Source organism: Metarhizium robertsii (genome assembly GCF_000187425.2).
Source record: "Metarhizium robertsii ARSEF 23 chromosome Unknown MAA_Scf_2, whole genome shotgun sequence".
Classification (NCBI taxonomy): domain Eukaryota; kingdom Fungi; phylum Ascomycota; class Sordariomycetes; order Hypocreales; family Clavicipitaceae; genus Metarhizium; species Metarhizium robertsii.
Genome location: NW_011942160.1, coordinates 5,744,575 through 5,811,956, shown reverse-complemented (window position 1 = coordinate 5,811,956; position 67,382 = coordinate 5,744,575). Strand labels below are relative to the sequence as shown.

The 67,382-nt window shown below is 53.4% G+C and overlaps 21 protein-coding genes across 21 annotated transcripts; 9 read left to right on the top strand and 12 right to left on the bottom strand.

The window, feature by feature from the left end:
* Positions 1-78: 78 nt before the first annotated feature.
* Positions 79-1,787, bottom strand: MAA_08397 (formate dehydrogenase; the record flags this gene model as incomplete). The annotated part of the gene is made up of 4 exons (XM_007826395.2): positions 79-428; positions 487-1,025; positions 1,078-1,232; positions 1,536-1,787. 4 exons carry the CDS (start codon positions 1,785-1,787, stop codon positions 79-81), a joined length of 1,296 nt encoding a protein of 431 aa, XP_007824586.2.
* A 3,556-nt stretch (positions 1,788-5,343) lies between these two features.
* MAA_10874 (uncharacterized protein) lies at positions 5,344-6,111 on the top strand (the record flags this gene model as incomplete). The annotated part of the gene is made up of 1 exon (XM_011412793.1): positions 5,344-6,111. The coding sequence occupies one exon, from the start codon at positions 5,344-5,346 to the stop codon at positions 6,109-6,111; it is 768 nt and encodes a 255-aa protein (XP_011411095.1).
* A 623-nt stretch (positions 6,112-6,734) lies between these two features.
* MAA_08396 (Major intrinsic protein) lies at positions 6,735-7,768 on the bottom strand (the record flags this gene model as incomplete). Its single annotated transcript, XM_007826394.1, has 2 exons — positions 6,735-7,391; positions 7,460-7,768. The coding sequence occupies 2 exons, from the start codon at positions 7,766-7,768 to the stop codon at positions 6,735-6,737; spliced, it is 966 nt and encodes a 321-aa protein (XP_007824585.1).
* Positions 7,769-12,583: 4,815 nt separating this feature from the next.
* MAA_08395 (uncharacterized protein) lies at positions 12,584-13,608 on the top strand (the record flags this gene model as incomplete). The annotated part of the gene is made up of 4 exons (XM_007826393.1): positions 12,584-12,824; positions 12,885-13,007; positions 13,068-13,210; positions 13,258-13,608. The coding sequence occupies 4 exons, from the start codon at positions 12,584-12,586 to the stop codon at positions 13,606-13,608; spliced, it is 858 nt and encodes a 285-aa protein (XP_007824584.1).
* An 835-nt stretch (positions 13,609-14,443) lies between these two features.
* MAA_08394 (Cytochrome P450 CYP5330A1) lies at positions 14,444-16,360 on the bottom strand (the record flags this gene model as incomplete). Its single annotated transcript, XM_007826392.2, has 3 exons — positions 14,444-15,188; positions 15,255-16,013; positions 16,080-16,360. The coding sequence occupies 3 exons, from the start codon at positions 16,358-16,360 to the stop codon at positions 14,444-14,446; spliced, it is 1,785 nt and encodes a 594-aa protein (XP_007824583.2).
* A 1,262-nt stretch (positions 16,361-17,622) lies between these two features.
* MAA_08393 (nlp/p60) lies at positions 17,623-18,247 on the bottom strand (the record flags this gene model as incomplete). Its single annotated transcript, XM_007826391.1, has 3 exons — positions 17,623-17,873; positions 17,942-18,119; positions 18,179-18,247. The coding sequence occupies 3 exons, from the start codon at positions 18,245-18,247 to the stop codon at positions 17,623-17,625; spliced, it is 498 nt and encodes a 165-aa protein (XP_007824582.1).
* A 1,649-nt stretch (positions 18,248-19,896) lies between these two features.
* Positions 19,897-21,525, bottom strand: MAA_08392 (glycosyltransferase family 31 protein; the record flags this gene model as incomplete). Its single annotated transcript, XM_007826390.2, has 3 exons — positions 19,897-20,271; positions 20,334-20,796; positions 20,849-21,525. The coding sequence occupies 3 exons, from the start codon at positions 21,523-21,525 to the stop codon at positions 19,897-19,899; spliced, it is 1,515 nt and encodes a 504-aa protein (XP_007824581.2).
* A 3,321-nt stretch (positions 21,526-24,846) lies between these two features.
* On the top strand, positions 24,847-25,563 carry MAA_08391 (uncharacterized protein; the record flags this gene model as incomplete). Its single annotated transcript, XM_007826389.1, has 1 exon — positions 24,847-25,563. The coding sequence occupies one exon, from the start codon at positions 24,847-24,849 to the stop codon at positions 25,561-25,563; it is 717 nt and encodes a 238-aa protein (XP_007824580.1).
* Positions 25,564-25,805: 242 nt separating this feature from the next.
* On the bottom strand, positions 25,806-27,781 carry MAA_08390 (high affinity methionine permease; the record flags this gene model as incomplete). The annotated part of the gene is made up of 4 exons (XM_007826388.1): positions 25,806-26,043; positions 26,104-27,025; positions 27,094-27,429; positions 27,490-27,781. The coding sequence occupies 4 exons, from the start codon at positions 27,779-27,781 to the stop codon at positions 25,806-25,808; spliced, it is 1,788 nt and encodes a 595-aa protein (XP_007824579.1).
* Positions 27,782-28,104: 323 nt separating this feature from the next.
* MAA_08389 (taurine catabolism dioxygenase) lies at positions 28,105-29,851 on the top strand (the record flags this gene model as incomplete). Its single annotated transcript, XM_007826387.1, has 4 exons — positions 28,105-28,627; positions 28,690-29,176; positions 29,228-29,572; positions 29,638-29,851. The coding sequence occupies 4 exons, from the start codon at positions 28,105-28,107 to the stop codon at positions 29,849-29,851; spliced, it is 1,569 nt and encodes a 522-aa protein (XP_007824578.1).
* A 590-nt stretch (positions 29,852-30,441) lies between these two features.
* Positions 30,442-31,428, bottom strand: MAA_08388 (uncharacterized protein; the record flags this gene model as incomplete). The annotated part of the gene is made up of 1 exon (XM_007826386.1): positions 30,442-31,428. One exon carries the CDS (start codon positions 31,426-31,428, stop codon positions 30,442-30,444), a length of 987 nt encoding a protein of 328 aa, XP_007824577.1.
* A 511-nt stretch (positions 31,429-31,939) lies between these two features.
* MAA_08387 (short-chain dehydrogenase) lies at positions 31,940-32,935 on the bottom strand (the record flags this gene model as incomplete). The annotated part of the gene is made up of 1 exon (XM_007826385.1): positions 31,940-32,935. The coding sequence occupies one exon, from the start codon at positions 32,933-32,935 to the stop codon at positions 31,940-31,942; it is 996 nt and encodes a 331-aa protein (XP_007824576.1).
* A 958-nt stretch (positions 32,936-33,893) lies between these two features.
* Positions 33,894-36,901, bottom strand: MAA_10873 (OPT family small oligopeptide transporter; the record flags this gene model as incomplete). Its single annotated transcript, XM_011412792.1, has 8 exons — positions 33,894-33,956; positions 34,246-34,829; positions 34,878-35,064; positions 35,129-35,473; positions 35,527-35,783; positions 35,853-36,058; positions 36,125-36,399; positions 36,464-36,901. The coding sequence occupies 8 exons, from the start codon at positions 36,899-36,901 to the stop codon at positions 33,894-33,896; spliced, it is 2,355 nt and encodes a 784-aa protein (XP_011411094.1).
* Positions 36,902-39,649: 2,748 nt separating this feature from the next.
* MAA_08386 (Lipase, secreted) lies at positions 39,650-41,050 on the top strand (the record flags this gene model as incomplete). The annotated part of the gene is made up of 1 exon (XM_007826384.1): positions 39,650-41,050. The coding sequence occupies one exon, from the start codon at positions 39,650-39,652 to the stop codon at positions 41,048-41,050; it is 1,401 nt and encodes a 466-aa protein (XP_007824575.1).
* Positions 41,051-41,848: 798 nt separating this feature from the next.
* On the top strand, positions 41,849-43,593 carry MAA_08385 (peptidase M18-like protein; the record flags this gene model as incomplete). Its single annotated transcript, XM_007826383.1, has 2 exons — positions 41,849-42,250; positions 42,319-43,593. 2 exons carry the CDS (start codon positions 41,849-41,851, stop codon positions 43,591-43,593), a joined length of 1,677 nt encoding a protein of 558 aa, XP_007824574.1.
* A 251-nt stretch (positions 43,594-43,844) lies between these two features.
* MAA_08384 (EXS family protein) lies at positions 43,845-47,062 on the bottom strand (the record flags this gene model as incomplete). Its single annotated transcript, XM_007826382.2, has 5 exons — positions 43,845-44,488; positions 44,549-44,843; positions 44,893-44,982; positions 45,034-46,844; positions 47,023-47,062. 5 exons carry the CDS (start codon positions 47,060-47,062, stop codon positions 43,845-43,847), a joined length of 2,880 nt encoding a protein of 959 aa, XP_007824573.2.
* A 7,451-nt stretch (positions 47,063-54,513) lies between these two features.
* MAA_08383 (uncharacterized protein) lies at positions 54,514-55,569 on the top strand (the record flags this gene model as incomplete). Its single annotated transcript, XM_007826381.1, has 1 exon — positions 54,514-55,569. The coding sequence occupies one exon, from the start codon at positions 54,514-54,516 to the stop codon at positions 55,567-55,569; it is 1,056 nt and encodes a 351-aa protein (XP_007824572.1).
* A 1,401-nt stretch (positions 55,570-56,970) lies between these two features.
* Positions 56,971-58,964, top strand: MAA_08382 (Chromatin assembly factor 1 subunit A; the record flags this gene model as incomplete). The annotated part of the gene is made up of 3 exons (XM_007826380.2): positions 56,971-57,112; positions 57,174-58,499; positions 58,555-58,964. 3 exons carry the CDS (start codon positions 56,971-56,973, stop codon positions 58,962-58,964), a joined length of 1,878 nt encoding a protein of 625 aa, XP_007824571.2.
* Positions 58,965-59,433: 469 nt separating this feature from the next.
* Positions 59,434-60,731, bottom strand: MAA_08381 (uncharacterized protein; the record flags this gene model as incomplete). Its single annotated transcript, XM_007826379.2, has 4 exons — positions 59,434-59,793; positions 59,872-60,269; positions 60,333-60,506; positions 60,683-60,731. 4 exons carry the CDS (start codon positions 60,729-60,731, stop codon positions 59,434-59,436), a joined length of 981 nt encoding a protein of 326 aa, XP_007824570.2.
* Positions 60,732-61,611: 880 nt separating this feature from the next.
* On the bottom strand, positions 61,612-63,338 carry MAA_08380 (uncharacterized protein; the record flags this gene model as incomplete). Its single annotated transcript, XM_007826378.1, has 2 exons — positions 61,612-63,127; positions 63,262-63,338. The coding sequence occupies 2 exons, from the start codon at positions 63,336-63,338 to the stop codon at positions 61,612-61,614; spliced, it is 1,593 nt and encodes a 530-aa protein (XP_007824569.1).
* Positions 63,339-65,158: 1,820 nt separating this feature from the next.
* On the top strand, positions 65,159-65,953 carry MAA_08379 (uncharacterized protein; the record flags this gene model as incomplete). Its single annotated transcript, XM_007826377.1, has 1 exon — positions 65,159-65,953. One exon carries the CDS (start codon positions 65,159-65,161, stop codon positions 65,951-65,953), a length of 795 nt encoding a protein of 264 aa, XP_007824568.1.
* Positions 65,954-67,382: the final 1,429 nt, after the last annotated feature.

Genomic DNA, 67,382 nt, shown 5'->3' with positions numbered 1-67,382 from the left:
CTTCATGTACATATTCTCCATCCACTCATCAGTCGTGAGGTATGAGAGCCGGGAATTCATAGCTTTCACATTATCACTTCAAGATGTTTTCTTGTCATTGCCGTAGGCTCTGGTAGCATAGCTGCCCTTGTGAACAATCAAGTCCTCGGGACGGTAGTCATGCTTGCCGCTCAAGTAGCTTTGAAGAATAGCCTTGGTACCCTCGGCATAGCGCTTCTGAGCATCAAGCGAAGTTCCAGACATGTGGGGGACCATGGCGTTGCCACCTCCAAACGGGTTCTTGGCGGTTCGCAGTGGGTGGTTCGGGGCGGCGGGCTGAGGGTACCACACATCACCGCCGTAACCGGCTAGGTGGCCAGACTCGAGGGCCGCGGCGACGTCTTTTGCCACAATAATACCGCCACGGGCAGTGTTGATGAGGTATGAGCCTATAATTGTTAGGTTAGCATACGTAGACGGCCTCAAGCAAAAATTTGGACGACTTGCCAGGTTTCATCAAGGCAATCTTGTCCTCATTAAACAGGTCTTCTGTCTCACTATGCAAAGGGCAGTTGATAGTAAGAACGTCACACCGTTTTAGCAAATCATCAAAGCTCACAAGGTCACAGCCGAGTTCTTCCTCCTTCTCAGTGCTCAGAGGCTGGTAGTCGTGGTAAAGGAGCTTGCAGTTAAACGGCTTGAGTCGTCGCAAAACGCGCTCGCCGATACGACCGACACCAAGGGTACCAACGACCTTGTTCTCCAGGTCATATTCCTGCTTGGCGACGGCCGCAACATCCCAGTCACCTCGCTCCACCTGCTCGTGGGCGGGGACAAAATTTCGAATCAATACCAAGATGGTCATAATAACGTGCTCAGCAACAGAGACGACATTACTGCCAGTGACTTCGGCGACCGTAATACCGCCGTTAGTCTTGTTGGCAAGGTCAAGGTCGACGTGGTCTGAGCCGATACCCGCAGTGATAGCGAGCTTCAGCTTCTTAGCCTTGGCAAGGCGATCTTTTTTCAGGTAGCCAGGGTGGAAACTGACCATTGTCAACAAAGTTGTCCTGACGAATGAAATTCTAGGAGACCTACGGCGTGGTAATGATAACTTCGGCATCTACAAGTTCCTGCTCGAACTTGGAATTGACACCCTCCTTGTCTGATGTGGTGACGAGAGTGTGGCCCTGGTCCTCGAGCCATTTCCTAAGGCCAAGTTCATTCTCAGTCGTACCAAGAAGTTCAGGAACCTAGCGATTGAGAGAAAACCAGATGCCGCGTTAGCGTTGCACTAGAAGGGATAGGTAAGTACCAGACGGCCACGACTCGACGATCCCAGCTCCGTGTTCCCCGCAGTTCCATACTACGTCCCCGCGTTTTGGGCTGAAAAGGGCCAAAACGGGAAACTCGGGACAGAAGGTGTGGAGTCTGGACCACTGCGACAATCGCGTGCGCCATCATTGAGCCGGCCAATTGCTTCACAACATGAAATGACGTCCCATTTCAGGCGCGAGAGTCAATGAATACACAAAAAGCAAAAGAAATCAACTTACATCCTTGGCGTGCTGGCCGCCGTCGTAGGTACAGAGGAGAACTTTGACCTTTTCACGCGCGGTTGTCAGCGCACGCATCGATGATGGCAGGAAGCGTGGCTTCGCAGAAGACAGAGGTGACGTAGACAGCTTGTTGGCGAAACCGGCAGCTCGAAGTGAAGCAGGACGAGCTGAGGCAGCGGAACAAGTTGAAAAGAGGGCAGCTCGGGAAGCGATAGGGAGAGAACGGGACAAGGGGCGTAAAGATACCATTTTTGATGTGTTTTGTGTACGATCTGTTTTCTTTGTGGTGTTTGAGACGCCCGACGTCAATCGATTCTGGGCTCGCTCGTGAATCCTAGAGAACAGAGTTTTGGGAGGGAGGGAGGAAAGTCAGAGGAGGTGGTGCGACAGCGCGAGGCCAGGTTGTTATACGTGTGGTAAGTGAGAATGGAAGCTCCTCGTTCGTCTTAAGCTCAGACTGGCTGGATTGAATACGTATCAGCAAGTGCAAGCAGAAATTCGTGTGTCATCGGTTTCCTCCAAGATGCCGAGATGGCGAGCGGCTGGTCCGTATTTATGTGAAGCTGAGCTGCCTCTGATACATATCGTCACCCCTTTCATGATTCCATCCCATGCAACCCGTTCCGCGCTTTGTTTAACCCCTCTCCGGCTTGCTTGTCGGCGTGATCATCTGCTTTAGTCGTATGTACGAAGGACATGTACAAGCTCTCCGATTGCTCCTCCCGATCGCCGCCCCGTCTGTCCGGTGATGTCTACTCCACAGTTGTCTGGAAGTGTCTCGCAGAGAGCTCGGCGTTGCGGTTTATATGACTTCATTGGTGACTTGAAGCTTTGCTGCGGGGTAATGGAACAACTCATTTGGCCTAGCGAGCATGGGGGACTGGTAACCACGGTAGCAAAAGCTCCCGTGGCTACGCGGCCGGCCGCTTTTGCTGCCCAGCTAGCCCAATGGATTCCGTGGTCGATGTCTGTTGCAAGATGAAGCGCTGGTGGTGGGAGGTATCTCGGGGTTCGGGATTTGATGGCTTGATGGATGGAACCATGATGGATGCATTTGACGGGTCACGGAGAAGATGTGAGGAGGAAGTTGCCCGCAAAGTGCATATAAGTGGGACTGTCAAGCTGGCATTGGCCCCAGCCTGTTTGAACTGAACGTGTGAGAAGCGGGGTCGATGAAGCTTCGGGATCAGGAAGGTACGACCACGACCCTCACGAGTCACCACACAACACTTGGCATGGCATGCTCAAAGCACCATGGGCCAGTCACTGGCGGTAAGGATATGGACCATGACTTCAATGTTGGTGACATGAGCAGTTCAACTGATGGCACTCGGCGTTGTCGCGGCTGAGCTCAACTCTGGCTTGAAGTTTTCTTGACAGGCTGTTTGCGGTTCCTTCATGGCTCTTCCTGTCACCACATGCAACGCCCTGTTTGGGCTGGTTGCTCCCTTGGATCTGGGCTGGAGCTAACAAAAGCCACTTGCCTTGGGGGGTCAATCGCCCGCTCCACTGCCCCTGATGACTGCTGGAGGCGCTGCAAAGAGGGTGAGAATACCCTGCACCATCGAGAGCCATCGACAGCCAACCCATTATGGACGGAATCCTTGTCTCTAATGGTTCCTGGAGAGAGGTGTTGAGTGCACTTTTACGTCGGACCAGGACCAGTCGAATTGGATCTTATCCGAAATGATGCCAAAATGAGGCCTTTCCCGGCACACTTTCGGAAACATCATTGGCTCTTGGGACTTGCGGACTTGGGGTTTGAAGATGGCCCGTTTGTTTGCTATGTGCAACAATAAATGGATATCAGGGCGCGAATTTGATGGCTGCTACTCCGTAGTCGACTGAGAACCCGAGTTTTGTCCAGCTTCGGAGCAAAGCTGTCTGGGGCAGGGGAGGACTGGCATCAAATGGGCGGGAACATACGTCGTCGCGTTGTCCCATTTCTAATCATATATACGAGGCTGCCATCATCGTCAGTATCAACGCCGAGAAAATTGCACTGCAAAAGGACCAACGTGGTGGTCTCTGGCCTTTACGCCGCACATCCCGTCAGCATCCATGAGCGCTTCCTGAGACACATCTCTCATTGACCTGCATGGGAGTGTGCCTCAGCAGCCTGGCTGCGAGCTTCCGATCCCATCGACACGTCGATCGGTGACTACGTATTGATCATCCGTCGTTTCTTCTTCCCCCCTGGGTGAAGTGACCCTGCTTTTTAGGGCTCGTATCCTTGCTTTCTTCCACGTGGCATTCTTATTTTGAGGACATCACGAAACTGGGTTTGCATTGATGCCCCCATCTCAGATATTAGAAGTCTACGCACGCAACTTGTTTATGAATTCGATCAAGATTGTGGCAGACATGTCGAAGGCAGAGGCTCAGAAGGCAGAGGCTCAGGCAGGACTCTGAGGATCGAGGATTCAGAATGATGGCTGAGAGCAACACAATCAACTGTCAAGCCCGTCTTCTTGAGTTAATTGGGCCCAAAGGGCGCGACTTTTCAACAGGCTGAATTGCATCGAAAAACCAAATATTCTCCGCAACAAATTCTCCTTGGGGAATTTTTGTGCGGCCCGCCCTACGCCCCAAAGGCCACTCTCACCATGTTGTCATGCTATACTTGCGACAAGATGGCTCGTTCATCTAACATGGCCATTATCAGCTGCTTTTGTCTGTTTCCCCAATCGTCTCGTTTGCCCCTCTTTGGGCGTTATCGACTCTCGCCGCCACCTCGCCGCTTGACTTTAGAACGGCATTAGACCGTTGGACTGCCCCCCTTTATGTCAGTTGACGGAGCTATCAGTCTGGACCCTCTTCAATTGATGCCCATATTTCCCCTGATAGGACCTCTCATTGGTTGCTAAGCCTGATCGAGAATCTCCTGCAGCCTTTAGACGCATATGCCAGTTTTTTGAGACGATGGACGCCCGTGACAGGTGGTTAGTGTCCGATGGTCGACGCCGAGTACTCGTGGCGTTGCTAACGACTTGACACATTCCCATGGTTTTGCTCGTTATTGTATGGGTATAACAGGGACATGGTATGCATGTAAGACTATTCGTCTTGTGCCTGAATCGATTAAAAAGATGCGGCCGAGCGCACGAGCTGTTACACAGATCGACCAAGCTCCAACAAGGGCCCGAGTGATGTACATTGCAAGTGGTAGCGGAAGCGGGCACGGCACGGATATCGTGATAAGCAAAATGGCAGCTCCTCTGATTCTGGCCAATTGCAATTTGTTACGAGCCATCGATAAACGGGATCCCGGCCTTGTCAATCCGCCGCCAGAAAGCCACCATGAGGGGTATCAAAGGCCAAATTCCCCGAGCGGTTGAGATGTGGCTTGCCGTCTTGCGCATCATCTGCCAAACCATAAGACTTTGGCTCCTCTCTGGATATCTGTGGAACAAGTTGCTGTTGGCTGCCATGACATGAAGCGGGGTCTTTCAAGTCGAGAACCAGGACGACGGGCAACGAAGATTTTCTACAAACTAGCAATGTCGCCATGATTTTTTGGTGCCATGTTGTCCCATTTCTTGGAAACCCTGGCTGCAGAGGAAACTACCGCTGTTATTTATGAAGATGGAGATCCATGCTGCCTGGCAGGGCTGATTCTGTAGTTGCTGCAACCTCTCACCTCCTTGCTATACACTGATAAGCACTATATATCTAACTGTAAAAAAGCATATATTTACGGGGTCTTGTTAAAACAGCGTTTTGCGCCCAACTTTACACTCATTTCCTTTGACCACTTTTTATTCATTTTGATTCAGGCATTCCCCGGCGGGCGTTTCTTTTCACCATGGAGTCTATTTGCACTGAGCATCAACCAAATCACTTCTTTATGGGGGCTGTCGAATACCCGTTCTGGGAGCAAGGGCAACCGTGGGAGGGATATATTGAGCCACGACAACCCGTATTTTCTGACCCGTTTGAAGGCGCTTCTCCTGAATCTTCCTTTGATGGAGCTATGGCCTGGACCGACACCTGTGAGCAGCTGTACTATATGCGAAGCTCAGTGTCACCTACGACACTCTCGCCTCTTGTGGCGGCACCCGAGTTAGTCAACCCGAAAGCAACTGAAACTATTCAGACTCAACCACCGGAAACCACAACTGTGGCCAAAAACCCAGGCACAAGCACAAAACGAAAGCGAAGACAACCTCAAAGCGTTGCAAAGTCAACTCATGCCGGCAGCTCAAGACTAAAACGGCCTTGTCTCTCCCGCTCAACTTCCTTCTCCTCGTCCACCGTCGACCCCCTTTCGCACAGTAAGGACGACAAGGCCAAGAATAAAGAGGACATGTACCTAGAGCGCAGCCGGGTCGCATCCAACAGGTTTCGAGAACGCAAGCGCAACGAAATCGCCCAGCTTGAGTCAGAAGAATACACCATAGAAGACGCAAACCGTCAGCTGCGTAGCATTCTTGACGCACTGACGAGTGAGATACTCTCCCTCAAGATGCAGCTGCTTCAGCACACAAACTGCAATTGCGAACTGATTCAAGCCTACATTAACAAGGAAGCACGTCATTTTGTCAAGAGTCTACAGGGAGTTGCCAAGGGGTAGAGAAGAGTTGGGGGTGACGACACTTGCGTTTTGTATTGTTCGTCCTTTTTTCCAGCACTCATAGCAGTTGACCAGCGCAACGGGGCGTACGATAAGAAGTGTACATTGATGTATTTTATCGACAATTGTAAGACTGAAGAAACAGAAACACACACACACACACACACAAAAGGAAGAAATATGGCCAGACTTGAAAGAATCACTAGTAAGGAGGTCACTAGGAAAACCCAGACTACCAGCCTCGCGGCGAGATAGCCTCACGGCAAAAGGGCGCAACGGGAGCAGAGGCGAGGACGGGCCATGGATTCGCCGTATATTCAACTAAAAAGCGAATTAATAGTCCTATCTGTATTTATGGTACAATTTACTAAAGCTGGTTCGATGCCATCATTTTATTTCAGCACTGTTCTCGTTCCTCCAACCCCTCCATGCTGGATATTATAAACGAGCTCTCATATGACTCGTTCCTCCCATGTGATTCATGCGGGTTGTGCCGTATTAAGACGCCACAGGTATTACATTATTAACGGCATCCATTATCGAGGCGGCTTCCCTGACTGCGTTTCGGGCAAGATGCATATCGGGCCCGTCGGCTCCATCAGAAAACCTACCCCCCTCCTCCCTCACGCGGCAACGTGCGGCATAGGATCGTGCCGGATCTCCTTCGATCCAGGCGTCGGCAGCGTGCCATCGCTCGCCTCGCTCGCAGTGCTGCGGTGGTTCTTCTGGTGGTGCTGCTGGGTAGACGTCGCGGTGCCAACGGGGGGCAGCGCCTTCTCGACGTCGTCGTCGTCGTCGTCCTGGCCCGGGTTGGCGCTCTGGTACTCGAGCCACTTGAGGATCCAGTAGACGGCAAAGGCGAGGAGGGAGCCCATCAGTGGGCCGACCCAGTAGATGTAGTGGTAGCCGACGAAGCCCTGGATGCAGGCGGGGCCGAAGGATCGCGCAGGGTTGATGGAAGTGCCGGTGTAGTTGACGCCGACGATGTGGGCGATGAAGACGGCGATGCCAATGCCAATGGGCGCGAGGTAGGTGGCCTTGTGCTTCTCCACGGCGAGGAAGTACACCGTCAGCACGAGCTGCGCGGTGAGGAACATTTCCAGGAAGACGCCTTGGACCTTGGAGGTTCCGTTGCTGAGAGAGTTGGTCACGGTGAGCGGTCCCGGGAGCAGTCCGTCCACGACGGCGGCGGCGGCGATGGCCGCAACAAGTTGAGTAGGGATGATGAGGATGCCTCTGAGGGGCTTGACGGCACCAACCAGCATCAGACCGAGGGTGACCTATGAAGCAATGAGTACACACACACACACACACAAGTGTCCCAACGGCGGCAGGGTTGACGACTTACAGCAGGGTTGAACATGCCGCCCGTCACGCGGTAAAACACCCACACGTTGACGGCAATGGCCGTACCGAAAGCACAAGCAATGTAAAAGAGAGTAGCCGGGGCCATAGGACCGCCGGGGATATTTGGCTGGTTGTTGTTGATGGCCGTCTGGGCCCCGGCAAACGACAGCATGAGAAACATAAAGGTGCCGCAAAACTCGCCAAAAATCACAACCAACAGGTTGCGGACCGAGTCTCCAAACATGTGCTTACGAGTCCCCGGCTCCTGGGAGCTGCTCCGCCGGGAGTTGAAAACGTTGCGTAGCGTCATGGCGAGAGATGAAAGAAGCAGATGATGATGTTGCGCGCGAAACGTCCGGGGGGTGGTTGAAACGAGTGCCGATGCCGATTACTTACGCCAGAAGCCAAGGGCAAGAGAGACGTTGACAAGAAGCTTCGGAGGGCAAGCTTCTGAGCCGTCTGCGTATTTATGTTTTCAAAGAGCCTTCGAGCGGCGATTCAGGGTGGGTATGACTCCCCGTCGCCGTAGCACCGAGACGATCACGGATTCAGAAAGCGTCATGAAAATCTCGGTACGAGTCACATCTTGCTCCGTGTTCAGCAGCAATCAACTTTGGTCCTTGATATGCTCTCCAGTCCGTGGGTCAAACTCTCTTCCCGAGGGAGAGGAGTGCGGCTAGTCAGCGGCGCAGGAAAAAAAAAAGGAGGCTTGCTGTAACTCGCCAATGCTGAAGAGCGGAGTCGTGCAAAGGGAATCCCGTGCCTCTCCTCACTTGCAGGCAGTCTTGAAGGACCGGATGGCACTGGTGTGATTCATAAATGCAGATGTCGTGTGACTATCATGCCTCCTGATGTGAATAGCTTCGTGGGCAGGGGGGCAGGGAGATGTTGCTCGACAAAGGCTTCAGTCTATGACGCTCACTTCTTTCAAGGCATCATTTCTATTCGTATGAATACAAGGCATATATACATGTATGTACATACAACACAGGGTCAAGACTTGTCCCGCGGTTGTCTTGTACATACAAACCGTGGAAGCCGGCTCCCCAGCGCCGGAAAGTCCGGACAGCATGGCTCAGTGGCAGGTCCATTTCTCAGCTAATCAACGGACGGGGACAGAAGCCAAGCAACAAGAAGGAATAAAAATAAAAATAAAAATTCAGACATGTTTTCTTTAGGAGTCTGTGGCAGCAAAGTTTTCACGAGGACGAGTGGCTTGGGCGGGAAAGACGAGGCACTGGGAGGCGTTGGATTAGTGTCGTTGATGCGCAGACACATGCACAATTGTGTGTACTACATGTACGGAGTATGTATGTATGTACATATGTCGATATAGTACCAGACATACATATGTAGTATGCAGCAGAACAACGGTGCCCCCACCATCTCAACATGGATATTATACATGGTACGGAGTAAGTCGCAACGTCTTCAACTCTGTCTGTTTTCGGCCAAGCGCTTGTACGTGCGGATTATGCCATGCGGCCCCGCAAAGGGTCCTCGTCATGCAAGAAACACATGCCGCCAAGGCCTCATGGGTGCCATGCTGCGCTGAAAAGTTGGCAGACGGCTGTGGGAAACGCGGCCGGGTCTAGACCGTTGCAGGTCCCTCTCGACCAATGGGCGAGTCAGCTTTTGTTTGGCCTTCAGCTTCCTACGTAAGGGGGCTGAAACTAACAAGCTCGTAAACCTAGATGGAATGGGGTGACCGTGGGACCCTAAGCCAATCAGACGGCGCATGGCCGCAGAGTTTGGAGAGGACGGCGGCGCGGCCAATTGGGTCACGGTCCGACGAGCTCTTCATCGTCGACGGCGCGCGTATGAGCTCCACCGGATCGGACTGTGGCTTGTTGCTCTTGTTGCCTTTCCCTCATTCGGCGCCAAGTCGTTCGTGCGGCTAGTATTCGAGATCCCTGCATTCCGGCGGGCTTCAAGAGACTGCTACGGAGCACACCGTGGCTCGTTGCTGGCGAGGTTATTGCCATGTGCCGGCCTGTGGGTGTGTGATGCTCGACGCAATATACATGGTCTGACGAGACCGTCGACTTATACCACCAACACCCACCAACCACCTACCTGGGTAGTCACCACTCTTCACCGACATCATGATACCCAGGATCCAAATACAGAAATAATCATGGATTGATTGTCACTGTGCCCGGAATGCTATGGCGGGAGGACTGCCTCCCCAGTGGCTGGCATCCGCGTATTGCCCAAGGTTGTACGCTATGCAAGCTTCAAGCCACATATCGTTCGGCTGTGAACGGAGACGCAGCTGCAATCTAAAGCCGTTTCTAGTTGCCGGCAGAGGCGGGAAGCATTGGCCATTGTCCTCGGTATCAAGGAGGCGAGTCAATAAGGTTAAGATGCCGCACAGAGCTGCTTCAACGAAAAAGAGAGAGACTAAAAGAAAAGGGGGGGGGGGGGGGGGGGGGTCCAAGCCGGCCAAGCCAAATCTTGCGAGATACGAAAAGAAAAGTCTGTGGTTCCAACCCGAGTTTATGAAGCACCGCCTTGCTTGTGGTACGGGAACCACCAAAACGCCGTCCTCATCCATGGTTCTGACCAGGGGCCCTGCAGCAACGTTGATATCATCATCCCCCCGGCCTGTAGCAGGACCGGACCCGAACCCTTGCGCAATGTGTTTCAGATATGGAATTTGCTCTTTGTTAGCACGTCGTTTTATATACCACTACTACTGCTACTACTACTACTACTACTCCGTACAGGTTTTTATTATTGTTATTTCCCCGTGCGTCCGCGCCTCTACGACTGTTGTTGTGCGACGCCACTTCGTGTAGTAGAATGAGCCTCACACTGCATGTCTGGGCACGGCACACCGAGCATCAATCAAGAACGACTGGACGTAGACGCACGAGAGGCGCATATTCACTGCCTTTTACTCCGTACACCGGTCAAGAGACCCAATATGCCAAGAGTTGCGGATGGGCCCTATATGTTCGCATAGCAGAATATATTGGGCCACGTTTCCATTGTAGCTGAGGCGCCTCCATAATTTGCCATCAACAGGTGCTGAGTTGCACGACAGCATCAAAATCGACCCGGTCAATTTGTTCATGCATCAGGTGAGACTGCCGCCGGGCTCCGATGCATGTCCCGTCGAGACGCACCTTGACGTAGCAAAATCTCCCAAGGTTGCACCGTAAAACTCGCAGAATGGCGTCACTAGGACCTCATTTCTTGGTTTTAAAATAGGAAATTGACACCCTGAACAATTTTACACCTTGTCTGGCTTTCCGACACGGCCACGCTGTCATTATTCCGCAACATCAGGCTGGTGTTGGGGAGACATGGACGGTACTCCATCCACGGGGTAGGTCACACCGAGTACAAACAAGGAGAAAAGCTTAAAAGGCCTTTTTTGCGGCCCCCAAAAGCTTGCAATGGGGAGCACGAATGCCGGCATTGGTATCCCGATGTACATATGTAACTACATACACGGCACCTCGGAAGTTTTCCTGCCGGCAGTTTTCACCTGGGTATGCCGTGCAACTGCTATAGCTAACGCGCCTGCTGTAGCACACGAGGGAACACAAGCACCAGTGTCTCCAAGACATTTTCGTAATTTAAACCGGATTTCTCGTGTGAACATTTGTGTTGTCACAACCCCCCTAGCCGGGGCGGCTATGGCTGACGAGCTGACGAGCTGTACAAATTGAGGTATACCGAGGCCAAGGGAAGGACTCCTGAGGTGGGGGCCGGATTTGACATGAATCAAACCATTTATTTGACTTTTGTGAGTGGCCCTTGGCTGTGTGTACATGCCTTGAGTCCCGAGTGATTTGCCGGGCTGTCTGCTTGGCTCCTCAAAGACACCTGGCGCTCGTGCTGTTGGAGACGCTAGACGCGGAAGTTCTGATGATGAGCCTACGGAGGAGTACGAATGTATCGATTGTGAAGGCGAGTAGTCTCGTTACGCTGGAGACTCGGCAACACATGGTTGTGATATTGTCACGGCCTATGTACAAACAGGCCAAGGGCTAACCCGACGACTAGTGGATGTGTATTCGCCCAGTGACGGTGATGTCTCGTAAAACATCATGTCAAAAGATCAAGCGAGGCTATTCCCGATGTAAAACACCGATTACGTGACGTGGTGCTTGTCGACTTTGGCAAACAGTATTTACACTGTCGTCATCAGATGGGAGACTGGAGGTTTGCGGTTCAAACCAGCCCACCACTTACAGACACATGAATTCCATTTACAGACATTTGGTAATGTAGGTTTTATTTCATTTTATCCAATTCGAATTATGCACTATTTTCGCCTCTCATCTCGAATGCCACCGAATGAACGGGCCACAAACTGAACCCAGTTGAGTTGACACACGAGGCAAACCGTGGTCTATGCGCTTATATATGTTTTGCAGCCGAGGGCTAGAGGCGTGCCCGCCGCAGATTTTTAGTTTTCGACGCCATTTATAATGTCTGGTTTTTTCAGTTGTGCTCATTTGACTCTGGCTGATGATATGGATTTACGTACAAACCACGCTATTCCGACGTATCGTCATAGGATGGCTCTGGGAAATGGCAAACTCAACGCCAACCAGAGTTGCACCTCACAATGGTCGACTGAGAAACCCACAACCCACCACCAGAGTGAAATGCTTAGAGACTGCCGGCCGTGCCCTCGCGGCCCGTCGGGACATACAGGATCAAGTGCACATGCATGTAAAAAAGCAAGGGTCGTGGGAGGAGTGAAGCCCGCCACAAATTTGGCTGGGTATTCAACAACGCCACCATCATCTCTTATTGCTCCGTCTCCAGGACAACCTTGCACAAATGGCTTCGTGGCGTCCTGGACTACCGTCATCAATAGAACAGCAATAAACATCGTCAACTAGACTTATGGCAACGGTTTATTGTGACTCTTGCCAAGGCCTGCCACGTCGCTGTCTTTTATAATGAAGTCAGGATTGTTCCACGCCAGCCACAAAGGTGCTGGGTTTTGCTACCAGAGATGTCTGGTTATAAGCGACGAGGCCTCTCGGCCTTGGCCAATATTTCCCAAGCTCTTTTGGCTTAACCATGTTGTGCCCTGTCGCCATCGCCAGCACCACGAGTCCACGACATATTGGGTATGAACAAGATCATCAGACGAAACATGTGGTCCCAGGCCTCCGAGTATGAGCGTCTCAAATCGCTTGAAAGAGAAGACGATGGCCTCGAAGGGCCTCACGAGCCCGTACGCCGCTCCACCGTCAGGCTGCCGAGAAGGGTGTTCATGACGCTCCTGGCCTGCAACACACTTCTGTTCATCGCATCAGTATACATTCTCTGGGCGGGCACCCTTGGAAGACGCGCGCCCTCAGAGTGGGAATGCGCGAAGACCGTCTCGCCATGGTGTGAGTACACGTTGACGGCGTGAGGATTCCCGCAGCACCGCTTGCTGACCAGGCGAGCAGCGCCGTTATGGGAGGCAGTCGAGTTCTGGGAAGGCAATTTCGACAACGACTTCACCCATCCCTCCAAGTACCGCGGTCCGCCGACGCTGGAGCTGCAGCAAACCTGGGACGATCTCTGGGGCGGTAAGCACAGGTCTCTGTATATCCTATATACGTGCTCCAACTGAACTGACACGATTCCAGTGCGCGGCATCGGCGTCGGCAGAGACGATTTGCAAAAGCTCAACAAAACCGACGTCGGTCAGTACATTGAGATCCGGGGAAGCGACCCCGACAACCCAACGTATGGCGCTGCGATAGAGGCTCTACACCAGCTCCATTGTCTTGTAGGTGACTTTTCCATTTCCGGGGCCTGACATCGTCTCGAATACAGCCGCCGGCTTGCGAGACGCATACATACACTTGGGCATGGGCTGACCGCGACTACTGGCAGAACGTAATACGCCAATATACCTGGCCGCTCGAGATGTATGACAAGTCGTGGGGGAAACTATACCCGTCCGACTTTGAAGACACGGCCACGGCGCGGGTACACGTCGACCACTGCATAGAAACCCTTCGCCTGAGCTTGATGTGCTATGCCGACGTGACGCCCGCGCTGCTGACGTACGACAAGGAGGCTGGTGGTCGGCGAACCGACTTCAACACCCATCACAAGTGCCGGAACTTTGAAAAGATTATGGATTACATAGACGGACATGGGGTGCAGGTTGATCCTGCGTGAGAGCCGGCCCCCCGTGCGGGACTTTTGTGGCTGTATACCAAGGAAGACAGAAGGATGGATTAGATGGTGCAGGAGCTTCTTGGTGAGATTTCAAGTTGGCGCGCGTGTTTTGGGTTCCCGAGTCGGGTATTGATCGAGCTGCCAGCTTGGTGCAAGTGAGGGTTTTGGCCGCCATACATGGGCCGTTTCGACGACGGCATGTGTGCGATGGGCAGGCCATGAATCCGGGCATGTCGTGACGTGTAACGAACGAAACGAAACACTGGCTTTGGCGGGGACTATTCAATGCCAATGCATCTTTGAGAAACACTTGACTCTGCTCTGACTCAGACCAGTTGGCTACTTGGCACAGAGTACGTCTCAAAGAAGAGTGTAATTCGGGGCGAGGAGTCTCTTGAGAAGAGGTGACGGAGCTAGATGTAGTCATTTGCATATTGATCAATAATAACTGCGGCCTGATGAACCTTACAGCCAGTATGACACTCCCGTTTGTATCAACGATACTCTCCATCGCCATATCCCAGGGCAGGCTTTGCCAATGACATGAACACAGCTTTCCCCTGAGCACAAGGTTTTGTACAAATGCAAATCGTGGCAATAGGTTTAGCGAGGGTCTCCTTCGCAATGGGACAATGCAGATAACCAACATTTGCTTGAATCAGCGCAATATCGCCGCCTGTAGCCCCATGAAACTCAAACATGATGTCCCACGCAGAGGCAGATGGTGACAAGAAAAGCTTTAACTTTTGGGGACATGGTCTCGAGGGCAATCCATCACCAGAGCAGCCAGACGTGTCCCCTCAAATACGCAACAATCGTCGAATCGACGCCGTAGCTACCAACCAAGGACCTCCCTTCTCCTGATTCTAAACGGCACAACGCCCTTGACAGCCATTGTGCCCAAACCAAAGCCACGCATGTCCATTTTCAACGAGTCAACATCCACCAGGGGCTCAATGTCAAAGTACGTCACCATGACGGCAGCGGTATAGATGATGTCACGCTTGGCGAAATGCCGACCCGGGCACTGCCTCTGCCCGCCGCCATACGGGATCCAAGATCCGTCCACGTCCTTGATCCCAAACGAGACGCCGCCCGCCGATGCCGGGCAACCATCCTCTCTCCGACCCGCGCCCCGCGCCGGACACGAGCCGCCGGCCTCGTTGCCATCCGTCCTCCTCGGCCCGCTGCCCGGCACGCCCTCGTACCTGAGGAACCTCTCTGCCCAAAACGAATCGAGGGGATGCCGGCCGCCCTCACCGGCGTTCCACACCGCAGGGTCCATGTGCGCGACCGTCGTGCTCATGAGGAGGAGATCGCCGCGCGGCACCACCCACTCCCTGATGTGTAGATTGTCAAAGAGGGGGACGCGCAGCAGGAGCATGTGCACGCGCAGCCGGAGCACCTCGGCGTAGATGGACTGCAGCAGGGGGTTCTCCAGCAGCAGGGCAATGTTGATTCCCGTCGGCGACGAGTCCCGGCACTTGGCGACCTCGCGCCGCACCCTGCGCAGCAAGTCCTTGTCGCTGGTGATTTCGAGCACGGCCCAGAGGCCGGCGACGACAGAGTTGCGGGTTGACCTGTGCCTTTTTTGGTTATCGAGTCGCTCATCGGGGGGTTTGTTTCTCGCTTTCATCAAAACTTACGCCCATATGACGCCAAAGTCGGCGGCCGCCATGGCGTCGGCGTCCATGTGGTCCATGTCGGAAAACAGCGCGTGGCGCTGGCGAAACACCCGGCTGCCCCAGAACGGATCATCGCCATTTTCGTCGACGGCGTCGTCGCGGAAGTTGAGCTGCGCGTGGCGGCGCCAGTCCTTGACGCAGGCCAGGAGCCGGTCCCGGCGGGCGTAGACCCGGGGTGCGAATACGCGCGGCGTGCTCCGGAAGAGACAGTCGAGATGACGGTCGAGCTTCCACAGCTCCTCGAGGAAGTTTGGATGCCGCTGCAGCAAGTAAGGGCCGCAGAGGGCATCCGTGTTGGCGTGGGAGACGTCCGCCTCGAATACTCGCGTCAGGTCCGGCATCTCGGTCCACTCGGCGCCGACGGGGAGCTGCCGGAGCCGCTGCGCCAGATGCATCTCGTATCGGTTCCAGAATGCCCTCATCCCCGGGCCGGATAGAAACTTGATCATGGGCCCGTACGTGAGGTGGTCGATGCGGTTGCGAGGCTCGACGGCCGTGGCGGCCATGGGCTTGTGCCGATAGCCAGACTTGTCCAGGTCGTAGAGCTGGAGGGCTTCGCCGGACATGCCAAAGACGTTTCCGAGCACGAATCGGTGCAGCACGGCCATTGTGCACGTCCACGAGTTCTTGAAGACGGCCTTGACCATGTCGGGGCCTTGGGTGAGACACATGTCTGTGTTTATGACGCGAACCCGTACGGGGTGCTCGTGCTGGAACAAGCTAGTATATACAATTTTAGATGGCTTCCTTTTTTTGAAGAGGAACAATCGGGAATTACACGCTTACCTAGAAGACAGCACCCAGTTCACGGGGTTCCGAGACAGGGCAAACGACAAGGTCGTCACGACCGGCCCAATACTCGGAACCGTATAGGGCCAATACGGAGGCACTTTGGGACCGTCATGCTGCGCTCTTGACTTGAATATCCAGAAAGTCTTGATCCAGCTCGTCAGCAGGCACAATGCGAACAGGATAGAAACCGAGTAGACCAAGTCGCATTGTGCCAGCCGTTCCACGAGCACATGCAGCGTCACAAGAGGGCTTCCAACGACCGATGTATGCGCCATGGCAGATGACATGTCGTTGCCGACTTGGACTTATTCCAAAGTGACCAGACCAGACAACTTTTACGTCGCCTGCACAGCAACCCGGCGCGGCGGGAGAGCCAGTCGTTTATCTAGACTTGACCAAACACGATTCGTCCCCAAAGCAGCCGACCGCTGGACCGATCAATGGCCCAAATCTACTTGGACAAAGCCGCAGTGCGTTTCAGATCATCCCATGCATATCAACTTCCGGCACATGGAAGCCAGCCCATGCACCTACCCTGGTCGCCTTTGCCCCGTGGTCTCACCACCAACCACGGTCACTTGCGTATCGATGTATGTACGAGGGGGACCAGCTCCTGGGTCCAACTCTGCCGGATAATGCGCATTGTAGCGCGGCCTAGGAGCCGGATGTAACAGTACGACAACGGCATCGATGCGCAGACGTGAGGATGACGGAGTGGACGCCATCGACGCCCTCGTCTGGGCATGACTTTCTCGCGACATGGAGGGCTGAATTCGGCCTCTGATCCAATACCTTTGGCCAATTCCAACTTTGCTACTCGGCACCAGACCACTTTTTTTACCCCGCGCCGTCGCCAGTCAGAAAGGGCTGGCAAACGGGGGACAATGTGACATCTGACATCAATGATGGCACGGACGTTCTGGAATGAAGCAAGTGACACATCAGCCCCCTCATACACCCGTATGAGGGCCGTCGAAGCCTATAAGAACCACACGCACGTCTGATGGCGCTTCGTGGCGTGCGCTGAAAAAGTCGTCCGGTCGACTGTCCTGTCCGTCTTATATATGCGCATGTGGCGAAAATAGCATTTCATCTATACATAGGCCGCGAGGGCAAGGAGATAGTACAAGGACCGCGATGCCACAAGTTGGGCTTGGCCGTGGCGCCCGGTACCTTTGTCCAATGGACGGGGTTTTCAATCATCGAACCAACATTGAAGGGCCTTCCTTGCCTCAGGAGAGTGGATGCCGGACGCGACAGAGGCCGTCTGTTATACATAGGCACGGGGCATTCTGGCCGTTTTCCCAGCGGCAGGATATATATATATTCGCCCGGCCCCCCGGGAGCCCATGATGCGCAGCGTATACTCTACAAGACCGGCCAAGAGAATAATATTCAATGCCCGTATGTGGACCGCACCTTGTCCCCTTTCAACAGCCACATGTCGCACGGCACAAGGCCAACATGTACAGAGGCAGCCCAATCTGCTCCTCCTCTACTTGCCGGCCACCCCTTCCTTCACGTACGCGTCTAGCATCTACCAAAAGCGGACAGCATCAGGGCAAATGCTCTCGCCACCGTACGAGGTCCAGATCTTCTGCTCTCGAACGGGAACACCGGTATGGGCGGCATTCACCATCCAGCCCGGCTTGGTGAAGATGCCGACGTGGACGACGCCCGTCTTGCAGTCGCCACCTTTGCCCCAAAAGAGCAGATCGCCTGCTTTGGCTTGCGCGCGAGGAATGTGCTTGCCCAGTTTGGAGGCGTATTGCGCCTGGGCGGTTCGCGCTGGCCGTATTCGATCGACGTTAGCTCTCAAGTTGGAACAAGAGGTCGCGAGGACCAGGGCCACGCACGAATCTCCTTCTTCTCCGCCTGGTAGACAGAGTACTGGGTGAGACCGGAGCAGTCGAAGCCGCCGTTGGTGGGACCGTGGATGTTGCCACCGCCCCAGACGTAAGGCTTGCCCTTCATCTTGTCGGCTGCGGCGACGATGCCGGGCCCGGTGCGCTTCTCGAGGCCGGATTTCGAGGCCTGGGAGGGTGGTTAGTAGATGTGACTTGGGCCGGTGAGAGGCTGGGTTGGGAGTATACCTCGGTAGCCGTGGGCATGGCATAAGCGCCGGCGGCGAGGAGGACGGTAAAGAGAGAGGGCAACTTCATTTTGTAGATGAGCGTTGTCGACTAGTCGAGTGTTTTTGTTTGTTACATTTGAACTTGCCAATGCTGGGCGAGAAAGCGGCCCTATTTGTAGCTTCTTCACGATCTTGGGCTCATGGTCATGTATCCATTGCGCTGGTATTATTTCTAGAGCTAGATAGGGAGTCTTGTGCCAAAGGATCCGTCCTGTTCAGGGGAAACATGCAGCTGAAATGCAAGTTGGACGATCGATGCTACCTCAGCCGCACAGCAGGTCCATGAAGCATCCGCCTTGTGGTGTAGACCTGGGGTAAAATTACTATTTTTACTCACGGGACAACGTTAAGCTCGGGCAGGATTTCCCTTTGGCCCCTGACTAGAAGCTGAATTTTCCCAATGGCACCCAACTTATTCAACATTCCAGGCCGCATTGTCAGCATGCTGTCTTGTCTGGTGCGTTTATGCCACTCCCCGAGAGCTGTCACTGCAGAGATAAGACGGGCCAACTTGGTTCCCGTCTTGGGCCAGAGTTTCCATGTACACACACAGGTCGAGTTGAGTCGCGCCCTAAGCTCAGCTATAATTCCGAATTGGTCCCGCAGTCAAGGGTTCCGTATTTCGTACTCAGCACGCTGTCTCGTATCTATTCACAATATTCGATGCTTCTTCAACTGTTCTCTCATCCCCACACGACGCCCGCGGAGGCGGCAAAGGCGCTCGGCTCGTCGGGCCACTTCCGGAGCGGGGGTCTTATTGACATGCCTTCAAGGTCCGATGGGAGCCAGAATAATCACCGCCTCGTTATTCCACGGTGGCCAGAAACTCGATGGCACTATTTTATCGCAGAATAAAGAACTCGTTGCTTCAATTTTCAAAATGATATCGAATCACCCGCGTATTAAACCAACACACAAAACCATCAAGGGCAACTCGTTCCATTTATGGCAACATGGTATGTACATCCAACAACCGGACTGATGGGCGATTACCAGCGCCGGGGCCGGGGTTCTCTAGTGATCATGTGCCGAAATTGGGCAAAATTCCTGCCCTGGCTCTTTTACTGGCTAACATTTGAATGTCAGCTACCTGTTAGATTGTGACAGCACTCCAACGCCGTCAGCTGCAGGGTTTACACGATGGAGGCTTCAGCTGAACTCGACCCATGTTGGCCCTACGACACTCCCTTGCCGAGTTGGAGCTATCGATGTGGTGATTATGTCGCCCATTCCGGACACCAGTGCGGGAGTCACTTTCAAACAGGACAAGTGAAGCTAGTACTGTCAGATCATGGCCCTATCGTCGGGAGAAATCAGTTGCGGAAACAACCAACCCCGTCCTCCCGGCTTTGCTTCATCTTTTCTTTTCTCAAGTATCTTGCTCTTGGAGCAGCCTATGTTCTGGCCTCAATCCACCTCGTCTCATGCGTTGAGACAAACTCCAAATACTACGATTCCGCCTCCAACATGCTCAATAGTTCGTCAATATGCTTCTCTATTATCGGGTATCAGGCACCTCTTTAGCGCTAACCATCGGCCCAGAATATCCAACTTCTTCTCCTTTAGATGGATTATCAACACATCTAACCAAATATCCCCCCATCCTCAACCACGCCGGTGTCGTCATTTTTTCACCCTCGCACAACACCAATGCAAACCATCATGAAGGCCGGTCCCTCAAAATACCCGCTTCAAGCTGGGCCCAACCCAACTAGCCGCGTCGCATTTCCTACTCAAACGCCACTGCTCGATTCTCTCCGTCTCCCAGCCGGACTTGTAATCGATCCACTTCCCCTCAACCTCGTGCGCCTCCTGCGGTCCCCCGTAGTGAATAGCGTGCAAGAGGTGACAGCTGTTCTGGTCTCGTCCTTTCCAAACCCACTGCATACATTCCCCATCCGCCCGGCACAGCTTCTGGCAAGCCTGGGACGAGTCTGCTTGGCGCTCCCCCAAAGGCACGAAACTACCACGGGCCTCGTTGTTCCAATTGTCGCGGGTTGAGTGCTGGCCCGGGCGGTAAAAGTGCCACAGGTCCGCGTACATGAGCGGCTGCTGTGCCCAGAATTCCGTCAGTCAGGTCAAGAACAGTCTCGAGCATGGCGCGGCGGACTTACCCCGTGTTTTCTGTGTTCAAACTCCCACCTCCACAGCTTGACCATGTCCTGCGTCGCGACCTTGTGCATCGTCACCAGGGGGTGGCACCAGTGGTCGCCGTCGAACGGGAGAGCCGTCAGCAAGTACGGCGTGAAGAGCGGATAGAAGCCCTGCAAGACAATGCCCAGCTCCCAGGCGGCGAAGCCGAGGATACTGTCGCCGCAGCACTCGCCGTCGTGGGCGAGATACCTGAACCTCTCGCTGAACGGCGGGTCGATGAACGCGCCGTTGGGCCCGACGCGGCGGTGAAGCAGCTTCTTCATGGCGCCGCGACTGAGGACGTATCCGGGGCCGCCGTTGGCAAACAGGGTGCCTTGGAGGCGTCTCCCGTCCCGGCGTCCGGGAGAGGCCGATCCCATGTACAAGGGCGTGTCGGGGTCCAGTGTGTCGAGAAAGCGAAACATGTTGTCCCAGAGAATATATCTGGGAATGATTGTTAATGTCACCGCAGCCAGGGACAAGGCGTCGTACTTACGTGTCCGTCTCGTAAAAGACGTAAAATTCCTTGTTCGGCCTCATGGCCCACGCTCTCTCAACCGCCGGCAGGAACTTGAACTTGTCCAAGGCCCAGCCATCAATCTTCTTGGCGGCCTCTTTATCTGTTTCCAATGTGCCGTTTTCCTTCATCTCCTTTTGCAGCAGGTACTGCTGGAACTTGGAGGTGTCCGAACCCTTCCGGTACGTATCCGGCAGATAAGCCAAGATGTCGATGACTTTGTGGCCGCGCAGAGTCTCCTCCACATCTGAAAAGATCAACAAGTCGTCCGCGGAGAAGCAGGCGCTCACACTGTCCAGCTGCGACTCAATCTTGCCTCGGTTCTCGCTGTATCCCATCTTGAGAACGGGCTGGATCCGCGACAGCTTGTGTCTGGGGAAACTGGCGCATAGTTCCTGGGTGGTTCTGTTACCGGGGCTCAGCGACACGGGCTGGAAGTCGCTCGTGGTTGGAAAGCTGTACGTCTTGTTGATCTCGTCGGGTTCCAGCCACAGCTTGTTGGGAGGAAGCTCCGGCACCGGTGCTGGTTCACGACGGCTCCACAGAAAGAGGCTCGTTAGGAAGAACAAGGCCGCCGTCAGCAAGATGTTGCGATTGAGGCGCTTGTTGGTCAGAGGCGACAGGCGCGACCTGTCCGGCTGATTGAAGGGTTTCATGGCCACCACGTCTATTCAGAAGGCCAAAGTGGCGACACAAAGCCGGCTTTGACGATTTGATGTTGCGGCTGCAGCAGATCAAGGTCAAGTCCCGTCATAATGTGTCGTCACTAATCAACACGAAGCATCGTGACGTCTTTTTGTGGTGTCGAGGACTTGAGGGAGGGAAGGGGAGAGAAGACTCCAGACCCGGGCAGGCAGAGGGGCGAGAGTTGGCTCGTCAGCTCGCTCTATGGCTGTGCAACCAACCGAGCCCGAATTCACTTGAGATGGAAAAAAAAAAAAAAAAAGGAATACACAGCATGGTCCTCGTGCCCCTTGGCCGGGCTTGCAACAAAGCTCACCCACCTTAGCCTTCAAAGTTGTGGGTATCCGAACTGACGGGTGGCGTTCAGCGGCCCTGGAGACCAGTCCTGACGTCAACATGTCAACTGGTGTGACAGGGTACACGTCGAGTCAATAGGATTCACACAACATTGAAAGCCTCGTTTGCTTCCGGAGCAGATGGGCCGGTAAAGTCTCCGGGCGTTGACACACCTGGCACCCTGTCCCGTTGTCAAAATACATATTGAAGCCACTCCGCGGCCCACCTTGACCTTGTGCGTTTCTGTTGACCACGAGTCCACGACAGCCAGTTGCTCCGAGAAAGAAAAAAGCTCACCAGCAAACATTGACGCGGTCTCTTACGGGGTCCCTTGCTCGGTCATTTCTCGTGACCCGTTCGGGAAGTCGCCGGCTCACCAATTGCGTCTGGTGGTATGTTGGCATCTTGGCATCTTCTTGGCGACGCCCAATTCACGCACGAGATAATGCCAGATACGTACCAGTTGACATGAACGCGATCCGCCGGTTCCCGTGTCAGACCCAGTGCATAATTTTGGCAAGGCTGAGCGGCCGCCGACTTTAATCGCGGTTTTGCTCCAAAGGACGAAAAACCGATCCGGAAGACCACTAGATGTTGGAGCCAAAGTGCCTGGCATTATAAAAACGGGCCGGCGGTTTGTCTGGCCAACGCTCTGCCGCTTCCGGCCACATATTTGTGGCTTGGGCCGGTCAGCTGCCGGTGCTGGACGTGATTTCCAGTTGATGTTACGTACGTGGACGAGCCACATGTACAGTGCTCCGTATAGGATCAAATCCAAGTCTAATTGTAACATTGAAGTTATATGCGCGCTGTAAGCTTATCCTTGCTTCGTGGCTTAGCTCTATGAAGCGGCCCGCTTTATGGCTAGCTCTTACCTTACTGCGTGGCAGAGCTTTGCCGTCCGGTTATTTTTTTCTTCAATGTTTCTTAAAAACAAAAGTCGCTTACGCAATCAAATAAGTACGCCTCGGACTTCCTTGAAGCGTCCACGGACGGGAGAGCAGTATATCCAGTCCAAGAACATTGAACAAAGAAAACCGCCAGATGCCCCAATTCCCCATTGCAGACCTTGTCGGGCCGCATGCTATTGTAGCGCGAATAAGCCTCGACCCAACGTGCCAGGTGACTTCAAATGTTTGATTTGTCCAACTCGGTCGGTCTGATCTCCGACCCTTTTAGAAGCCCCAGCCTCCCGTTCCATCCGAGCCGCGACTTAGAATCGGCCGAGTAGATGAGTCGCCCAGTGCAATTTGTGGCGGCCAGTCTGCGAGTTTTCTTTTTCCGGAAGCGGTTCATCGCTCTCTGCTTCTCTCCTGTCGCTCAAAAAGACTGCCCGCCTCATCAACCATTGATTCATGTAAATTTAATAGTATGCTCAGCTAGCACAAAAGACGGCCAGGTTGTCATCAAAAGAAAAAATAAATCATCTGGTCGCTTAGATTGTTTCTCTATTGTCTCAAGATCCACCAATCCGAGGCAGAGCTTCTTCATCTTGTAAGCGAATAACCCAATGCATTAATTATACTTGCAAGGTGCAACGCTCGCTACGGAGTACATGGTCCAAAAAAGCTGCTCCAGCTCAACTATTCGCTACAATCAGTCAAACCTCACGACAAGAGAGACGAACCCAAGCAACATTGAACTGAAATGCAAAAAGAGAATCGAGTGGTTTCGCCCGGGCTCGAACCGGGGACCTTCTCGGTGTTAGCGAGAAATCATGACCAACTAGACCACGAAACCAATTGTTCTGATTGGATGATGATGGCCAGGCAAGTAACAAACTATAAATCTTCAGTGTTCTTTTCCAAGTTGCAAGTCTGGTCGAATTGAGCCGAGTTGCCGTGGGATGTTTTTACAGGCAAAATGTCAACTCAGGCATAGTGTATTCTAATTAATGGGTAATTTTCTCATGTAGCCTGGCGGATTGTTGCTGAATACGTCCACTCCGCAATGCAACAATCGCACGGGAGCCCGCTCTTGGATTTGGCCGTCTCTTGTGCTGCCGCGTATAAGTTGAGCAGCCTCCTTGCCTCGCAGTGGCATGATTCCGGGTAGGGTTACATTTGCGACGTCAAGATGGCGAGACATGGTCAACTCCATTGCTGAAAATGGGCATATGCTATGAAGGCTCACTGGACGGAAGAATCCTAAATGTAGATTTGCCCTTTGAACACCGTCACCCTGGCGCCGAATTTCCTAAACAGCCTTAAACGGACCGAGATGGCCGCCAGAGCTGGCCTACATGCAACATGGAGTTGTGCTGTCTGGTGCATCAATACGAGCTGACGGCGCAGAACAGGCCGGTCGTTGCCCTCGCGTCCGGCACCTTAGCGCATTCAAAGGGATGCATCAACTCCTGCCGCGAATGCAACGCTCGCCCACGCGCCAACTACTAGCAAGTTGCTCGCCCTCAAGGTGCAACGTTGAAAGTAGTCTGGGGAAGAGACGACGCGGTATGACGACATGTCGGTACTAGTAATCATCTCGTATCTTGTCCCCACATAAACACCAGAGCGCAACCAGGATGCTTGGCACACGACCTGGGCCTTTCTTTTTCAATCGAAAATGGACCTGCCGTCTGCTTCACTGTTGGGAGAAAAGGACGCCAAAGGTGGGACAAACCAGGCCTCAGACGGCAGATCTGACGATGCCAATTCGGCTGGCGCCCAAGTCTGTGCTACGGTGCCATTCGCCTCAGCTTCGTCGGCACTGGCAGCTGTCAACTGGTCCTCGACGATCGGCTCATCGATGCCGCCTTGTCTTTAATCCACCAGTCACAGTGAAGCTGCGCTTGCTTGTGCCACCTCGAGGTTGAGTAGGGTCCGACGAGACTGCCAGCTTCGAATCCTATATAAACCAGCCCAGTATCGACATTGTTTGCACGTCGGTAAACTGGCATCCAGACGCACAACCTCAACTCCATCCTCACCTCGCGCAAGAGCATCAATTCGCAAAAAATGCTCATCCCGGCCGCCGCCCTCAGCCTCATCGGCCTCGCCGCCGCCTCTCCCCTTGGCGAACGACAAGTCGTCCCCAACTATCCGTCAAAATCTACCTCCAAAGGCTTCCACCTGGTGGTTAATGTCACCGATCCTTCCAAGGACTTGGAGCCTCCCGTCCAAAACACCTACGTCTCCAGCATCCACGTCGGGGCCGGCCTTGCGCTCGTCGGCCAGAGCGCAGGCACTGGATACGGCCGCATTTTCTACCAGAATGGCACCGTGGATGAGCAGAGGAACAGCCAGTCCAACGTTCTCTCCGACAGCGGCACTCCACCCTTCCCTTCGGGCCTCAAGCTTGTCAAGGACTCCGACTCTCAGACCGTTTCGACGGCTCATCTCGACGGTGGCGCTGGACAGTCCGGCATTGGCATCACGCACTTTCCCGAACCATACGCCTTCTTGTACCCCGAGACGTGGGTTGCCTGCAACGAGAGCCAGCCCTACTACGGGGGCAAGTACTTTGTCATCCTCAAGCAGGCCGAGACGACCATTGGTGACGATGGTTCAATCAACCGAAACATTCCCGACGGCTGCGCCCCTGTGCGCCTGGTTCCCGAATGCACTGAGCTGAACAACCTACCGGCTGGTTCTACCTCCAGCCACGAGTATGCCCTCGACAGCGAGTGTTACCCTGACGTGAAATCTCTGGATTGGACACAGTACGGACCCTAGAGGGGTCAGTGGTCAACGGGAAAGAATCAGGGAGGCATTGTTTAATATGCTACTTGCATTGTCGGATAGCAACGCCATGTATGTAGTACCTTGGATTTATAACTTAATATGTGATTGGACACGAAGAATATTGACGAAATCGATGATATGCAATGGTACTACATGGTTGGACGTGCTACTGTCTCATCATTGGTGTATTTGATACCAGGATAAACGACGAAATATTGTAAGCCATGGCGCCGTCACACATCAGATGCCTCACTTTTTTCATCTCTGACAGTGACTCGCCTCACCCTCAGCTGGCCAGACTCATCATGCTCAGCATCCCATTGCTCTATGTTGGCAAGCGGTACTTTGACAAGTTTATGTGAGAGAACGCCATCATCTTCAGCATGCGTAACCTCGGCGCGAACGCGATATCCCCTCCACTTGGGGATAGCATACATCCACGCCACATAGTACAATCCACATATAATCATGCTGTATACATCAAGTTAGATATACTCGGGTATTCTCTCGTCGGGTCGTCAAAAAACTTACACGCCAATCCCGGCCACGCAGTACGTAGCGTACCAAAAGCTCACATCGCCGGCATACGGCCCTCCCTTGGGTGGCCACCAGGGCATCACCAGGAGGAACACCTGAATCAAGTTGTAAAACACCAAGAGCACGTCCCAAACCCGAAACTGCGATCTCGGCAGCTTGTTGCGGCTTCGACGCCGCCGAATGATAAAGACGCCCAGAGTCATTGCCAAGCCAAACATGGCCTCGGGGTACGTCTTCAAACTAACCACGAACTGAAACGCATCGCCGGCGGGCGGCGCCGCAATCATGACAAACGTCATGAGCCACTTGAGCAGGTAAGGGCCGACCGGTGTGCCAAAGGGCTTCGTCGCCACCCAGAAGTTGGTGAACGGCAGCACGCCCTGTCGGCCGATTTCGCGGATCATGCGAGACTGGCCAACCAGCACAGCCAAGAGGTTGCCATAGGCACTCAGCAGAACGAGCACATTGAGCGCCGTTTCCGCACCGCCCGTGCCGAAGACGGTCGTGAAGAAGACACTGGCCGCGATTTCCTTGGACGTTGCGAACTGGGTCTTGTCCACGGCAGCAAAGTAGGCGACGTTGCAGAGGATGTACAGAATCGCCACGATCAAGACGGAGGCAAAGCCGTGCTTCTTGATGGACGGGATCGGGTTCTTGATCTCGTTGACGACGTTGAAGGCGTTGGAGAAGCCGCTGAACGAGAAGACGATGCTGACCAGCGCGGTGGACAAGTCGTTTCCGTTGGTGGTGGTGCCCTGGAACGCGTTGTCAAAGTTGGCGCCGGGGTTTGGTACCCGGGATACGTGGCCGCCGAGGACGACCAGGCCGGTGATGCTGATGAAGACGAGGGTGAGCACCTTGAGGACGCCGAGTATGTTGACTGCCCACAGGGAATACTTGTTGTGCGCAACGACGCCTGTTGTTGGGATTGATGTTAGCGATGCGGCGGGCAGGGGGCGCGGCGTTTGCCCACGATGAACGTACAGATGACGGCGAGGGTGTATGCCGCGATGGCGACCCCCTTCATTTGCCAGTCGGACGGGGTCCTGCCCGCGATCCGCCAGACATATCGCGACAGCACGATGGCGTTGCTGCTGCTGAAGGACAGAATCACGGACTGGACGGCGAAGGCGATGGGGAAGAAGTACTTGGGCCGCGGGTATGCCTGCTCGAGGTAGACGACTTCGGATCCGCTGCGGTTGGGGAAATAGCTGGCCAGTTCGAGATAGGTCCCGAAGCCGGCAAAGGCCATGATGGCGCCGATGGTCCAGTATATCAGGGCCAGGCCGACGGAGCCAGTGGCCTTGAGGATGTTTCCCGCTGCGGCGTGTTAGTGGGAGTCTGGGGGAAAGGGATGGCGGGTTGAGCCGGGTGACTGACGCGTTGAGAAGATTCCCGTGCCAATCATCTGGTTGACATTGAGGAAGATGATGGTGACCCATCCCACGTGGTATCCTAGGGGGGAGTTTCGCTCGACCGGGGCGCCGACGGCTTCTTGGTAGGTGGCCTCGGAGCCATTCCCTCCCTTTACACGAGTGAAGGCGAGGTCTCCGTCGTACACAATGTCCGATGAGCTATCGGATGCGTAAGCGCCGCCGGCGGCCTCGCCCGGCGCCGGGGCCGGAGCCGGAGCCGGCGTTGAGCTGGACGTCTCCCAGAACCGGAGACCCATGGTGTTTTGCGCTTCCACGAGATGGTCCGGGACGATGTGCAGAGCAGGAGATTGTGTAAAACGCGCCCTTTGATGGACAGGGCCTCGGGACAAAACTACGCTCAACTCTCTCCCTTTTAGCCTTTGCTGCCTCCCGCCGCCGAGCTTTTCCTCATTGTGTCTCCCAATCACGCAACAGCACCCTTGCACCGGCAACCTGTCGTGCTCCCAATTACTCGAGTAGACTGCATTGTAGACTTATGCGCATTGCCTGTTTCATATCCAGGACTCTTCTGGACTCAACCGTATCTACAACCAGACCCAAGGTGCCATGCCATGCCACCATGGTGACATGCAGCCAAGTCTGGAATAGCCAGTTATTGGTGGATGCGGCCACGAAGCCGCGCCGACGATCAGTTGCGACATTGCACCACCGCATCTCGCCATTGGAGGCATGTGGATGGACGATCCGTAATGACACTATTAAGTCCTGTCCATCTCCAACGGGCGCGCGCCGTGAAACAACATCGTCTTTGCGCGCTGCGAATCATTGCTGCGGATTACACTTGACCCTGTACGATACCGTCGACGCATCGCGGGAAATGGCGACGGCGGCGGCCAACAGAACAGGTCCTCCGGGACAGCCTGACATTGCGTACACCCCGAACTGGGACACATACCAAGAGCGCATCAAGAGACGCCAAGAGACTGAGAAAATCAATGGCACTCTCCCCGACGGGTTTCCGCAAAAGCTAGAGTCCAGCTTGGCGTGGACCGGGGCCACCGTCACCGACCAGTACGACTGGTCCTACGAGTTGAACCAGTCTGAGCTGGAGGAGATTCAAGAGGCCCTGGATTACTTCAAGAGTAAGAGCTCAAGTCTGGTAGCAAAAACAAAAGACCCGTGTGCGTTCTCTGACGCAAAGCAGGCCAGAACAAGTCGCTCGGCGACATCAGCCAACTCACCTTTCCTCTGCCCAAACTCCATCCCCGTCTGCGGTCCATTTCCGCCGACGTGCACAACGGCCACGGGTTCAAGGTCGTCCGAGGCATTCCCATCGACAAGTACACCAGGGAAGAAAACGTCATCATCTACGCAGGCATCGCCTCCCACGTGGCCAACATCCGCGGGCGGCAGGACCACGAGCACAACGGCCGCCCGGCCGACGTCGTCCTCGCGCACGTCAAGGACCTGTCTACCCACGCAGACGCAAAGAACATCGGGTCGCCCGCGTACACGACCGAGAAGCAGGTCTTCCACACCGACGCAGGCGATGTGATTGCCCTGTTTGCCCTGGCCGCCGCGGACGAGGGCGGCGAGAGCTTTCTGTCCAGCAGCTGGACCGTGTACAACGAGCTGGCTGCCACGAGGCCCGATCTGATCCGGACGCTGGCCGAGCCCTGGGATGTCGATGAGTACGTTCAATGTTGTCCCCCCCTTTGCCCCTTCTACTACGGACATGTCAGGGCAGATGAATCCTCAGAGTTTCTCACAAGCTGCAGATTCGGCAAGACGGGCCCCCCGGGATATACGCCCCGGCCGCTCCTGTACCACCAGCCCGCCGGGGAGAAGGGCCCCGAGCGCGTCATTATCCAGTATGCCCGGCGGTCGTTCACGGGCTACTGGGGGCTGCCGCGCAGTGCGGACATCCCGGCCATCACGGAGGCGCAGGCCGAGGCCCTTGATGCGGTGCACTTTACGGCCGAGAAGCACGCGCTGGCTCTCGAGTTTCGCCCCGGCGACATTCAATTCGTCAATAATTTGAGTATTTTCCATGCCAGGGGAGGCTTCCGCGACTCTCTGGAAAAACAGTAGGCGTGCCATTCTCACTGAAAAAAAAAAAAAAACTTGGACTCGTCCTGACTCTAGTATGCAGGCGCCACCTTATCCGCCTCTGGTTGAGAGACGAGGAACTGCATTGGGACACGCCTGCTGCACTGCAGAGCAGGTGGGACAGGGTGTATGGCAATGTGACTGCTGAGACTCAAGTGTTTCCTCTGGAGCCGTCGATCCGGTCGGCTTCTTCCGGTATAAAGACCAAGCAGGACGCGCTGCCGTTGTCGTCTGCGGCCGTCGCCATCAGCGCTTAAGTGTAGCCGTGTTTCGGTATACCATGTGATTATGCCGACATGCCATTCTGCTTATTGAAGTGATCTAGCACTCTTGTGATGGAAGGTGGTATTACCTGCGGTCTTTTGTTGTCATGATTTGTCTGTGATGAATCATGAGACCCTGACAGGTTGACCGGATCCTGTGAGCACGCGTAGACGTCTGCGTTCGTTATTGAACTTCACCAGGGAGACTGGCTACATGATAAACGTGCTCTAGTCAAAGCAATTTATAAGATCTATGCACAATCCTATGGGCCGATTATCATCAATCACAAGCGGGTCTCGGTGTCGGATTGTAAACTGCTCGGCGGGCTCACGCCTGATTTAGTCCAACATTGAAGTCGACATAGTGAAACGGGTAAACCGACGTGGCGGGTCTCTCATAAATTATCCAACTATTGCGCATGCTCATCACACGTATTTACGCAAATTAATCTTGGTAAAAGTCTTTTAAAGTAGTTTCGCTTGAACCTGCATCTGCTCTTCTTGAAATTGCCGTGAAGCCTTGACTTCAGAATCCATATGTGCCTACACTCAAAGCCACTACATCATGTACACATGTTATAACCCTAACCCTTTGACTGTACGGTCCCCAACCCCAAGTCTTGTACAGTCTCCCGAACAGCGTCCCAGGATTTATCCCCGTAGAGGGCGCCCCGGAGCCACGCCGACGTCACCTTCTGCACAACCCCCAATATCTCGGGGCTCCTTGCCGCACCCTCCTGCGTCTCAGCTACATCCCACCCACTGATACCACCAAAGGTGTGCTTGACCCCCGTCATGATGAACACGTCCTTTGGCCCGGGGCTGAAAACATACGGGTCCATGTGCCACGTCTCATCGCGCACGGTAAAGTGAGGACTCAAATCTCCATCTCCCGCCACCACCAATGCCCTTGTGCGCATGGTGCTGAAATCCGGCCCGTAAAAGGGCAGACGCGCCTTTGCCCCCTCTGACAAGTCACCTCCGCCGTTTCCAGGCCCGCCAATGACGACGCCCGCTTTGATACGGGCGTCAAAGGCGTCGATCTTGGAGGCAGTTCGTGGGTCGGTGTTGGTCGCGCCGAGGAGCATCGACGCCGTCATGCCCCCGAACGAGTGGCCAACCACGGCGACCTTATCCCTGTCCAGACGGCCTTTTAATTCCGGGACCGTGGCTTCTATCATGTCGAGCTGGTTGAGGATCTGCGACATGTCTTCGGTGCGGGAGGTCCAGTACAATTCATCCCCCTGGGGAGGTTTTTCCAAGCTCAGCGATCGGGAACTGAGGTGCGTGGGCTGGAAGACCACGAACCCATCGGCAGCGTAGTATTCGGCCAGAGGGCCGTACCCGTGTAGCGACGAAAGCCAGTTGCTGGGGCCGTGTCCATGAGAAAGCAGGATGATTGGGAGATTGAGCCCCGTGGCGGGACTTGTTACCCGGAGCTTTAAATCAATGGGTCGATGCGGCGACGGGAGCGAAACCGGGCTGTAAATCCGTATGGGACATGGTGTCGTACTGGCTTGGAGCTTGGAGGCCCTACCGCCGAGTGCGTGGGTGAGTATGCCTTTTGACATGGCAATTTTGACCGAGGGCAGTAAGATAATTGTGTTTGTGAAATCGGTTGACTGAAACCCTCGTGGCCAGGCATGGCTGGTATTTAAATGTAGGTATGAAACTGAGCCTATATTTGGTGACATGTGACTGGGCTCAGTGCGCGCCATGTGCAGATCTGGGCACATCGAAGCAGTTTGGTGTCCCTGCCCGGTGCGAATGTTGGGTTTCTCGGGGTTTACGGATATAGTACTCCACAGGCTGGTAGGACTCGGCGTGTGCACAACAGTCTGAAAAACTGTACGTGATGGCTTGAAATCCATTGCGATGACGCACATTCAGCTGAGTGTTGAGTTGATTGGATTCGTTTAAACCAAAGTCAAAATATTAGGCGTGGTTGGTGGCATGAGGGTATTAGTTATCAATGATTGGATTTGAACATTACAAATCTGGTCAGGCCTGTTTGCAAATAAGGTGCTGGCAACCAGTTGTCGCCGACATACTGGTTGTATTCCTCCAACGAAATAGTCGCACCTACGCGTACTGCGCAGTTTCCCTGTCACTCCATTCCCAAAGTCGTCTAGGTATAGACTTCTTATTGGTTTCAGACTCCTCAATTGCCTCTCGCAGATCGTTTCGTAGAATGTCGTTGCCCCGTCTGCCCCACGGAATCACAAACATACCACCATCCTCCATCTTGATATCGGGGCTCCAACCGGCATATAGTTCTGTGTACGCACCGAGCCGAGATGGGTAGCTAACTATCTTGGCAGTCAATAATTCAACAGGCCCAAGATGGCGGCACAGCTCGGTCGCGAGGTTCCCTGGGTTGAAGGCGAGGCTCAAAATACCATCCGCTTCATGTCGTCTACTAAACTCGGCGGCGTAGAAGTTATTAGCGGCTTTGGATTGGCCATAATTCGTGGACTGCGATGAAGAAGCCTGTGGTGCATCGTCCTCACCAAGCTTGACGCCGCCGGCCGGTGACAGCAGATTGGCAGTGATGGAGCTGGCCCAGATGACGCGCACTGAGCCTGGTGGGCTGGCGAGAGCCGTCTCTTTCAAGATGGGAACGAGACCCTTGGTGAAGAGAAATGGCCCTAAGCAGTTGGTAGCCAGTTGAAGCTCATGGCCTTGCTTCCCCTTGGCATCCTTGGAGCACATCATGACTCCAGCGTTGTTGACCAGTACGTCGAGTCGCTTCTCTCGTGCAGAGAATTCCTCCAAGGCTGGCTTGATAGTGGTCAAGTCAGAGAGATCTAGTGATAAGAATTCAAGTCTGCCCCTGGAGTCTGGGTTTTGCGCCTTGATTTCTTCCATGGCAGTCGTTGCCTTTTCCTCATTTCTTCCAGCAATATAAATGACGGCATTATGCTGATAGAGAATAGTGCTCAGCTCCTTCCCAATGCCAGCATACCCTCCCGTTACTATATGTACTTTGCCACTTTGATCAGACAGATTATCTTCTGTAAGAACTGGCTTTGGGATGAAGAACGACTGGGCAAAGGCACCCCAGAATAGTTGGGCCATGGCTGTGCGCGAGTGGTCCGGGATGATGAGGACTTGATACGGTCGTTGAGAAAGATTTGCTTTGTCCACAATGCAAGACGGTGACCTGGAGATGGATGTAGAATTGGACGGATGAAGTTGTTGAGATAGGATGCCAGCTGGCCTGAGGCAGTCTGAATAATGGCAGTCGCGCTGTTGCTGGGACTATACAGTACATACAGTCTGGTCGCACTAGATCTCAAAGTGTGGTGAGACACAAACATAGCGCTGGGACTATTGGACGGGATGGTGAACTGATGACCACAGGCCTGGGAGTCTGGGACTATAGCAAGAATTTCGCATCAATGCTGTCAATGGCTTTCTTGGTCCGTGCAATGGTGCTACTGCGTGAAATCGGACATCTCGATCAATTGATGGCAAATCACAAAAAAAAGCACTGACCATCAAGGTTACACAGCACAATTTGCTGCCTGTGCGGGTCTCGTGGCAAGGGCTCCGGGTCAGTTCTTTCCTATTGTAGGCATGACAATAGGCATGACAATGGTCTCAGACAACCAATTGATGCGTAAAAGTACCTCGGTAGCTACATGTATGTACCCGTATTACTTGGTCATGTCTTCAACCTGCCGTCAGTCTGGGGCTCGTTCACCTGGCAGTTCTCTGTTCCTCCGCACCGGGCAGCTCCTCCATCATCAATTCTCTACTCCGTATTCCGTACAATCTACGAAACACACCCTGACTTCGTGCGACAAAGTACGTACAAGGTCAGCATTGACCGGGCCGTGCCGGGTCGCTTTCCCCTGTCCCGTCCACACAGACCAGAATGCACCACTTAATCTCTAAAGTGGGCGTGAACAGACTCGCTTCGAGTTGCCAGGCTGTACCGAGTGGCTCTTGGCGATTCGGCTGTAACACGCCGCTTAAGCCCGGGTGATAGTGTCTCACTGTCTATGCGGAGCAGTCTCGATCGGCAGTTGCCTCAACGAAACATCACACGGTCCACGCGAGGCATGGCATCTTGCCCCTTCAGCTCGAGGAGCGGCTGAGCAAGCAAGCAAGGTCAGCTGGCAGTGTTTTATTACGTATTACAGTCCTGATACTAATATCACCCCTAGCTCTGGCGAATCCCAGCACTTATACTCCAAAGTCTCAAATACCGTAGCACTTGTCTCAACACTGCTTTACTTTCCTGGTGAAGCTACCTGTCACCGATCTCACGGCATTTTGGCCCCCTTCGCAAGCGTCAAGTATCGACATGACTTCCAGTCACACGTGTTCTTGCCTTTGGTCAGCACCAAAGCTTCGAGTCTCAATTCCAGGGATCGCCTTACCGTATGCACCGTCGTACCCCACCATGAGAAGTCTTTTGATGCCCCCGTATATATCACGGCAAAGAAGATCAAGATGCCTGCGATGGCCGTCGAGCAGTCCAGCGATGCACTAAGCACAAAGTTATACTTATTCCACCAGGTCTTGTAATTCTTTTTTACCAAGAGGCCAAAAAGGAGTCCTACTACAACCCAAGCACCATAGTTCGTGCCTGAGGCTGGCGGAATGTATCCCATCCCGCCGAGAAATAATGGCACATGTACGCGACGCAACCATTTTGCGTTGGGAAACACACGTCGCAGGCCGTATACAGCAATTGGTAGAAGAAATCCAAGCAGGAAGAACCAAAGAAGTGGCCGATACGACGCTCCAGGGGCAAAAAACTTGCGAGGCCCAACGGCCCCCCATACCATACTGGTATTGAAATGAGTGCGAGAGAATGGACAAGTGAATCCATTAGCCGCTTTGGAGGTGCAAATATTTGGTATATGGTTGAGAGCCCAGTTCAGCACCGCGACTTGGGAAACAGTACCAACAACCAAGCCCACCGCCTGCACGAGGAACAGGTGACGCGGGGGAATCTGCTCTTTTTGTCAGCTGCTTTGATCAAGAATCGAACGAGGTATAGCGATACTTGCATTGCAGTAAATCCCGAGCTTAAGATCCTGCGCAAAGGCAAGACCTTTGGTGGTGGATATGGACCCAAGGGAAAAAAACCAGATGTTAGCAAGGACTTTCCCTTCCCAAACATATCCAGCAACCAGGCGGCAGAAGAGCTCAATGCTAATTTTTGTGTTTGTGGTTGCGAATACCCAAGCAATCTGATATTTTTTTTGGTCAGCCTTGGGTCCCAGAAATGCATTTCAATGCAATCAAATCACGCACCGGGATGAAAAAAACACCGGATATTACAAAAGCTAGAATCGCGCCGTACCAACGGAGTTGTACGGCGTAGTATTCACAAGAAAACATGGCAAAAAATAATCCGAGAAGAGTGGCAGCGCCGTACCACCACAAAGGTGCTTGTGAATAATGTGAAGACCAGTCTTGCTCCGCAGTGTTTTCATGTGTATCAGAGTCTCGCTTCGGCCATAATTTTGCTTCTCGGACTTGCCGCACAAGGCTGCCAAGTTCACGTCGCTTTTCAAGAAATAGCCATGTGAAAAGAGACGCAAATGTTGCAAAAGCAAGACCAAACTTGTTCAGCGCATATGTTACGGGCAATCGGATCTACATGTGGTGTAAGTCAGTTCAGTTTTGCTATAATTGAAGGCAGCACGTACGTCTGAGTAGGCAGCAAACTTGGCCTCATCAAAGGTGAAGCCATTCTTCGCATTTATCACCCTTGATACATTGTACACCTTGGCGGTGTTGTCGAATATTGAATTGCTTTGCAAAGGGAGGTAAGCTGATAGCCACGTGTTGGAGTAATATAAGGCGGGGGTTATGATCCATATCCAGAAAACGACAGCAGCAAGGATATTGAAGATCACCCAGGTTGGGACAATGAGAGGCGAGCCGATATACGAGATTTGGCTCCCTATTCTGGCATGTTAGTGCCCTTGATAGAGCTCTGCTACCGAACAAGGGTCCGAATGCCAGTGCTTACAGTCAAAGGTAAAAGGGAGCAGCCCCATTCCACTCTTCATACCAAAAACTTGGTTGACAACTGCGTTCTTTGGCGCAATCCAGCAGATCCAAGTGAAATAGCCAAGAGCAGGAAAGATCAGGTCGGGAAACCAATACCAAATAAACCCAGCAGCAAACGTCCAGAGAAAGAATTTGTAACGCGTCGACCTCCAAGTATGGGCGTGACTAGACGACACGGACTGTCAGCCGGGGATTTCCTGGTATTCACTTGTGTCACTTTAGCCGACTTACCTCGAAACGTTTGGTTTGCTATTCCCTCCATGAAGGGCGGAGTTGAGAGCAGTATTGCCTAAAACCCCAGGCCAGACCAACTCACGCGGCTCTACGACGAGGGAACGGGCGAGACCAGCAAAGCCAAAGCCAAACAGAATGGTGGCCAGTGTGATCATCAACTCAAAGCCCCAACCAGCCTCGAGTCCGTAAAATACTCGTTGTTCAGTCAAAACATCGGCACTAAGACGCGTCATATAGCTCAAGTTGGCAAGAATATAGATCAAGATATTCTCCTGGAATACTTGCTCAGCGGGTCTTGTAATATCTATCGTGCGGTATATACTGTCGGACGCTTACCTTGTGATTAAACCGACACGGGTTCAAACTGTGACGTGTGCCAAATACTGTGACACCCCAGTCTGGCACCACGAGCTCCCAGGCTTTGCCTACGGGATAGGCCAAGAACTGGATCGCCGATTGAGACAAGGAGACGGATGGGAACCGGAAAGTGTAGAGGGTATTTACGCCACTACCGATGATGCAAAAGCCAATACCGATAAACCACATCCTCAACGTGAGACAAGGTAGATTCGGGTCATCACCGCTCATGTCGACACCGGCGGCCGAGAGAACATCGCTATCCGAAGCATGGTCTTTGAAACAAGTCAGTACTCTTCCGTCAGAGGAACAAGAACAGCTGCCCCACTTGCCGTCGAGTTGCTTCGAGTTTTTCTCGGTATCTTGGTTATCTTGTGATGCATCGACAGTCAAAGTATCGATGGCTTTGGGATTCATATTGAGGTCTGGTATGGCGATGCCGTACAAGAATCTTGGTCTTTCGACATGCCCAAGAAGGCAATCTGATGATCAGATAAGATGAGATTTTCCATCTTTTATTGCAGAAGAAACAGCTGCAAAGTAAGCATATGGCTCGTTCCACTCCGGCTGGCAGGGTGGACACTGCAAGTGGACCGTAAAGCATAGCCACGGTTGGGAACGAAATTGCAGCATGGTGTTGCATTCTTTCTGCTGCCGATTAGCCGTGAACGGTGGAGAAATTTTACATAACCGGCAAGGCAAAAGACGCAGAATGCAACTGTAATTGGTGCTGGAGACGATCGTCACAAAACCCGAAAACGCCAAGAGATGATAGCCTTGATCTGGATGCTGGATATCTCTCGGGGGATACCCAAAGTGGCTAATAGTACGGGAACAGGTTGGAAATAACACCATGACCAAATCTTATCGGATGATTCCAAGCTTATGAGGAGCGAATGGAGCTGGTTTTCTCCGTTGCAAATGCTGTTGTACACCGTGTGTCCTGAATCTTGGTGTAGAAGTCTACGGACCTGCAAGCATCACGACCAAAAGACACAACCGTCCTCTACCATCTAGACCAGCAGGGACTTTTTGTGCGGGCTCTCTTTGGCTAATGGAGTTTCTCTCATGTGTGTGGTGCATTTCGCTCCGACGAGAAAAAAAAACTCTCGGGAAGTTTCCGAGACGGTATCGTGCAGCATCACACTGTTCGGAACAGGCTATTTGGATCAAGTTGCAGCTGCAGCATGGTATGTTCGGGACAGAGCGGCTGAGTGGGCAGATTGGGCAGATTGGGCAATCTACCCGGCGTTACGTCGGGGTTCACGACGATTGTGCGTTCGAGAATCCCAGGTTACAACCCAGAGTTGAGCTGAGTTGCTGCGTAAAGCTCCAGCTGCAGGTCCGCTGGCATGGAAATGGAATGGAATGGCAAGGCAAGGCCGTTGTTTGTTACGGCGGCAGTCAACCTTAATTTAATTCAATTTGATGCTCGGGCCGCGAAAAGCTTAATGGCAGTAATGGCGAGTTTCGCAGGTTGAAGACGACGTCGTCTGTGTTCCGTCCGGTCGATACAAAAGCACCGCAGCCCCAGCCGCCAGTGGCGCACGGGAAGCCCCCAATGCCGCCCAAGATGTGTCAATAAATTACACAACGTGATCTTGCTGGCTCTCGGTTGTGTATATCACTTCTCGGTCCAAATGGCTCGACTGTGAGTGATGGTGGAGGGAATTGACCATACTTGTTCATCTTTTCTCGCCACTGACTTCCCTTGCAATGAGTTGCGATATTCGATGACAACCAAAAAATGGGCTGTTGGCTTTCAACATTCGGCGCGCTCTCAAATTCAGCCTTGGAAATGAACGACTTCAATATAAAACCATGCTCTAGCATCTCCCTACGCCGTCTCTTTCTCCCCGAACGAAGATGACTGTCCGTATCCTCCAACAACAGGCGGCACAGGATGCTCACCAAACGGCCGCCTCTACCCATACCCAAATCCGCAGTCATGGCCCTCGGCTAATAAAAGACAGGCCGCAAGACCCTGCCGTCCCTACAAGCGAACGTTACAAACAAGCTCAAGTCCCTCTGCAAAGCACACGACTCTGAGGACGCATGGGTGCGGGGCATCGACGCCCAAGACACATACGTCGGGTTTCTCATCATGTCCATCTGGGCCCGGAAGAATGGCACTGCACTCTACATGGGGCTTTATGATTTCTCGTCGCTATCTAGGAATGGGGTTTGGGTCACGGGCGACGCAACTGGCCATCGAGCATGTGAAGACGAATCGCCCACAGGCGAAGCTGGGGAGACTCGGGCGTTGGGGAGCTGACTTCTCCGACGAGTTTTCAACGTTATTAAATGTTAGCCTGCAGGGGACTAGAGGCTTCGGGATGGGAAAGGGGAGATTGTGATGGGATTAGACGTTCATCATGGCCCCTGTCCCTGCTAGCTTGGTGAGCATACGATGAAATGACTATATTGGTCTGTCTAACCACTTGACAGGCAGACAATCATATGCATCACCATTCCCCAGCCTCGGTTGCCGATATTCCCCAGGATTTCTTCCCCAGGATTTCGTCCCCGGATTTCGTCCCCGGATTTGCTTCTCCAAGTTCTTCTTCCCCAGCCGTTCCTGGTTCCACCAGTCGCTCGGACACACTCTACGCTCTCCCCAAACTAGTCGACTAGTGGGTTGCAAAACGGGATAGAAGCACACCAAAGCTGCAGTAGCGCATCACGGGGACGACAATGTATTCTCAGCTACACAGTCATGTTCCAGCGCCGGCCTTGGTCGACGTCGACCATCGCCTGCCTTTCCAAGACAACTGGCCACACAGGGTTGTACTGTTCAAGACCCTAGGCTGGCACCATCCCTTGCCTTGACTCAAGATGTAACCGCGGTGTCTAGGCACGAGAATCGCAATGGCATTTCAGACGCGACAGAGCAGAGCTTCGCAAGTTTCTGAGCGGCGAGGAGCCGAGGCCATAGTCGACGACACCCAGGCAAGTAACGCTTCATACAGAGAGCGGGGAATCATCTACACATGTAGTATAGATATATTAATCTTGTGTCCTCTTTGGAATGTCTTGTTTCATGGTCTGCCCCCGTGGACCCCAAATAACGTCTTGCTCTTTTAGCCAAGCCCATTCAACAAACCTTGTATCTCAAACGAACCTTTATTGGGGTTCTGATCATCTCTCACAGCAGCCGCCGTCACCATGTTCCGCATCCTCCTGATTTCGCTGTTGCGCTTCCTGGGCTTAGTCTCCGTCAGCCTTCCTCTCGTCTCAAGTCGGGCGTTGAACCAGCCACGAGCTCTTCCTCCAAGCATAGATCCCTTCTATAAGCCGCCTGCGGGCTTTGAATCCAAAGCGCCCGGCACTATTCTACGTCAACGCCTTGTTATATCGTCCTTTTTCGGACTTATCCCAGACCCAGTTGAAACATGGCAACTCCTCTATCGCACAACAGCCATTGACGGCTCGCCCATTGCCACAGTGACGACAATCTTTAAGCCTCTCTTCCCCAAGAAGGACCGCTTCGTCTCGTTCCACACGGCATACGACAGCTCGGCCTCCATTTGCAACCCCAGCTACAACTACCAACTAGGTGCCCTGCAGGTTGACCTGATTTCATCAGCCGAGTTTCTCCTATTACAGACCTATCTGCTCTCCGGCTACATCGTGGCGTCACCAGACTATGAAGGGCCCGATGCGGCCTTTAGCCCCGGCCGACTCGAGGGGATGGGTGTCCTAGACGGCATGCGAGCCGTGGTGAATTTCAAAAACACGCTGCGCTTCTCCACGTCCACCCCCATGATTGTCGGCGTCGGGTACTCTGGCGGCGCCATCGCAACCGGCTGGGCGGCCTCCCTCCAGCCAACGTATGCCCCGGAGCTGGCCATGAAGGGCTGGGTGCAAGGCGGCACTCCGGCCAACCTCACGGGCATCCTGACATTCATCGACAACACCCTGTTCAGCGGCTTCCTGCCCGCCGCCATCGACGGCCTGACGAAGCCAAGCGCGTACGGCGCGCAGCTGGGCCCCCTCGTCGAGAGCATCGTCACGCCGCGCGGCCGGGACATCCTCAACTTCGCCAACGCCAACTGCGCCGTCGCCAACCTCATCGCCTTCCCGGAGCAGTCGGTGCTGTCCACCAGCATCCAGAGCCTCGGCCCCGGCCTCCTGTACCACCCGGACGTCGTGGCGGTCCTGCAGCAAAACACCATGGGCGTCTACAAAAACGAGACGCCCACGGCGCCCGTGTTCGTCTACCACGCCAGCAACGACGAGGTTGTCCCGTACGCAAACGCTTCTACCCTGGTTGACGCGTGGTGCGGCTACGGCGCCAGCGTCAAATTCACCACGTTTGCCAACGGCGGGCACGTCACCACCGAGGTTGTCGCCATCCTCGACGCCCTGCAGTTTGTCAAGGACGCCTTTGCCGGCACGGTCCCCGGCGGCTGCTCGCGGAATACGGAGCTCAGCAGCACCCTGAACCCCATTGCCCTGGGCGTGGCGCTCGAGCCGTTGCTGATAGGGCTGATCGAGGTGCTGGCGATTGCGGGCAAGAACGATGCCAATATCCTGAAAGACATCAAGACGCTGGGCAAGCACTGAGCCTAGCGCTACTGAACGAATTGCACGTACGTATCTGCTTTGTCGAATGGGCAATGTTGTGCCGTCTGGTGAGAGGGAGCGAAGGCGCACGCGGCAGATGGACAGCTTCTGCCACGGGACAGTGTTGTGTATATAATGGCCTAGTTTGATGAAAATGCTTTACAGGGCTGCAGAGCCCGCTGATTTGTGCACGTTGCTCACAAACAGTGCGTTCCAAACAAATGATGCTGTTGCGTTCTGTTCGTAGGGTGGAATTCGAAACATCGATTGATGTCTGGTGGTTGCTTCGCGCGGGGCTCTCGTGCAGGGATCAATCTATTGATCGTCCCCGCGTTCACGTTCATGCACCAGACACAAGAGGCAGGTGGATCAACAGAGAGCGCTTGAGGGTGTGGGTGAGGGTAGCGACGGCGACGGCCGCCCGACGCCATCAAGGAGGACCCTTGGGCTTGGTAGGCAAAGAGCAGATTGATGCCGGATTGGTTCAATGCTGCGCGCGTATGGAGCCTGGACTTCAAACTTGACCAGTTGACGTCTAGTTGACCAGAGTCCGGGCGCCAACAGTGAACCGCCCAGGCACCTGGACTCGGGACGACGGCGCCCGGCAACGCCAGGAGACATCGCTCTCGGACCCACTTCGTCATATCGCCGTCCATTGTCGTCACCGCTGTCCTGGACTATCCTCCCCTCCCCCAACTCCCTTCCCCTTATCCTTTCGCATCACTCGCCGCTAACCAGACTCTGCCGTCCCGACTCCCACCACACTCATTGCACCCTCCTGCCATTGCATAGCGAACAATGACGAGACGGACGCCTCTGCCCAGCCCCCAGTCTTCTGTGCTGCCGTTGCGCCAGCCTTCCGCGCCAGCTCCAGCGCCAGCTCCAGCTCCAGCTCCCGTCACCACCACGACAACAACCGCATCCCCCAAATCAAAGAACTTCATCCTCGCCGACATGGACGGCCGCGCATCCCGCGAGAATCGCGCGTGCGCAAGCTGCATCTCCAAGCTGACGCCCAGCGAAATCGGCCAGGTCAACTGGCATCTTGCCCAAGACCAGGCCTGCCGCCTCTGCCAAGTCGCACAATGCAAACCCGAGGCCTTCACCAAGCCATTCTGCGACTTCCTGCAGGAGAATCCCACCGTGTTCCACACTGTCGACTACTTCAAGCGCAAGTTGAGTGACAGCGGCTTTGAAGAGGTACGCCAGACACAAACAAATTCCAGGTTGTGAATGGGCATCAACAAAACAGTACTAACACATCGCAGCTCTCCGCACGAGACTCATGGAATGGCAAAGTCCACCCCGGAGGCAAGTACTGGGTCACCCGCAACGGCAGCACCATCATCGCCTTCACTGTCGGCGCCGCCTACAAGCCCGGCAGCGGCGTGGCCATGATCGGCGGACACATCGACGCCCTCACCGCGCGCCTCAAGCCTATCAGCAACCGGCCCAGCAAAGCAGGCTACGTGCAGCTCGGCGTGGCCCAGTACGCCGGCGGCCTCAACCAGACATGGTGGGATCGCGACCTCAGCATCGGCGGCCGTGTCGTGGTTCGCGACCCCGAAACCGGCAAGACGTCCACCAAGCTCGTCAAGCTTGACTGGCCGATTGCCAAGATCCCCACCCTCGCGCCTCACTTTGGCGTGGGCATGTTTGGCAACAACAACAAGGAGACGCAGGCCGTCCCCGTCATCGGCCTCCAGAGCTCGTCCCAGCATAATTCCGAGCCTCTCGGCCCCGAGGGCGCCTTTGTCAACACCCAACCGCCCAGGCTCGTGCAGCTCATCGCCAAGCAGCTCGGCATCACGAGCTACGCCTCCATCCTCAACTGGGAGCTCGAGCTGTACGACAGCCAGCCCGCGCAAACAATGGGCATGGACAGGGAATTCATCACGGCCGGCCGAATCGACGACAAGCTCTGCTCCTGGGCCGCCCTGACGGGTCTCCTTGCCGCCGACACCAACACCGACGACAGCTACATCAAGCTCGTCGCGCTCTTCGACGACGAGGAAATCGGCTCCTTGCTTCGACAGGGCGCCCGCAGCAACTTCCTCCCCATTGTCATTGAGCGCACCGTCGAGGCCCTCAACCCATCCACCTACGGGCCCGGCCTCCTCGGCCAAACGTACGCCAAGTCGTTCCTCCTCTCCGCGGACGTTACCCACGCCGGCAACCCCAACTTTTTGGAGAATTACCTGGACAGCCACGTGCCGCAGCTGAACGTTGGCATAGCCATCTGCGGCGACTCCAACGGCAACATGACCACAGACGCCGTGTCGACCGCCATACTCCGAAGGGTTGGCGAGATTATCGGTGCCAAAACCCAGGATTTCCAGATCCGCAACGATTCGAGAAGCGGTGGGACCATCGGTCCTTCCTTGTCCAGCGCCATGGGCTGCAGGGCTGCAGACGCCGGGCTCGCCCAGTTGAGCATGCATTCTGTTCGCGCGACGACGGGGGCCCTGGACCCAGGCTTGGGCGTCAAGTTCTTCAAGGGATTCTTGGATTTGTGGGAGCAAATCGACGGGGAGTGGTCCTGAAGCGACGTCTTTTTTTCTTTCTTTCACCCATTGTGTATCTAGACTGGTATCATAGATCATGGTATCATAGATGAGGAGTTTCAAGAGTGAGTGCAGTTCTTTTAATAAAGATGGCGGGATCGCGCACACCATGCCATAGAGTATAAAGCTAGACATGCTATCTAGAATATAAAACTTGCAAATATTACATGCGCGCTTTTCCATGCTACGGGAAAAAATGACATGACACCCACATGACGGCGCTCGTTTCGTCAACCTCTAGCCTCACCTGCCTCCAGCAAGCTCGCTACCTCTGCCTCGTCATCCTCGTCATCCTCATCTTCCTCTTCGTCGCTTTGCTCAACGGCTTCATCCTCCACTACTTCACCTGGCTTGCGTCTCTTGACGAAATCCTGCTTATGCGCCTCGGCAAGGATCTTGGAAAACGACCGCGCGCTAACGGTATCCGCGCGCCGGCGCAACGCGCCCAGAGTCGACGCCACGGCCGTAGAGCTGCCCGACTGCGCCAAGTCGTGCCTGGGCTCGTCACTCATCAGCACAGGGGACATCTCTTCGCTGGCGCGGTCCATGAGCGGTTCGATGCGATACGGGAGGGGGACGTCGCGGGACGCCTTGTACTGGGAGACGTTGGCGCAGTGTTCGTTTTCGACGCGGAAAAGAGCCCACATTCCGCGGCGGACAATCTCGACAAAGGACACGGCGAAGGCAACCAGGGTTGAGTGCTGGAGGTCGTGGGTGAAGATGGCGTAGAAGATCCACGCGAAACGGAGCACGGGGTCGGCAACCATGATGAAGTAGTACGGCCAGCGGCGTTTGAAGGCCAGGATGTCGCGCAGCGCAAAATTCCGTGCGTCAGTTTGCAGGAGAGAAAAGTCCATGAAGAGATCCCATATAGCTTTGCTGAGTTCAGTACAGAAAGTCTTGGCGGAAAGGGAGACCCAAGGTTGTTACTTACAGACGTATATACCATTAATGGTGGAAAATGCTATGTAGAGGGCTAGGTTGGAGCGGGTGCCGTTGATACGGTACAGGGAGAGCATCACGGTAGATAGAATGGTCATTATGTACTTGCCGCCGTTGACAAGATGGGGAAACACATTGCAAGTGTCCTTGTATCTGCGGACGCATTGGAACAAGCGCCAGAGTGGCGGCAGTGCCATGAAGAAGCCCAGGAGCCGGGAATGATTCGAGTTACATTGCGAGGGATTGTCCCATTTGTTGGCGTATAGACAGAAGAATAGTTCGATATTCTGCGCCTGTTAGCGTAATTATTTCCAGGGTAGGAGCGGGGACGCGTACGGCCATAGAGTATGTCAGTGAACAATACATGTCTCCGAGAAAGAAATCCCGGAATTCAACGGGGTAAAAACCAGCTAGCAAAAGCCGCCACTGCTACGAGTCAGCTCAAAATCCCGTCGCGCTGGATGCTGCATAACTTACATGAGCATAGACAAACCATGAACGGCTCTTGTGAGACAGCGTCGGTCCAGGGAAGAATATAATGGCGGCAGTGATGGAAATCAAAAACACAGGATAGTAAATATAGAGCCAATCAGGACCGTATCGGCTAAAGTTCATCCACATAAAAATACCGAATAGTAGTAAAAAGAAGCTGGGGAACTCTGCAAGTCGCCGCCAATCAAGCACGCTTCGCTGGTCAAACTCGAAAATAAACCGGTAATTGATCTTGTTTTTGGTCCATATAAAACAATTGATGCAAAAGAAGGAGAACATGAAGAGCATGAGGAAGTATCCCGCATATAACTGCAAGAGGTAGCTGGTTTGGATTCGAAGGTCGGCATCGCTGTCGAATAGCAGCTGTGAGCCGGATACCAAGCCCTCGACGGTGAAAATAAGGCCGGTGCCAATGAGAAATCCGTTGATAAATGAACTTCCGGATTCACTTCTTGAGCGCTTCGAAAGACTTCTGAGCTTGCCGGCTGCAAGTTTGTGGTTGCCGCGTTCAAAGTATCGGGCGTACAAGTCTTCCACTGCCTTGATGTGCCCATCAAGAGTGTCACTATTCACAAACCCGGCCGTGTTGACCTTTTCACTCATGTAGCGCAACGTCGGCCGGGCATTAACAGCCTTGTCAAACTTCTTGTTGAGCTTGCGAAACGCAGTCCGATTCAGAAGTGCATACGACTTGAGGAGTTCCAGCCCACGGTAGAATTCTTGCAAAGCCAATTTTAACTTGCGCTTGGCCGTCCTATACGAGACGTCCTCCTTTTGCCGTCGCCTACTGTAGTCTCTCGTTGCGTCACCAGCTGAAGCGCTTGCTGGAAGGTATGGTGTGTTTGGCATATTCCGAAGCGCCTTGGAATTAGGTCCCAGCGGGAAGATCTTAGCCTTCAGCGGTTGAACCCATCCATTGAGGTTGTCCTTGGAATTCTCGGCGTCGGTGTATTGGCCATTGTCAGGATCATTGTCACGATTTGAGGCTATTTCGTGAATGCGTCGGTTTCGCATTTCATGAAGCTGTTCTCGTAACAGAGCCAGTCGTTGTCCAGCTTGGTCCTCCTTGAGCTTGTAAAAGGACTCGACCTTTTCCAGTTCCGAGTCTAAAAATGCGTAGAACTCTCTTTCCCTCTCTCGCACCAGGTCAAATTCGTTGATCCCACCATCCATCCACGGCATATCTCGTTTCATTGGGCCATATGCATTTGAAAGAATTCGCCGTAATTGTGATGGCGACTCTGCCAGGGCACCTCCAGTTATTGACTGTCGCCGTGCCGCCGGAGACTGTTCGACTATGTCGTTCCTAGTAGCAGTCACGGGTTCGGCTGTTGAAGCCCGTCGTTGTGTGGGAACCGTGTCGCGACTCTTTATCGCTGCGGTCGGTTTCAAGAGTCCCGAGCAGTCGGAGGCACTGATGGCGGGTGCCGGCAATGCAAAGTCACGACTGGCCTTGCCCTCGCTTTGCCTCAATGGGCTATGCTTCGGCGGCGTCGGCACAAAGCTCCCATAGTGCAGGTCGTTGCCGTCGCCTCTCAATGCCTCGTCTTCGTCTGCTTGGGCAGCAATTGAGATGGGATTTGATCCAGGAGTAGCAGATCCATTGCTTCGATTTGGAGCCTGTGGGGGTGGGCCAGACGAAGAGGTGGGCAGGATTGCTGTTCGGCCATGGTTGCTCGACCGAAACAAGGACTGAGTACGGTTCGCAGATGTCTTCGGTGTTCTATTAATTGCTCGTGAGACGGCTTTAACGTACTTCTTGCCGGCCTTATAGTTGAGGTACTTGATGCGCCATTCTAGAAACGAGAACAAGGGGAAGGGGGGAAGAGTCAGCCAACAGTCTCGTTCCTCTATACAGACAAAGTCCCAAATGTTGCCAGTATCCATTCATGACGGGGCAGACGCAGCGTCTTCTCGAAGAAGCAAGGCACGTGTGCAAGCGATGTAAAAGAAGATTTCAATCTTGACACTCACCTGGGACGGCATCTCTCTCGAGCTCCTTGGCGAACTTCATGGCCGGCGGTTCAGCTGCAGCGCAGCCTTCAACTGATGCAGGTGCATGTGCGAGAGCTCAAGTTGAAGAAGCAGGACCGGAGTGGCCAAATGTTGGGTAACGACGGGATGGAGGATGGCGCTATTGTACTCCTTCCTCGGTAGATATCTGAGCGAGCGACAAGTGACCACGCTGGCCAAGACGAGTGAAGTTGGTGAAGTTGCGAATGGTCGTCAAAGTTTGGCCACGAACTGGCATGTCGATGTTGAAGAGCAAATGGAACAAGATGGAACAAGACCTCTCAGAGACGAGATTTGCACAACGTGCCCTGACCATCTCAGACATGGACCCACCAATTTGCACCCGGAGTCTCTTTTGAAGAGGTCGAGTGGCTAATCAGATTGCACCTGAGTGGCTAAAACGGCCATGCGGGTGGTTGCTGGTGGATATAATAATCGGGGGCGCCGGGGTTCAATGTTTGTCTTGGATGTGCGCCGCCACTGATCTGCCAAATGTGGCTCATCAAGCCGCCGCGCATCGAGCAGATGGATGCAAGTTGTGTTGAACGTCCGGGGTACGGACGGGGTAGTCGTCGGGCATTGGGCATAATGACAGTGAAGGCATCTACAATAAGGCAGTGACGTGTTGTAGCCATCATGTCAACCGGTGCAAGTTACCGGATTCTTCGGTCTTGTCTTCACCTTGTCCGCTAGTCGTCCCCGTCGCATAATAATCCATGATGCGTTGCGATGCCCATCTTGCCTCATCATCAGCCACTTGTTGCCTGGCCCGTTTCCACCCGCTCCAACCGTCCCATCGTCTTCGATACCAGACCCATCCAGCCGTTGGCTTGTTTTTGGCCTCCCACACCACTTTTAGTACTAGCATTGAGAGATGCTGGGGCGAGAGATGGAGGTCGCGTGAGGCACCCACCACATGTGCAGCTTAATCTTCTCTAAAGTGTCTGGTAACGTTGGTACCGGCCTCTCTCACCATGTCGGACGGGCCAACTGGAACCGCGCCGCACTCAACAACGTCCGAAACCATTGAGACCCGTTTGGTGACGTATTGTCATTCCAAACATAACCGCCGGCTTTTTTTTTTTTTTTGGTTCGTTTCCCCAGCTATCCTAACTCTTGCACCGGGGGAGGCTGTTAGTATAATAATCCACCACCATGTCAAAACCATCATCACCAACTACCCGCACTCATTTCTCATAATTGCCAACTAGTAATTTCGAAGCCTATTATTGCAGAGACCTATCAAGGCTCTACCATCAGTGCCATGTTCATCGTGTACACGCCCCACATCTTGCTCATCTTTTGATGCCCGATTGACGTCACGATATTGAAAGTCGACCCCCTAGCCTACCAAGTGTCTACATTACGTGCAGCCCAGGCCCAGCTCAATAGAGTGAGATGGAAATTGTATGCAGTAACCAGAGAAACCACCGGCATTAAAAAGGACTAGAAAGGTGAGACTTGTGAGACTTGTCCTGCGGGTTCGTCTCAGAGCCATGTTTCAGACATTACCCTATATGAGAACGAAGAAGAAGAAAAAAAGACTTTTGAGTATCAATCAACGCGGCTAACTGAACCCCAAGTTTATACCGGCACATCGTTGTTGAAACTAGTCACCGTGAACACGTACTCGGTTGGAAGGACGCAACTTAACCGTTGATGCCGTAATCTCTCTTCATTCATTGTCAACAATTAAAGTCGTCGACTGCACTGCCATTATTCGGCGGCACATGACCGGTGAACTGCTTGATCTGTTGATACCTACGGCGTAACATTTGAATTCAACTCTGCCCAGAGGTTAGGGCATCTGGAGATCCAGTCAACGGCCTTGGTTTATGCATCAAGTCCTGCGCAGTGGCACATCTTGTTTGCAAACTGTCCACAAACCTCTATCAATGATCAGGACCACATCACCCAGCATCGTGTCTACTCTCGTGATAAAGACCTCCGCCAGCAGGCGCCGCTAACATTAGCAGCCGAGTCTGGCTACCCGAGACAGTCGAAACCTCGCCGGCAGCGGTCGAAGTCATCGTTAGCCAACCAGACGTCATGGGCAACTCACCGCTTCTTTACGTCTGCGCGTTTGGACCTCTACCCAATTTGAAACTCTAAATCTCCGAGGCAGTGTGCAACATAAACATCAGAAACAGCAGGAGGGTCTCCTCACACACAGGCCGTTATGGACTTCTAACTTCTACCCCGATGTAGTACTCCTTATGCAAGACAACGTCCAGGGTGGCGACCAGATATGCAGCTCACCACTCCACATTGCTGCCAGAAAGTCATATGCTAACACCGTGCAGATACTCTTAGAGACGGGAAAGGTGGGTATTGAATGCAGAAGGGACGGAGATTAACGGCACGCTGTGTTTATGTGCCGCACGACACGGCCACGGGGACGTGGCCCGGTTGCTCCTCCGAGCACAACGCGTAGAAATCGAGGCCAGGCGAGCTTGTACACCGGGCACCACTCATGTGGGTGGGAGGACAAGGAAATACTCCGTACCCAATATGCTTCATGATGTTGGCAAAGTCCATCTGATACTCGGCCGGGCCATAAACTCGGGCTGCTACAAAATCGCCCACAAGCTCTTATGAATAGCCCAAACAAGCACCAAGTAACTCTCACCACCGCAGAACGGGAGCTAATGCTTCGGGAAGCAGTCCAATCTAGATGCGTATAGTTTTGAGTTGTTGGCAACCAGGGAAAGGGAGGCACAAACTCAAGAGCAACACTGGACGGCAATAATATAAGCGATGCGGTTAAAAAACGAATACTGACAACTCTCTTCAGATTTTGTTTCCGTGAACGAAAGTGAAATCTTTTTTAGCCCAAAATGCAAGTTCCATTAAGGCCAATGTTGCCGAGACACGCAACCCGACATAGCATGTCGGATCAACTTCTTCGAGAGCTGGAAATTACGTCAGTTCATTATTCCAAGGATGGGTTTCAAGTACATACATAATACATGTCTTCATCACCCCTCACATTCATATCAACGGGAGGGGCGCTCACCACAGTGTTGTGACTTACATGCAGCCTAATTGCTTTTTTGTATACAATTCCAGTTCACTTTTGCGGGAGAAACCTGCCATTCTCACAAAGGTTGACTACGGCTTACCCTTTTACATCACAGTATGTACAACTCTCGTTGCATGACATGGCATGGCATGGCATGGCAGATCAGCGTGGCAGGGATAATGTGCAGTGTTGTGCGGCATCGAGTTACACACTCCGCGTAGCACAAGGGCAAAAGCGTACACACTGGAAATTGATATTCGAGTTGGGGATTTCCCCGTGCCCGCATCCGTTTGATTGCGCCGTGGTACAGCCTGGGTGAAGAGCATATCAGTGACACCGAAATGGTTACTACTAGTGGACATGGGCAAGTCGACTGTTGAACATACATGACCTTGCTTACTCCATGCCTGCCGGCCACCATCCACCTTGATGTCGATGTCTGGTTCTCGTACAGGTCTATGTATATCACTAAAAGAGATAAGCGACCATATGACAAGGATGTGCTTTGGACACTTCGGCAACCGTTGGCATTGTTCAGGTTATACCGCATTATCCCGGTAAGCTATTTGGACCGCTATTTGCATGATGGGGAGGAAAGCCCTCTCTGACTGATTGCAGAGCGCCTGAGGGCAGGTTCACGGCAAGTTATGCTGGCAGACAGATGCCTCACAATTTGTTTCTTGGAGTTGGCTTGGCCCGCCATAATGGCCCGCAGCAATGGCCCTCAAGTCGGACGTTGAAATGTTTAATTTATGGGGGCCGAGTCGTTTGGGTAGGGCATTATGCTTTTCGGGAACTCTGGATACCGGTTTCCAAGTCGTCTTTGGCCATCATTCCCGACACCAATGTGGAAGAGTTTTGGGGGCCAACCGCCAACTCTTAATGGTCCCCCCCCTTTTAGACCTGACGAGCCGGGATGTTGAGGATCAATTGGTTGTATGTACATGTACGTCGCAAATGTGAAGGAGAGTCCGTAAGCGCCAGTGGCAGGCAACACCTTGTTTGTTTCTGTATTGGGCAGCTAATCCTTGTCCAATATTGCCTCAATGAGGCAACCTGGTGGGTTCACCAGTCCATCTTGTCGGGGCATCTTGTCCATTTTGTTGTCCTGTCCCTTGTACATACGCCTGGCAATGACAGTTTGATAAGCCGGAACTTTCTTCTTCTTTTACGCCCGACAAGGTTCTAGAGAAGCTTGGTTCCACTTTGGTGTTTCTTGTTACCAAAGGGTGAGACGATAGCTTTCACCCTCACAACCAATTATCCGCAGCTGAGGCTACACGAGCCATAACTCTGGTTCGGCAGTTTGCTACACATGCCGGCTTGGGTGATATTGTAACAGTCGGGTGTTGGGATTGTGCTCTGCTGCCGTCTTAATAGTCGGAATTTTGACTAATGCTAAAATGAACAGTACTCTCCAGAAGACACACCGCTTCTGTCAAATCGCTTTTGATCAGCCGACGTCAAGAACCACATCATGCAATTACCAGAAAGCATATCTCATATGTCAGCTCTCACAATGACTCATATCAAAGAAGTAATAACAGTCGTTTGACTGAACAACCACACTGTCGGCTGGCAAATCTGTCTGTCTTGACAATGCCACGAGTGTTCTCATAATCAACGACAATACCGCATCATGGTCCAAGGCAGGTTTCGTGGAGGTAATATTGCCTGTATCGGATTGCATGCAAGGCGGGCTAAGCAAACAACGCATAGCTGGATCTTTCTTGGAAGGATGGCGAAGACGGTGAGATTTGGTACTCCTAGAGACCTTTTGCACTCCTCTTTGGCGGAACGATGCCCAGACCCACCGATTTGTTGTACTCTTGACAGTATGCAGGTTATAGTGAAGTGTTTGACACAAGCGTCGTTCCAGGTAGATGTATCAATTGAGATGATTCGAATAACCTTCTTACTGAAGGAATCAAATCATATCGAACCGAGTGCAACTCAACTTCCGGCCGCCCCGAGATTTCAAGGATACTACCGCTCAATATTATATGCGCCATCGCCATGTTGGGCGCCCTATGGCGGCGCCAGTGCCGTCGTAGGTTGTCTCACCATCCCTAGTGGAGAGCCACTCTGATATTGAACACACTTTATTGATGTTCGCCAGAGAAGGCTTGAAGCGAGGAATCGTCATCTGGTTGTGATGTGATGTCTAAGATTGCTTATAGTAGAGCCACAGCGTCGCTTTTGATGGATACCGCAGCTTCCTAGGCTTGACCGATATGCGAGCTTTGCACCATTCAATGTGAAGTGGGTTGAGGAAGACTGATGGAATGCCCAGTCAACTACAAGGAGGACGGTTATGGACGACGGGTCATACGTACAATCCCATGCTTTTTCCATTAACGGGGCACTAGCGTGGTATTTGAGGGTGGTGGGTTGAAGTGCAAATGAGTGCAAATGTAAATACATCTGCAGATGACGATGCGAGTCAAGGACAAGAACAAATGTGTGTGTTCCAAGTTGGGGCTTCTTCCGCACATGTCCACGGTGCCATCCGGAGCGGCTCCAGACCCTGGGCTAGCGCCAATAAAATTTCGTGCTGGCTGATGGGAGCGAGTCCACGTTGGGAGAATCGTGATTTGCATCCCATGTCCCTGCCGCCCATTACCTCACCATTGATGATAAGCAATTGATTGGCTTGGTTGCGCCTCATACTGGCGTTGGGCCTGAACAATCCCCGCCCGCCACACATGGTCGGACCGTTCAGCTGGGGAGGGGAGCGGACTGGACGCCAAAGTACTTAGAGGGTCAGTACGGAGTACGGAGTAAAAGATACCGAGTGCTCAGCAATCTTCGAGCTAGGCACACAAGATGTTGGTACTTAAGTACCTACCGAGGTACGGAGTAGTCAGATGTAGTCTGGTGGCACTAAGACATCAATTGATAGAAGCCGCCGCACCACAGTGGCTTTGGATATATGCTGTGAGTCGCGAGTTGTGCAGCAGGAGATGTCGGCATCTCCATGTTGCAGGTGGAAGGTGTGCCTGGTGCTGTGGCCTGTGGGCCAGTCTTTGGGAATGACTTGGAAGGTGCGGCGACAGACCGGTCGACATCAATTGATCCAACATGGCTAGAAGGCGCAGGCGCAAGCGCAGGTGCAGGTGCCAACATGGAGCTTTCAATGCTAAACATGATGGACGGGCACAGAGCAGCCGAAGTTGAGATTGGACCTTGACGGTTTAATTTTGACCACCTGTGCTGTCACTGCAGTCCAAAGCTCGCCAACGAGAACATTCAAGACGGCTCGTGAGCCTGTCAGCCCAAACGGCCCAGCTGAGGTCATGACATGAACGACATGTGTATGTATGTACAGACTCCGTAGTACGTACTATGGAGTAGCGGGAATCCCACGACTCTTGCGCCAGTGCCATGGCGCCTCCAAACATTGAATGCTGCCAACCCAATGCAGGCCCTGACGACATCCCTAGCGTCCAGTGGACGGTGTCCACATCGCCTGTGCTGGCAGCAGTTGAGCTGCGCTGGGAGTTGGCGCCAGAGTCCAGGCGTCGGTGCCGGCATTCAACCGCCAACCGCCAACCGGCCAACCGGCTGCCCCAGCCCCAGAACATGTCAACTGGTCCCACCAGCTGGCTTGCTCGGTCCCATCGACTGCTTCTCCCCGGCCCAAGCGTGGCCGCCATGTCCTGTCTCACTGGCCGTCACTGGCCATAACCATGCCCCTCGTGCAATCTCACCAGTAGGCCGGCGACCTCAGTTCGCCTTGGGCCTCCTGCCTTAGCCTTGCCGCGCCCAGAACTTCAGAACTCGGCGACCCGTCCTCCGCATATGGCCGCATGGCTACGTTGGACCAATTGGCTGCCCATCCACTTAACCTGGTCGAAAGCCTCGGGCCTCCCATGTTGCAGAGAGGAGTTGACGAGGTTGAGTCTGCCGCAGCCAGTCAGCGTGTTGCCAGCCAGCACTGAGACCTGTTGACGCAAAACCAAAACCATAACACTGAGCAGACACACAGCCATTATTGATCACTCCACCGCCGCCTTCTCGCAAAGCACGCCAATTAGCTTTCCAGTCTTCATCTCTTTTCTGCGTGGGCTCTCTTTCCCGCCTTGCACCAAGCTTCACCACCATTTGTGCTGTCTGGTGCGCTCGCTTTGTGCACGGGGCCTTCACTTTGAACATCATCTCGTACGCCTTCGTCTACCGAGTGTGCGCTGCTCTCCTGCCGCAAGGCAGTCGCTCGGTAGTTTCAGGCTGATAGGACTGAGACACTGCCGCTCCTTACCGTGCCCTTTGTCGTCGCTCGACACAAGCAACCTTCTTTGCTCTTGCATCCCATTTTTGCTTCTGCAGACTGCAGGGAAGGTCCGGTTCGATTGACCGCACAACAAAGAGACAATTCAACTCCCACTGGACTCGGCGTGGCTCATCTCGCCGCAGCTATCTTGTCGACCACCATGCTAGAACCGCATGCGATATCCAGACCGATGGATCAAACAAACGCCTACGGCCACTCGCGGTCCCGAACGACCTCCTCCAACATATTCCCCATCCAGCAGCAACCACCACAGCAACAGCCCGCTTCTCATTATCCGCAGGCAATGCCTACGCATATGCAGAACACGCGTCGGTCGCCGTCCGTCAACACATTTAGCACAACATCCAGCATGCAACCGCCGGCTGCATATCGGACTTCCTCGTCGACAGACCTCCGTCGTTCCATCTCCAGCCGTTCTGGTGGAACAACCGCGCCGCCGTCCAGCTATGTTGCCCTTCTGCGCCGGCAAAAGGCCACAGTCTGGTGCGATCGAGCTCAGTATGAGGACCCTCGGGTAGCAGCTCAACAAAAGGCAGCCAAGATGCGCGCAAACCTTGAAGTGGTTGGCGGCGGGCGAGGTACTGTCACTGCCAGCCGAACCAACACTGGAATCAGCGCGACTGGCAAAGTTGCTGCCAAGATCAGGCATCATGGCAAGACACCTGTTGTTGGGTATGCTCCAGGTGATACGAACCATGTCGGTGTTGGTGGCGTGCCTTTGAGACTTAGTGCCACAGAAGTGGAAGGAGAAAGTAGTGATGACGATGATACTCAGGCAGCATCTCGCGCACACCACCGCCGCACAGGAAGCAGTGGGCGAAGCAGCATTGGGAGCGGTCGACGAGGTCTGCAATATCGAGCCTCTGGCAGCTCCGTTACAATTGGAGGCCAACGACGAAGTCCCGGTGGCACTCCGGAGCGGACTGGTAGTCTGATTGAGCGACCGGAACGAACTATGGACGACTCGGCGTCAGGACGGGCGCAAAGTTCACGGAGTGCTAGCAGCGGAGAACGAGCCGACAACATTGGCGAATTAAGTAGCAACCCTAAACTGGCAATCAATTCCCAGAGGCTTTCCGTTCTTGCTAGAGAGAAGAGCGTCAAGAGCGCTGACGAGCTTAAGCGACGAGGCAGCGTCGACGAGCGGACCGCAACACTCACATCTGGCCGCCTTTTCATTGCCAACCCTGATTAATCGACCACAACATGTGAATATAGAATATCGGCATATATCTCGCTTGGCAGCAGTACTCAAAACAGTATCACTTTATTGGAATGCTCAAGAAGCAATTTTCACTACAGTGTGGGTATTTTCTAACCTATGGACTTCCTGGCCATTCGCTTTTCTCAGCCCAATGCATATCTCAGTCGTTTTGCGTCATCCCCGGTTGCATTCAAGGCGTTTGGGGACATTGATCATAATCACTCGCTATGTTAAAAGGTTTCGCAGGCTTTCGATACCTTTCAATTCCTTTGTTCACCGTCATGTTTTATTACTTTCACTGATGTCCCTTGATTATCGTTGTGCTGGGCTGGCTAAAGGGATTCCGCGATTGGTTTTGTTTTCTCTCTCTGCGCATGGCGAGACAAAAGCGTGTGTTTGATGAAATGGCAGACTAATATTGTCAATGGCCGGGAAGTGTATATATAAATATATATATATCAGTAATGGGAGAGAAATGGTTGCCGTAGGCTATCATACTATGGATTACTGGCGTGTTTTCAGTCTTGCTCGATTATGTGTACATCTTGGTGATTCAGCCATGGCCAACTGGTAGGGTGGGAAGACGTTATCGCAAGGCCTCCAACCGCATCTCAGCCTTCCAATTGATTAGCAAGGCTATTAGGTTCACAAACGGCTCCGGGAGGAGCATTGTAGACTTTTTTCTTTTTTTTTCGTCAAGCCCACTTGCGTGCTAATCTAATGGGGCCTTTTGTCTCGTGCCATTCCTCTCTCGTGTGAGGGACTAAACCTTGACCAGACTGGAACCCAATTGCATCATTGCCCCTTCATCAACTTTTGTGACGAAGGCCAAGCCTCTACTATCCGTGAGCGACTTAGCGCGGGGCGGTAAATGGATAGGAATACTACTCCGTACTAGGTCATAGGGACTCGCGCACCAGCCACAGATTTGGCCACTAGTAACTTATCTTGCTGTGGCTGTCGGGGGCAACTGCCAACACGTGAGGACGATATGGACCAAAAGGTACGGAGTGCTCCGTACCTGGGCCTCTTGACGCGTCCCGGGGTGAGTGCAATCCACGCGGAGCGCGTTCAAAGCTACCGACTTCCCAATCAACCACACCACTCCACTACGAAGATATGCTCTTTCCACATAAATTGATACCGCTGATTTCTACACTCTTCAATACAGACTAAAGCGTGACCTAGCACTTGTTCTTAAGACTGACTTGGGTTTTTGCGATCCTTCATTTGTTTTGTTCGCCACCGACTCGAGTTCGATCTCCGTGCCGCATCGAATAATTCGATCCCTCACCCCCCTTCTGACCTCTTACCTGGTGGATAGCACCAGCCATTGACAAACTGGTTATTGCTGCTATTGGCGGCGAGATTATTTCGATGCCGTTATTCGAAATGTCACCCAATGTACAGGAGACGAAAGCCGGCGGGCGAAAGAGGTGCCACGGTGAATTCGCTGCAGACAGGTTGAAGGTTGACGACGGGGGGGACGCGAAGACACCACAGCCTACTGCTATCAGGCGATCTGGCGACAGCTGTGAGCACCTGTACCATTCTGTAACGGTTTTCCCGTGCACAATGTCACTAACTTCGCCTAGTGCTCCCCCTGCGGGCTCAAATAGAACCTCATTCTTCACCAGGCGGGTCATCGCCACTCACTGAGGAAGGAAGTAGGACTCCCACCCGCAACTCTCCATCTCCATCTCCAACTACACAAACCGACACAACCTTCGGCAGAAACTCTTGTGATCGAAACAATCTGGACACGATGGTGACTTCGAGCAAAGGCGCGGCATCAAAGCGGAAACGTCTCACGGCTGAAGAAAAAGTCGCCAAAGAAAAGGAACAGGCCGAGAAGAAAAAAGAGCGCGAGGAACAAGCTGCCAAGAGAGCCGCCGAAAAAGCTAGACAAGAAGAAGAAAAAGCCGCCCGCGCCAAAGAGCGGGAGGAGAAACGCAAACAAAAGGAAGAGGAGGATCGCCTCAAAGCCGAGCAACGGGACGAAAAGAAACGAAAGAAGGAGGAAGAACAACGCCGCATCCAGGAAGAAAAGGACAAAAAGGCACGGAGTCAGCCGAAACTGAATGCGTTTTTCAAGATTCCCGATACGCCAAAGAAGTCTGCCAACGGCAGCAACTCTGCTGTCGGAAGCCCTATCAAGACCCACGGTGGTGATGCGCCTGCCAAGCCAATGGAGACCGAGTATGAGAGGCTGTTCAAGCCCTTTTTTATGCGGGAAAATACTCGTCTGGCCCCTTCGGCAACGCAGATGGACGAGGATACTAGAGAGGCCAAGTCTCGAATCCTCGACAAGTTTGTTGCCAGTCAACGGGACACGGACAACCAAGAGCTCCCACGATTCGACCCTGTAGAAGCACTACGCCTCCCGGCAAGAACTCCTAGACGCGGTCGCATTCATCATCCTGTTAAGCACATAATGGAGACAGCTTATAGGGATGCTGATAACTCGAATATTGTTGGCGCTGCCGGTGCAACCAGTATATTTCCGGAGGCTCGGCAGAAGCTGGCCAGCATTCCTCAAAAAGTGATTGCATTTTCCCACGATGTCCGACCTCCTTACTATGGTACAATTACATTGAAGTCCTATGCCTTGGGGCGGGATGCGATGGTTAAACTTGCTCGCAAGCCTACGGGGCGACGACTGCCACTCGATTATGACTATGATTCAGAAGCTGAATGGCAAGAGGAAGAGGGCGAAGACGTTGACATGGATGACGATGAAGAAGAGCTTGATGATGAGGACGATATGGACGGGTTTCTGGATGATGCCGATGATGCTGGACTCTCCAGGCGTGTATTTGGAAACACGATGGAGCCCGAATGTACGGGCGTTTGCTACGAGAATTACCATCGCCTGGGCCCGAACCGAACAGTATATGAACACAAGATGGAATTCATTCATGGTAAGGGCTGCCTTTGTTATCCAAGATTGATTGTCCAATACTGACAGGGAGCGAGCAGAAGGACTGGAACAGACGTGGGGTATCGATCCTTTCTCATCTCAATATTGGGAACCAGAGGTGAAAGCACAGCCGGCCAAGGTTTCTCAGTCAGCACCTGAAAGCACCACAGAGATGCCACCGCCCCCTGCGCCAACAAATGCTTTTGCCGCGCTCGATGGTGGCGCCGCAAACGTATCAGCTCCCACGAAACTAGTGAAGGCAGAGCTACTCAATGATTTCAAAAGAGCAATACTGGATAACAAGGCACTATCGAAGGTTGGAATCATCGACTTTATATTCCATCAGTTTCGCAACAGCGTCTCCCGCGCTGAGGTGAAAAATACCCTGGAACACGTGGCTGAAAAGAAAGGAGCTGGCCGATCAAAGGAATGGGATCTAAAGCCTGGTCATGAGATTGTGCTGTGAAGACGGCACACAGTGTTTCCTTTTGTACCATGATTATGGAATGGATTTAGCGAGGAGCAACTTGGCTGGCATTTAACATTCATACTTACCCGGGCGTCGTCCCTGGCGCGCGCCTGTATACACCTTGCTAGAATGGCTCATGCCACAAATTTGATGTCTTGATGAGAAACACTCGGAACTTGACGCTCGTTATCGACTATTGTTTGTTGCACTGTCAATAGTGTACTTGCAGTGTATTTCCTGAGGATGACTGAGCAAGGCGTCGCCTGAAGCGAGCATCATGTAGCGTGTCGGGCAGCACTAAGAGTTGTGTTCTATTAACATTATATATACATATTTATATATATATGACAGATATGCGATCATTAATTAACATGGGACTCATTCCCAGAGCCTAGGGACTCTGAGAATCACGCAGCACCGGAGGCCTTCACATCAACCTCCCCATGTGAGGCGTGCTGGCGGACAGCTAGGCGGTCGAGTTGGACGAGGGCGCAACGCTGTACAGCGTCTGACCGCCCTTTTTGAAGTTTCCCACGACGCCCTGCCCCTTGCTGCTGACCAGCCACCTGGCAAAGGCCTGGGCCATGTTTGGGTTCGCCGCCCTGGTGCCAATCAGCAAGTGTGCAGGATTCAGCAGGGGGTCGTCGGCGCCGTCGGTGCCGGCTTTGTAGACGACTGTTTCGTTGCGAAGCCTGGCGTCCAGGGACAGGATGGTCCCGCGGTCGGTGATTGTGTATTCCTGCAGCAGGATGGCCGCGGTGAGGGCCTGCATGGGGAACGCGATGTATTGGTGGTACCAGGTTGAGTAGGCGGTTGCCCATGGGACCTAGATGTCGGTTTACCGCCTCCTTATCAGCAACCGTTGCCAACTTTCACCTTTGTCTTTGGGGGAAAGGGAACACACCTGTCCGATGCTGGCCCATAGGAGACTCTCCTTGATGTTTGTCGCGGACTTGTCGTATCGGCTGAGGAAGCGCACCGGCGGATCCGTCTTGTTGTTCTCGGCCACGTCGAATATCTTGGAGAACATGGTGTGGATGTCGTCGGAGGCGACGAGGTTGGCGGGGTTGGACCTGGGCCCGACGAGGAGGAAATGGTCCCGGAAGGCGTAGTAGCTGGGGGACAGGGCGATGCCTTGGCGGATGGCGATGTTTTCCGCAGACGGCGTGTAGGTGATGCCGACGTCGATGTCGCCCGTGGAGAGGTACTTGATGGAGTAGGTGGTGTCGCTGGTGTACCAGGCTACTTTGAACGGGGAGGAGCCGCTGGCGACGGCGTCTCTGATGAAGGCGTCTGATAAGGCTGAGGGGAGTTAGGCTCGTGCGGCGATATTCCTCATGGTGAAGCTCGAGGGGGATGGCGTACCCTTGATGAGACCGCTTTGTCCGGCGCCCCCATTTCCAATGCGCAGCTCAACCTTGGAGGCGGCATTGCTGAAGCCTCCGTCGTACACTGCCGCAGGAGTAATCGCCGAGCAGGAGGCTGCGAAGCCGCCGACGAGGAGGTTCTTCGCGCTGACCATGGTGTTGGCTTGGTGGACTGTCAGGACCGGTTTGGATTACTACAGATCACGGCTCTCTACTCCGTACTTGATCGTGTACGGGAGGGGGGAAGAGGACAAGACATCTTATAAAAACAACCCAAGTGAGACCCCGTGAGATTTGCTTTAGCTCTCCTTTCCTTCCAACCAACAGCTGAAGCTGAAAGGGACGTACCCTCGGCATCCTTGGACACGAACTCGCTTCCAACAGCGTCGGCGGCCATGAGGAAGCACTCGGCGGTGTTGTGCGGCCAATGAGAGGATTTTGGACCGGCAACTAGCACAGATGCGTTCTGTTGCCGTGTTGTACAATGAAGGCCCAACATCCACTTTCTGGCGATGTTTAAGCCTTGTGACTGCAGCAGACTACGGAGAACCCCGTAGATTGGCATGTGTCAGTTGACAATCTCCACTGGCCGTGGGTTGGTGATGCACTTGCGACTCCCGATCTGCGCGGGCGTCGGCTTCTTTGGGAGTTTGCGGCCGCCGAATCCCTTCGTTCACTGCCACGGTGGGTTGGGAAAATTACCAGTTGACGTATCACCCGGCACTTGGGATGCCGTTGTGGGAACACTTGAACAGGGAATACTGCAGATTATCCTGTGTGTGACTCGTTTAGGGCGGACCCAAGGTCGGGATTGAGTCGATTGTCAATCTGGGAGGGCTGAAGTGGATAATGGAGCAGCTCGTGTTGAAAAGCGCCCGTGTTGGACGTCATTCTGCTGTTTGATTTTAGTACTCCGTACCTTCACGATGGTTCCGTTTGTTGCGAGATTATTTTTGGCAATTCGGGAGGCACGAGTAAGTCAGGGTGGAACTCATTTTCAATATTGCGGTGAGAGCGCTGATGCGAGTGGCCTCATCTAGGATTCCGCTCTTGGGGCCTGGAATCCGCGAGGCTTGCTCAAGCTGCCAACGGGAAACGAGTATGGCGTGGTTTCCGCGGCGGTTATGCCAGGGATTACTCGTCTTATTGTTATTGCAAGAGGGGGAGCCGCTTGTCCTGACCGATGGCATATAGTATTATAGTTCGTCGTAATTGCTTGATGCTACGCTGCGGTGAGTCAAATTGGAGACATGGCGAGACAGTCGCTTAGCTTCTCGTTACAATGCCTCGTCCATGTGCTGTGCCAGCTTCCTTTTGACGTTATACATGCTCTCCGGCCACCATCTCCCTCCTGGCTCCGCTCGTGCCTGTGCCGAGGAGAGTATCCGTCCCAGCTCCCATTCTCCGATGCCGCCAATCCACCATACGCCATCGAGGAGCATGACGAGGACGAGCCAGTGCGCAAACATGTCCATTGCTAGTCGATGCGCAGAGGTCATCGTCGTTGGTGTTGAGTCGTCCCAATTGAGGTGATTCAGATGGCCGGGTACCGGGATGCCGTCAAGCGTCGATTGGACCAGGTGCAGATACTCGAGCGGCACGCGGTTCAAAAATGCCATGACGGTTCTGCGCAGTGGTTTGGATGGCGTAGACGACGTCACGCGTCCCAGGTAACTTGTGAGCCATGGCGACACGCTGCGCATTCGACCCAGGTGGACGGCCTCGTCCTCGTAAGGCGCAAGGGTCTCCTTGTCCATGAAGACTGCGCTGAAGACCTGCTCCAGTATCTCATGTGCTGCAAAACACGCCTGCAGTTCGCGCCCAGAGTCACGAGGGGCCTGTGTCTGCAATGATAGCACCTTTGCAGCGAGCTGATCGAGCGCCGGTCCGTATGTTGCCCACACCGCCGGGAGCAGAAAAAGCTTGGTGCCTTCAGAAGGTCCATCCTCGGCGAGACATACACTGTCAAATGACAATCCTGGTGTTGGAAAGGCAGAATTTTCGGCAACTGAGAAATATTGACTGCCAAAAACGTCATTTATATCCTCATTCTGCACGTCCAACAAGCCCGTAAACGCCGTATGCGCTGCCCGAATCAACATCATCCACTGCGACTGCGTGGGCAACAACTCATTCTCCAGCGTTAAACCACGCCTGTTCGCCATTTGTCCTAGAGACACACGAACGCAGTGGCTCGAGGAGCCATACAGCACCATGAGCGCGGCATTAGCCAAGACATGATCATGTTGTTGCACGTCATGTATAGCGGCCTGGATATGGTGCAGCGACGTCCTGTGGTGCCTGTCGGCCAGGGAAAGCAGTTCTCGCACCTCATCTAGCCTCTCCAACGGCTGAGGTGAGTGCTTCACAATATCGTGACCCTTGCAAGCAGCCGAGAGAGCTAGTAACGATGCCATGAGGGGTTCGTTACCAAGGGCGAGATTGGGAATTCCCACGTGGAGCGCATACAAGTCCCCTTGGTCAAAGGGGATGATGCGACTCGTATGCGTGATGTAGTGGCATAGAAGCTCGAGCTCCTGCGAGCTCAAGACACCGGGCATGCGAGCCTCATCGCTTTCTTCAAACATGTAGGCCAAGGCATACGGGGATAGTGAGTCCGTGGTCGACTCGGTGGCGAAGACATTGTCCGGCCACAACGAGGAACCGCTGGGACTAAGGTCGGGGGCTTCCAGTACCGGCGACTGCGACGCGCCATCTTCTTCTTCGGCGGCTTCTGGTACGGATTCTCCCACAGAGTCCCTTTTCGCGGCGTCGTGATAGCGGCAGCAGTGGCTGCGCTTGTCGCAGCGGGAGCAAATGGGCCTCGCTTCATCGCACTGCAGGACTTGGTTTAGCAACAATACCGCGTTTATGTTGTCAGTTGTTTATGTGCTACCTTTTTTCTTTGCTGCTTGCATCTGACGCACCCGTTCCTTGATTTTTCATGCGATCTGCGCGGGCGGAATTCCGAAGCAGCCTTTCTGGTGATTGTGGTATTTGGCATGGTGGTCTCAACTTGACTTGTGAGCAGGAAACGAAACACGCGGCAGCGTATAACCCATCCGGAAGCCGTCCATCCTAGATTGCGTTTTCTAGAGGCTCTTTTTAAAAACCATTCACATAGAGAGCAGTCTAGTAAAAGTTGTCATCAGCCGGCTCAGCCACACCACGGAAGTCGGTTGATGATTTGGAATTGGGAGCCCAGACTGGGAAGGCACGTTGCTGCTAGCTTGCCAAGACTAGTGTCATCCAATCGACGTGAGATGCGACACTGAAAAGGGCATGGTTGCCGCAGCTGTCAGAGATACATGCCTAAAGTACAACATAATCCATACAAGGCACGGAAGGTGCTTAGTCGTTGAGGAACTTGACATCAAAGCTGACACGCCGCCATTTCAGTCTCTGTCCCAAATGCCACTCACTCGACTTGCACTGCCTCCACCGAACCCGTTGACGCCAAACCTACAAATGGAGCAACTTTCCTCCTCCGGGGAGATTGACAACCCGCCCTGTCCCAAATAAGAAAACACGACGACGTGACCTCGTCCCTCACCTACGCATTTGGCACGGGAAGAGTGCCGCGTGGCCGGAGAGTGCGCCACCCGGGACCAGTTCGCATACTGAAGCCACCTGCTTCATGGCCTCGACATAATCGCAAAACTCCAGCTAAGGAGGCTTCTTTTGGCCTATGGAAATTGGGCAGTGTATCGTGATGGAAGCGTAATTGTAGCCACTGCCCAAGCCAAGCTCAGACAACTCGTTGGAGCATTCTGGCTTTTGAGGAGCAAGCCGGTCGATAGGCAATGCTGCTCACGTGCCTACAGTGAGAGAAGGTTAATGACAGCCGTGGATGCCATGGGGCGTCTCGACAGAATACGTAGTCTTGTGGATGAACCTATCTTGTTAGAGCCTATAACGATAAAGTCTAGTTGACAGTTAGCTGAGAGTTTCAGAGCACCTATGACGACCGACTGGCCTTACGTCAATGTGAGGCATGATAGGTACTGCCCTCCGTGTGATGCGTTGAGTCCAGGCCGTGGATAAGTCATCCATCTATCTGCAGCATCAATCATGCTGCCAACCTGAGGCACTTCGTGTACATGCAAGTGTTACAAGAGGCCGTGGCTGGGAGATCCAAGTCGATGCCTGTGGTGGCTTGGCCGGTGAAGCCCTCGTAGGTTTCAAGAGGCGGACTAGGACAGCGGCTGCTCCAAGAATGAGGCTATTGTGCTTAGCGTCGAACGCAGTACTAGATTCTTGCCCCATGTGAAGTAAAAACTGTGATGATTGTAAGAAGCAGATACCTCTTTTGTAGTCAATGAGAATGGGATTTGCATTCCGCTGCATACTCTCGAGCAGTGTCTCTTCCTTATTCCAAGCGTTATCGTTGATGAGACTGTAGGCGCGGTATTTTTCAAGGAGCAGAATACGACCAAACCATAATGTTAATACATAAAGCCAATTAAGCTAACTGGATAGGCGTAGCCGTGGCCCTCAATTGACAAGTGCCGGCCCGTCTATCTTTTGGCACCAGATAATGTATGCACGCGGCAACTCTAATCGACAATAACCTTCACGATGCGATTTACTACCAAAGTCTATAGCTCCAGCGCGGCCTGCTCGAGGATGAATCTTAATGCAGGCGAGTATTTCGATTCTTGTATATAGACACGACACAACCCATCCCATTTGTGATGCCAGATTCATCCTCTGCTTACCATCATCCGCACCCTTTCCAATCTCTTGCAAATTTTGGCAATCCTGCAACAAAATCTCTTCAAAATCTGACTACTCTGAACACAACTTCAGCTCATCACCACTACAATGTCTGCCACCAAGTCTGAATCAGACAGCACCAAGATGGAAGAAGCCCGTCCCGCCATGGATGCGGCCGACCTCGCCATCAAGTCTACAACAGACAGCCTCACCAAGCTCAGCAGCGCCGAGCTCTACCTCGCCGGGCTCTACCAATCCAAGCTTCGCCTCGCCAAGCCCCAGGCCAGCTTCGAAACCACCCGCTTCATCGTCCCCTCCAACATCGCCCGCAAGGACCCTCTCATCACAGGGACCTTCCTCCGCCTGCCGCCAGAAATCAGCCTCCGAATCATCGAGGAGATGGACGAAGACGTCGACCGTCTCTGCCTCGGCCTCAGCTGCCGCCGCCTCCTGCACCTCGTCCAGGAGCGTAAGATCCGCGTGCCCTGCATGAAGGCCAGCCGCGAGGCCCGCTTCCTGCAGCAGGACAACAAGCTCGCCTTCTCCATGATGAAGCGCGTGCACCCCCTCAACACCATCGGCGAGCCGCGACCCGGCACCGCCCTGTGCCAGTCCTGCTTCAAGTGGAAGAGCATGAACCACTTCGCCACAACCACCCTCGGCCAGCGCACCACGACTGTTCTCTCGCACGTCGTTTCCCTGAGGGACAGGCAGTACAACCCCGTCGGCGTCCTCTTCGAATGCGCCCAGTGCGTGGCGCGCGACTCGACGCCCAGGGAAGAGAGGGACCGGCGCCAGCGCATCCACGGCATCGGGCTCGTCTCAGAGCCCACCGAGTTTTGCTCCAGCGCGGTTTGGACCGGCCGCGTGAATATGCACAATGGGAGTGAGGTGGATCCTTAGGTAAAACCATGTGCTGGCTAGACTTTGGCCTGATCCGGGAGGGGGAATCGGGCAAAACTGTATTTCTATCTTGTACACGATTTGGGTTTTGGATTTTGTATTCTTGGGGTTTGGCGCATCGCATGTACTCTTGTACCAGTATACGTATGTATTCTTTGCTTGGGCTGGGGACAATGTTTGATGTACAGGATACCGTACATGTATCAAATATCATCGCTTTAATCGCTAATTTGATGTACTTGCTGTGAAGCACGTTCCTGAATGAACAGGCACCATTGCTTGGAGGCTGTATGCTTTTGGTTCCCTTGTTGACCTTATGTGTTTAGATGTGCATTTACAAGACCGTTTCGAATAAAATGGAAGAGAATGGAAGCAAAAAGGACAATGGGAAAGATTTACGCACGTATGGCGATATTCCATCTACACGTCTATTCGTATTTACACGAATATTGCGCGTATATATGTGTACAGACTCCCGTTGCTGTTTTCTGACTGGAGCGTACCTGAATATCGCCCGTTTACACCGACTTCTAATCGTACACACCTCCTTATGTCTCATGAACCAGAATTGAGGATGATTCTTCAGGCCCTATTTTGATTCAAATGGCCTCCCCTGAGGATCAAGAGCCCATGTTATGGAAGTCACGAGTTCCATTCGAAGAAGCGTTTCTCGTGAACTGGGCATCGCCGCTCCTGAAAGCATAGCTCCAGCAAAATAACCCCTGATGTGAGTTGTCGCGACGACAGCGACTTCAACTGCTATGTCGCTGGGAACCGATAGGTTTCCAGCTATCGCAGAGTCTACCGTAGCGCGAGAAGCTGTAAAAGATGGGTATTCTTCCATTTCCATAGTTCATGGTTGGTGGTTGGTGGAATACCAAGGGCGAAGAAAAGAAGGCAGCACTCATCGTATCACAGAGAATGTTCCATTGGCATATCTAATGTCAGATCAGCATATGTTGACTGACCTGGTCATGCTCAAGTACCCGGTAAATCCTCCGCAGACGGTCCGAAATTTTCGTTTGGGCCAGATCAAGGCTTGGTTTAATAAGACGTACGTGTGATGGAATAAGAAGACCTACAGATTCTCAAGCGTTTTAGCTAGATTTCACGTATGTCACCAAGTTTGGTTGCCGCTCTAACAAGTTCTTGATAAAGGGGTAGTGTTGCACGGGAATGGCCCAACAACAACGTAGCCCAACAAAAAGGCACGCTCACCGACAAAGGGCCTTGAGGTTACACAAACTGAACACATGACCGGGCAGAAACCCTAGACGCGGACGTTCCCTTCATGTATATATAGTGGCCACTCTTCTCTCTCTCCCTCTTGGAATACCAAGGACTTTTGACACCCTTCGATATTATCATTGAATTGAGTTACTTCTGCTCCAAGCCTTCGTATCGAACCCTTGTCACAGGTAGTCGGTCA